Source organism: Populus alba, chromosome 1, assembly GCF_005239225.2.
Source record: "Populus alba chromosome 1, ASM523922v2, whole genome shotgun sequence".
Taxonomy (NCBI): Eukaryota; Viridiplantae; Streptophyta; class Magnoliopsida; order Malpighiales; family Salicaceae; genus Populus; species Populus alba.
This window is the reverse complement of record NC_133284.1, coordinates 38,750,737-38,803,938: the sequence shown is the minus strand read 5'-3', so window position 1 is coordinate 38,803,938 and position 53,202 is coordinate 38,750,737. Positions and strand designations below refer to the sequence as shown.

General features: G+C 30.3%; 3 protein-coding genes across 7 annotated transcripts; 1 reads left to right on the top strand and 2 right to left on the bottom strand.

The window, feature by feature from the left end:
- Positions 1-2,283: 2,283 nt before the first annotated feature.
- LOC118036939 (protease Do-like 1, chloroplastic) lies at positions 2,284-5,728 on the bottom strand. The gene is made up of 8 exons (XM_035042807.2): positions 5,241-5,728; positions 5,040-5,162; positions 4,781-4,952; positions 4,429-4,466; positions 3,805-4,003; positions 3,510-3,662; positions 3,224-3,358; positions 2,284-2,610 (listed from the first exon to the last, which is right to left on the bottom strand). Exons 1-8 carry the CDS (start codon positions 5,624-5,626, stop codon positions 2,533-2,535), a joined length of 1,284 nt encoding a protein of 427 aa, XP_034898698.1. The 5' UTR covers positions 5,627-5,728; the 3' UTR covers positions 2,284-2,532.
- Positions 5,729-19,259: 13,531 nt separating this feature from the next.
- Positions 19,260-27,647, bottom strand: LOC118036888 (uncharacterized). Of its 4 annotated transcripts, none has more exons than XM_035042734.2 (15): positions 27,490-27,647; positions 27,263-27,389; positions 26,962-27,106; positions 26,577-26,644; positions 26,450-26,503; positions 26,267-26,350; positions 26,075-26,160; positions 24,561-24,641; positions 23,446-23,576; positions 22,568-22,609; positions 21,654-21,730; positions 21,493-21,583; positions 21,326-21,407; positions 19,954-20,026; positions 19,260-19,693 (listed from the first exon to the last, which is right to left on the bottom strand). In XM_035042734.2, the coding sequence occupies exons 2-15, from the start codon at positions 27,349-27,351 to the stop codon at positions 19,525-19,527; spliced, it is 1,272 nt and encodes a 423-aa protein (XP_034898625.1). In that variant the 5' UTR covers positions 27,352-27,389; positions 27,490-27,647; the 3' UTR covers positions 19,260-19,524. The 4 variants fall into 4 exon arrangements, with proteins under 4 accessions (XP_034898625.1, XP_073262435.1, XP_034898626.1 ...); XM_073406334.1 differs by having other exon boundaries at positions 27,263-27,392; positions 27,490-27,632; XM_035042735.2 differs by having other exon boundaries at positions 27,263-27,409; positions 27,490-27,622.
- A 16,628-nt stretch (positions 27,648-44,275) lies between these two features.
- Positions 44,276-50,149, top strand: LOC118036946 (L-aspartate oxidase 2-a, chloroplastic). Of its 2 annotated transcripts, none has more exons than XM_035042818.2 (8): positions 44,276-44,589; positions 44,783-44,923; positions 45,609-45,972; positions 46,222-46,464; positions 48,040-48,096; positions 48,183-48,263; positions 48,347-48,408; positions 49,004-50,149. In XM_035042818.2, the coding sequence occupies exons 2-8, from the start codon at positions 44,790-44,792 to the stop codon at positions 50,013-50,015; spliced, it is 1,953 nt and encodes a 650-aa protein (XP_034898709.1). In that variant the 5' UTR covers positions 44,276-44,589; positions 44,783-44,789; the 3' UTR covers positions 50,016-50,149. The 2 variants fall into 2 exon arrangements, with proteins under 2 accessions (XP_034898709.1, XP_034898710.1); XM_035042819.2 differs by having other exon boundaries at positions 44,276-44,681.
- Positions 50,150-53,202: the final 3,053 nt, after the last annotated feature.

Below are 53,202 nucleotides of genomic sequence, written 5' to 3'. Positions count from 1 at the left end.
AGAAGCTACTGAAAAGTTTGAAAAGTTGTCTGTAAGGTTAGGTGAAAGTGAACATAGGTATATGAGTTACTTTTTGGAGGTTGATTCAAAGGGGAATAAAAAAAAACATAAGGCCACCTAGTTGAGAGGATTGGGAAAATGATAGAACTTTGGTGAAGTTCTTAAAGATCTTTTACATGGTTACATTGAGATTTTCTGACTCATTGCATGTTACATCAAATTCTTTCTTCAATGAATTGATTTACATGCATACAAACTTGTTGCAATTGTGTAAAAGTAAAACCAATCTTTTAAGTGGAATGGTGATGAAAATGATGTTAAAGTTTGAGAAGTATTGGGATTGTGAAGTAAATCAAAAAATTTATTGTATGTGGCTAATGTTTTGGACCCACATCTCAAGTTGAAATATGTAAAATTTTATTTTGATGAGTTGCATAATTATGACAAAACACAATTGCTAACACAAAAGGTGAAAGATAATTTAGTGAGCTTATATGACTTTTATTTGAAAGCTAAAGAAGTGGTGGGTGATAATAGACATAAACAAGATGTTAACGATGTTATTGATGACTTGGAGGTAGATGTTAACTCATTAGCTCAATTCAAAAGACATTTACAAGAGGAAGATGGTGTGGAAAATAAAAATGAGATTGAGAGGTATTTGGTTGATGATTGTGAGGATCCTAATGATGATAAATTAGATATTTTAGGTTGGTGGAAGATTAATGTTTCAGAATATAAGATACTTTCGAAGGTTGCATAACATGTTCTAGCTATTCCTATATCTACAGTAGCTTCTGAATCAGCTTTTAGCACAGGTGGTCGTATACTCGATCAATTTTGAAATTTTTTTTTTTATCTCTAGCAACAGTTCAAGCACTTATTTGTTGTCAAAATTGGTTGCATCATGGACCAATTCCAACCGATATTAGCACCTTAATGAATGATTTTGAAACCTACGAAAATCTTGAATCAAGTAATTTTTCTTATAAATTTACATCTTTTATTTTATGATTTATTAATTAACGTATTTTCATTCTAACATGTTTAATTTTTTATTTTGTAGAATTTGATAGAAAGTTACATCTAGCAACTGATAATAATTAGTTCAAAAATTGATGCATATATTGAAAACGTATGGTAAAAATATTCCATTTTATTTTTATATCTTCTAATGTAATCTATCATGTTATAATTCTAGATTTATAATTTCAGGTTTTGATGTCAATAGTATTGATTATTAAGTAGTCAAAGTGCATTGTTCTTGATGTGCTTTTTAATTGAGAAGATGTGCAAATGAAGATTTATTTTTTTTGGCTTGGAGTTTTTTATGACAATGTAATTTGTTGATGTTTTTTCGAAGCCCTTTGAAGACAATGCTTTGTAATTTGTATTTTAACTTATTGGTGTGTATTATTTAAACTTCTTTATAGCAAGAGTCCTGCGCACTCAAACAAAATAGAAGAAAAAAATTAAGAAGGCAAAAAATATATTGAATACAAGATTGACACTAACAATTTAATATAATTGAATATTTAGTGGTAAAAAAATTAAATATACTTTAAAATTTTCTAGGAAAGTTACATGTATTAACATCAATTAAAAATCCATAAGAAATCCAATTCATAACCCATCATGAAAGCCCATGAAAAACCCAAAAAAATCATATAAGTTTTATCGTTTTTTTTTAAATTCAATAACAGAACTGAAACCGGTTGGTTTAACTTGGTTTGAGTTTTTTTTTTAAAAAAAAAAAAAAACATTAATTTAGTTGTATTTTTATAGATAAAAATCAAACCAAACCAAAATAATCATACCTAGTTAAAACTACTTTTGGTCTGTATATATTGGATTGGTGGTGTTATAATTCTGCCTGTATGCGAGTGTCCTTTCCTTGATTGAGGATTCTTCTCGAGTATCATTGGACTTTACATGCTGCAGCCCTCAATCTCTATATCAAGGCTGCTGCCAAAAGTCCAATGATAAGTACATGATTTAAGTTATTACTTCATTCCAGTAGGTTAAAATTGAATTAGACATCAATCGATCATCACTAGTGGCTATTGAAACAAATAATTGCAGCAGGTTCAAAAAACCAAAAAAAAAAAAAAAGTACGAAATAAGTATGATCGTTGCTATGAGCCTTAGCCGAAGCATGTCTAGGATAATCATATATGCTAGTTGGTAAAGCAGTATTCTAGTCCTCTATAGTCGGAACCTTGATCTGACAATAAATGAGAGATGCCATGAAGCAGTAAGGATAGTCAGGATGTGTGTGACATCTGGAGATCAAACTGTTAATTTCACTAAACATGAACTGCTTGGCGTGACTTACATTTCCTCTTCTGACACGAATGATATTAAGCACCCTGATGAAGAGAGTTGGTGAGGCTGCATCCTTTTTAATACTTACAAGGAATACAGCGACAACCTTTCTTGTGAAACAATTAATACACAAAATAATCGTCAGCCTTTTACTGCAATCCCCCATGTATGTACTGCATCAAATATACAGGCCAGGCCTTTTACACATTAAGACTCGTCAGCCTTTGTTTCCAGTGTTACAGGAATCTTCTCCTTGTGATCACCACGCAACACCTCCACTGTCACCTGAGCATCGGAACGGTTTGAATTCAAACAATAACTATCAGAATAATTCAATGTCATACATTAACTAAAGTAGCTCAAGGTTTGCATAACATAGTGACTTGTCCATCACATCAACAGTCATCAGCAAAACATCCAAGAACCCAGCAAGTGTATGGAACAGGAAGACCCAACATCAGGTTTTCAAAGGATATCTTTCCCAGTATAATTGTACCACAACCACAAAGAGATGCTATTGCTTCATTGCTTCACTACTTTCAGTCAATGATCTCATCATTACCACTTTCTTACTAAAGAACAATTATCGGGTAGACTAAGTCTACCACATCACCTATAGACTAGGCCAACAAACACAAAATACAGAGACAAAATCATGTGGAATGCATAGTAGGGACCATATTATTTTTATTTTAAAAAAAAAAATTGAATCAAGTTGCATAATTTATACCAAATGGAACCCTTAATTTCCATGGCAACTTTCAAATTACTAAACTCCAAAGTGGAAACATGGCAGACAACACTAACTTACTCTTAAAACCAAACTCCCATTCTTGATCAAAAGAAACGGAAACTTTAGTCGAAGGAAAAAAAAAAAGAACGAAACTCAAAACCATACCTGCTCACCCACTTTACATTGATCAAGTATTCTGTACAGGTCACTGCCATTTGTAACCTTTTTTCCGTTCACAGAAGTTATGATATCACCCAAAATAAGTCTGCCATAAGCATCACGTTTGGTTGGTTGCAAACCCTGCAGAAGAGAGATTCATACATGAATGGAAGTAGAACTTAAAATTTCTTATGACACCGGCATTAAGAAGGACATGAAGCCCAACCATTTTACCTAGTGAATAGAATGGTAGGTTTAATAGAAAGTTTTATGAAGAAAGAATAAAACTTACCGCTTTGCCAGCTGGACCATTTGTAGGAGCATCTAAGACAAGCACTCCACTTACCCCCAACTGCTCCACAGATTGATCAGGTGCAAACTTAATACCCAAAATGGGTCTTGTTACTTTTCCAAACCTTACCAACTGATCAACAATGCCACTTACCTAGCTTTGCAAAAATGAGGATTAGTAAATTATTCACAAGCACAACAAGAGAAGAAAGTTTCTCCTTCCGCTCAAATGCCATAATGTCTGAAGAAAAGTTCATTGTGAAAACAAAAAAGCAAGGGCATGTGTGATGACTTACAGTGTCAACTGGAATTGAAAATCCAACGCCAGAGGATGCACCAGACGGAGAATATATGGCTGTATTTATTCCAATAAGGCTCCCTGAACTATCAAGAAGTGGCCCTCCACTATTACCAGGATTAATAGCAGCATCTGTCTGTATTACATCCTGAATTGGACGGCCAGTAGCAGCTGAACTGATTTCTCTACGAAGCCCACTAGAAAAGAGCAGAAATAACATGTTAGCAAAATGGTGTCTCATACATAGACACATGGGTATATCAACCGAAATGACAACCGGAACCATTCGTCTAATTCCTACTTTCTTATTTATTTGTTTGTTGTTCTTTTATCAGTCAATGACATGGCAATGAAAACATATGTGATCACTGGTGTATATGGCATTCATATCTCCATCAAACACTAAACAGTAAGCAAAATCTAATCAACTGTAATTACATGCTATTTCCAAATCTTTTCAGTTGAATCACAGCTTTAAAACAAATTGCAGCCAATTGTAGGAGCATTAGCGTAGATGGAGATCATAATCAACCTATAATGTTTCAATGATTGTGTGTGTATGTGTCTCTAAAAGTAAAAATACAAACGAACACAATAAAATAAACTCTGCTGGATTTCATACCTGATGACGCCGGTTGTAAGTGTATGGTCGAGTCCAAACTGAAAAATCAGAAAATCGGATTGCCAATTAGGGTAACCTTTACAATAAAATAAACACTGGTGCAATTACATGATATCCAAACCCTCAATCAGGAACTTATAAAAAAACTAAACACTGTTACAAAATCAGGTTTTAATCAATTTTTTTTGGAGAAAAGAAATGGAAAATTAAAGGGACAAAATATATTATATATAAATTAAATTAGGATTATGACGGGGGGATGGATTCTAACAACAAATTCATGTAGGTTTCATAATTCAATGCTATATGCCACCCAAATTCTAGGGCTGGGTATATAATCAAACTCACTCACAGGGTTGCCAATAGCAAACACTTTCTGACCAACAAGCAAATCAGCGGAGACACCAACAGGAATGGGTCGTAGCTTATCTTTGGGTGCGTCAACTCGCAATACAGCAACATCCTTATCTTGATCAAAGCCAACAACTTTTGCATCATAAGTTGATTGATCAGCAAGAGTGACCCTAATTAAGTTACACCACAAGCTAATTAAAGTAACTATAATAACAGTAATATATTCAAGAAAAGTAAAAACCATTAATGGGACTAACTTGAGATCAGAAGCACCACGAATGACGTGATAATTAGTGACAACGTGACCATCTCTGTCCCACACGAACCCAGAACCTGATCCTTGAGGCACCTCCAGCACGTCCAACGTAAATGCATCTTGTCTGTAAATTTAACTTTTTTAATTAATTTAAAGAATCAAGAATTAAAAAGGAAAAGGAAAAGGAAAAAAGGAAGCGTACCTGACAGCAAGATTGGTGATGTATACAACGGAAGGAGTGTTTTCTTGAAAGAGCCGAACAGTGGCGAGTTCATCGGACTGCAATTTACGAGGAGTGGTAGTGGTGATAACGAAAGCCAAAGCAGAAGAGTCTACATCCCCAATCAACAGAGAGAATGATAAGGCGACTGATGTACACACCACAAGAAAAGAATCCCTCAATAATTTGGTGGTGGTGGTGGTGTTTATAGCTAATTTATGTTGCTTGTGATTGTGGAGGAATATTTTATTGTTGTGGGATTTGGAGGATAGAGCGAGTGTTGTTGCTTTCTTCTTCGGAAACTGAGGAAAATGACAGAGAAGGAAGCCTGCTGAAATAAGAGAAGAAGAAGATGCAGCTCCAGCCATTTCCTTCTTTCGATTTTCTCGATATCGATGGAGGTGGTTTTGGTATTAAATAGAGTCCATAAACAAATATATAAACTTCTAATTTATTAGTTATTTGCTGATTTCTATTTAAAAAAAAAAAAAAAAAACTAGAATGAACTCCTTTATCGCTCACAGTCACAGCCTTGTGATGATATTGATATGGCCCGCCCTTGCTCTAGTGGATTGCTGCTCCCGTTGTCAGCTTCTCTGATCTTGATTATTCCAATGTTTGCGTGTAAGCAACAACACTTTTAATCTAGTTATTTGATTCTGGTATATCAAATCTTCAAAATATCTAGTTGATTAAGGACATACCACGTTCCAGTGCATCTAGTGAATTCCAACAAATTATTTTTTAATGTGTAGAATGGTTACAAGTTCTAAAATTAGAGGGATTTAGAGAAACTTTGATGGTGTAGTTTAATTGATTAGATTTTAAATTTATTTTTTAAAGGTTATTAATTCGAGTTCCATAAATCTTATGGTCACTAGTGATTTATATAATCATTAACTTCAGAGCTTGTGGGATTAATAAAGGTGTATGCAAGCTGAACCGACCACTCACATTAATAAAAAAAAATGGTTAAGAGAAATTAATTAAGTTAATTTTGAATGTTTGGGTTAATAAATAAATTTATTAGATTATATATTTGTGTATATAAAACTACGAGTGGAATCTTATTGCGATTCAAGTTAAGATGAAAGCTAACCATTTCAAGTTTTTTATCCATATTTAATAGTCTTAGTAACTCATCATGAAAAGAGAGAATGATATATTTGAGGTTAGACTTAAGATCCACCATAAAACAATCCTTATTGTGCAAAGATTTATGCAGCAACAATTCTTTTTCTACAAGGAAAGATTTTAGCTACTTTGATAGCATTGAAAGTCTTATTTTTACAAGGAAACAAAGTAGGCAACTTGGGATTTTATTTTTTACATGAAATCCTTAATTCTCAATGATGCCAAGTTGGTAGTTTGCAAATTGGACAATTAGATGTTGCTTTGGGCTTTTTTTTTTTTTAATGTATAATTTTATGTTTATAAGTATAACTTTCATTCCGACATTGAATTGAGTTGAAAATATTGCCAAAAGATTACTTATATATATATATATATATATATATATATATATATATATATATATATATATATATATATATATATATTAGATTTTATAATAACTGAAAATTGTAAAGGTTTTGTGATAATGTCTAGAAGCTACTTTTCAAGAATCATATTATTTTTCTAGTTGATTTAGAAATTTCTTTTCCTCCTTGATTATAACTCCTTTGCTATTTTACAGCCTTGTTTAGTAAATTTTACCTATTTTAAATAGGGTTATATAACTTTTATTTAGATTTTTCTCTACAGGCTTTGATTTCATAATAATATTTTTGTGTTGCTTATGTGAGGATTGCTCATACATATTGATTATTTATTGAACTACCTTGAACTTATTAAAGATCAACTATCTTGTGGCATTCTTCCTTATACTTTCAGTTCATGATTTCTTATAATTATTGGGTTGGGATCTTCATTCTAATAATTTTGTTATTTTGGTTCAGGTAATCATTGTGTCAAGTTTTTCACTATCTTTAAATTTGATTTTATCTTTTCAGGATTTGTTTTTTCTTGTGTGTAGGTCCAAGGCTTTTTACCCTCTAGGTTCTCATCAATTAATATCAGGGCAAGGCTTTAAAATTAGTTTATATTTCTTTATCTTAAATTTTCCATTTTGTTTTTGTATTCTTTCTTCAATTCTACAATGTGTGGCATAGTTTAAAAACAAAAGCCATTGAAATTTGTTACTGTAAAAAAAAGTCATGCGCGTGCACGCACACATATATATAAGAGAAGTGAAATCATAAAAAAAATTGAATTATGTTGCAAGCTTGAAATTACAAAAGATTGAGTTCATAAATGAAAAGATATACACATATAATATGATATTCTTTGGTTTTTTGGTTTCTTAGTTTCAAATCTTGATTTCAAGGTTATTTGGACATACTTTGTGGAGTGAAATCTATTTAAGTGTAAACACATGAGCGAGTCTGTGGGAATTTATTTTCTTGTTACTATTATGTTTTAAAATTTCAATAATATCTTTCAAAGATGAATCATCATCTACGAAGAAGAGGGAAAACATGGTGTTTATGTTTTAAGCTATGCAACAACAATTTGAGAGGATAGATATGATTTGGTGAGGTGTTTGATAGGAAGGACAAGATGTCATGATTTCTAGTTTGCAGGAAAAATACAATCCTAAAGGGTTCCTAATTTAAGAAGGCAAGATAAATTAAGGCTTCAAGTTGTGAAGGTTAATAATAAATAAAACTTGTATGAGATGTGTCAAGGTGAACAAGGATTGATAACTTACAATGTTTATTGTAAAAACAAATAAACTACTTGAAAATGGGAAACTTCATTCTAGTACCAAAAGATGCAAAACATAAAATAAAATTAGATGGTATTGAACCTTTAAAAGACTGAAGTTAAATCAGTTGATATGGAGGCTTCAAAGAATGAAAGTCCATTGGACTAATATCCTAAGGAAGATGACATCATTGATTATAATCTTAATAAAGCTAGTGATGAAGATGTAGAATATCCAATTAAGGGCGAGTCACTTGGGGTTAGACATGTATTTAGTTTACAAGTCAAAGATAATGATTTGAAGCAGTAAAGAGATAATAGTTTTCTTTCGAGATGTCACATTAATAATAAGGATGAGAAGTGTTGTTGTCTTTTAATGCATCCATTACCATATTTTAATGCATCAATTACCTTCATGGATATGAGGGAGAGCATCATAGACCTTGATATAGAAGTTTAATCCATTGTGAAGGAATTCATGTGCTTGTTCACATATATACGAGTGAAGAGATCCTAGTAAAGAATATGAATATTTGGAATATGTCAATTAGGTTAACTTACAAGAAAATAATGATCCAGATGAAAGAATTTAACGAGTTTGCCAAAAGGAGAGAAAGAAAAGAAGGGTCATTTGCGAAGAAAACATAGAGTATTATAAAGAGTGTTTGTTATACTAACAATCTTTTGCAAAATAGTGCTTATGTTTATATGTTGTAGGATTATCAAGATGTATTACCCATGTATGGTATTTCTATTATTGATTAGAGGATGAATGCTTTTGAGAAAAGGAAGAATAATGTAAATCAGTGAGCTTCATTAAAGGATCTATTGGAGGTGTCAATTTGGCTTTTTACAAGGTTTGAAACTAAAAAGGATCCAAGAGAAATTGATTAAGTTGATTTTGGATTTTTGAGTTAACAAGATGTAAATTTACCATACTAGAACTTCATGTATTATTTAGGTCATACTTGAAGTTATAGTGAAATTTTGTTACAATTCAAGTTGGGATGGAAACTAAACATCTTAAACTTTTCATCCATATATGGTAGGCTTGATAACTCATCCAGAAAAGAGACAACGATGTATTTAGATTCTAGATTAAAATTTTCAAGAAAACAATCCTTATTTTGCAAGAATTTCTTATGCAACAACAATCTTTCTTTTAAAAGGAAAGATTTTTTTATAGCTTTGGCAACATTGGAAGTCTTGTTTATGCAAGGAAAAAAATTCAACAATTTAGGAGTTTTTTTTTTTTTTTTGCAAGGAATCCTTAATTTTCAAGGATACCAAGTTGGTAGCTTGTGAATTGGAAAATTAAAGGTAATTTTAGGCTTATTTTTTATAATTCATAGTTTTACGTTAGTAAGGATATCTTTTTATCCAATCATTAGATAGGATCAAAATTTTCCTAGAATATTCTTGAGGTCTTGTTTTATATATTGTTAAAATTACATAGCCATTGAATATTTAAAAAGCCCTGCAATAAGGTCTAGAATCTATTATATTTGAATTGCATTATTTTTCTAATTGGTTTAGAATTTTTTTTTCTACTTTATTTAAAACTCTTTTGTTATTTTTTCAGTCTTGTTTTAGGATTTTTTTTTACCTATTATAAATAAGGTTATATTATTTGAGTTTAGGGGTTTTTTTTAATATATATATATATATATATATATATATATATATATATATATATGATTTTAGAATAATATTTTATATACTTATGTGAGGATTGCTCATATATATTAGTTCTTAATTGAACTTATCAATGATCAATTATTTTTTTCGTATTCTTCTTCTTACTTCCAGATCACACTTCAATATAACCATTGGGTTGGAGTCTTTATTTCAGTAACTTTGATGTCATAGTTCAGGTAATCTATTGTGTCAAGTTTTCACTATCATTAAATTTGATTTTAATTTTCTAGGATTTGTTTTTTATTATGTATGAGTTTAAGGGTTTTAACTTTCCAGGCTCAGATCATGTTATTTACAAAAGCTATAATTTATAGCTTTTCAAAAGCCATAGCCACAACTTCCCTAAATGAATCTTTAATAAGTTTGTTTAGTTGTTGGGTTCAAGATTTGAACATAAGAATGTCAATAGGCATCAACAAATCAAGATTTTACTATATCAATATCCTATGTATCACTAAATGTGTAATAAATTTAGATATTATATCCATTGAGTTTTGACTATCCATATGAATATCTATTATTTGAGTAATATTTAATATTCAACATAAAATAATATATATATATATATATATATATATATATATATGAATGTGTAATTTAACATAAATACATGTGTGTGTTATGTCAATATTGTGATATGTATATATTATATTGTATTAAAAAAATATAAATATTCTACATATATATCTATATGATACAAATGTATATATATTGGGTAGGGTATGGTTTGGGTTTAATAATATTTATATATTATCTATTTTTTTTTTAAGTGCTTTTTAAAAACCAACTTTTTTCGAACCACGACCATAAAAGCCACCACAAAAACAAATACACTTTTAAAAGAATTTTAGGCTTGTCAGAGAAATAAGCCTAGTTTAACCTTTGTTAAAATTAGGTAAATCGAGTTTGAGAATATCAAAGCTTGGTTCAACTAAACTCATTTACAATCCTCTTATTGACAAGCATTATTTTATATGTAAAGATGAAATTACATAAATTTAAATTTCATGATTTAAAGTAAATATAATTATAACAATCACTTAAATATTTTTGGGAAAAATAAGTCAATTTAGCTGGTTTTGTTTATTATTAAAAGGAAGTGGCATTCCATTATAGAGTGAATCATCATTTAGTTCAATTTTAACTAGTAATGCAAAAAACAATTTCAGAATTAAAGATGTATTTTATAGTATCATGATTTTTTTTTAATTGAGAAATTGAAATATGTTGTTTACATTTTAAAAAATAAAATAAATAATATATGAATCAATAAATAGTTATTAATGCTAATTAAATATTAAAATAAAATGTTAGTTTTCCTAGTAAAAGCAAAAGATAGATAGATATGCAAATATTTAACCCTCTTATCCTTTTAATTTTATATGTTTTTTATTTATTTTATCTTAGAGGTTAATTATGTTTGCTAAGAACAAATAAACTTCATTTTTCATATTGTTACATGAATATAATGTATTTATATAAAATATAAAAATAGAAAAGAAAATAAAGATAAATTATAATAATATCTTTAAAGCATTATAAAACTAAGAAAATATTTAAAAAGATTTATTCTAAAAAAGTAAGCCAAATAATTGTTTTTAAGTGAGAGGGTATTAATTAAAATTAAAAATAATAATTAAAAGTTAAAAAAGAGGTTAGGCTCATGCTCTAGACCAGTATAAAAATAACACGTGTGGCTAGTTGATTCATTTTTTTGTTTCTCGAAGACGCGTCATCCACTCTATTTTTTAAAAACAATAGGATGATTTTGTTGCTCGTGTGCGGCGTCGGGACAAATTTTCCACTTCATCAATGTAGCTGGCAAATATGGGATATAGGGAGACAAGTATTCCTTGTCTTTAATCAGTGGAAAGTGGGAAAGGGAGTTATCACCTAATATTTTGGTTACTAGGAACCCTAACTGGTCTCAAAGATTGGATACGGAAACTGGTTTCGTAAAGAAAATGTATTAGCACTCCAAATACGTCTAAGGTAAACTGCATTGTTTGATTTTTTGATAAAAAGCTAAGGTGTTATCGTAGTTTTAATTGTTGGTCTATCTAAGGTTTAAGAAAAGTCCTCCTCAGTAAGGAGGTTCTTCTCTTCTCAAGTAAAAACCTAACCGTTCTAACGTTAATAAAAAAATAAATTTTCTTTTTAATATCAAGAATATATTTTACGTATAAATTCATAATCTAGATACTAAAAGAAACAAAATATTTTTAGGTATTTTTGAGATATTGACCTAATTCTCATGGCTTTAATAAATTGGTTATTAAAGCCAAAATACATGCTAAAACATATATTTTTTTTTGTTGTATGAAAATACGATGTGATGACTTTTTTCCCTATCTTTGATAGACTTGGCTGTATGCATGAAAACAAAATATTTTTTTTGTTTTATAATTTTTTGCAATGTTTTGACGAAAACCAGATATTTTAATATCGGATTTGTATATTTACAGTATAAAAATACAAACCAATATTACGCAAATTAAATAGAAAAATACATGAGAAAATCACAAATTTTTTAGAAAAGATTTTTTAGATTTTTTAATTTTTTTTGAAAAAAAAAATGAACAGTGGATTACTCTCCATTATTCACATGCAACGCGAACAAATTATTTTTTTTGAAAAAAAAATGAACAGTGGATTACATTTTTTTTCTTACAAATTATATACTATCAATTTCCCTTAGTTATTACCTTTAACAAAAAAACATAAATAATGTAATAATCCAATATGCAACCCACAATCATATGTTAAAGTTTGTGTGTGAAAATGAAGGTTTAAGAATACTTGTTAAATGAGTATATAAGCACAATCATATGTCATGAATATTGCAAATAACCATTGAAAAATGTTTACCAAGATGCATCTCAAGAGTCAATAAAATTCCTCCTTACTCTGCCATCATAATAACAGTTTTGTCAAATGGTTTTAATAATAGCAAAAACATTTAATAAGTGTTTTTTTAATTGTCAACTACTACCCTCTCTCTCTCAAACAAAACGAGACATTGTCCTCAATGTTCTAAGGTAGAAAGATAGAGTATATAAGACATCATTTGAAACAACAAATACTGACAAACCTGAACACACTTAAACAAATATAAGAAATAACAAAACAAAATAATAAGCTATTAATAAAACCAAAAGACACAAGGTTTCACAAACAAAGGCTCAAATCCAATCTAAGCTTTTTACGGCTTTTCTTAGTTGACCAATTTATGCAACTCATGGAGGGATCAATAATAGGGATGAAAGATTGTAGTTGGTCAATCAATTGTTCAGCAGTAGCAGTAGAGATTATGATTTGTCATGCCGAAGATGTTAGAAATTCTTGTTCCACAACTTAATCAAGAAAAGACAACAAATTATCATAAAAACCATTAACATTTAGCAAACATATAGGTTTATGGTGAATGTGGAGTTAGGCCCGAGAGGAAATATAAAAGATCTCTCCCAATGTACCCATACCACCTAATAAGGCAATGAAGACATCAATGTGTTTAAACATTGTATTCATTCGATCAGACATTGTAAAGACCTGTAGTTCTTCTCTAATTATTTTTCCAATGATGTCCCCTTTTGCTAAAGCTTTGGGGACGACCCCCAAAACTTTACTGCCTCCTAAGAATGCAGCGTTGACACACTCCCCATTAACCCAAGGCTGCCTCCCCTATATACTAAATGAATCTTTCTCTTAGTTAGTATCTGACAAGATTATTTGCGAATTCTATAAACTCCTTTCCTTTTCTAGGAATAGATCCACAAAAAACACAAATATTTTTTATTTTAAGAGCTGAGGATCCTGCCATTTTAAGACATGTCTATACTTGTAGAATGTATGGGTTGAGTAGAAATAAAGAAAAGAAGAAAATTTTATAGATGAGAAAAAGAAATGCAATCATATCACCTAGATGGAAGCCAGCTAGAGTCTCTCTCTCTTTCTTCTTTTTTTTTTTTTTTTTTTAAAAAAAAAAGCATGCGTATGTACAGGTAGTTGTGATTGTGGCTCACATCTTTCCTTGGTTTTACGTCCAAGAATGGCTTAAACACCGTTTATGGGTCGGGGATAGGCTTCTCATCCACTTTTCTTAAAAAAATGGCAAACAAGGTCTTTTTTTAGTCAGATTCCTAAGACTATGATGAGCATGTTCTTTATGAAAATAGGGCTATAAATCATGAATTGCACGATGCACATCTCCACTATGATGAGAATTAAAAGTCAATAGAAGATTATCTAAAGACTCTATGTTTTGAAATAAATCCCACCTTTTGATAATTTTCACAGGTTTTGCATAATGCATGTGAGTCTTTGAACATGGTGGGCCAGTAAAATTTATTTTGTAAGATTTTTGCAATCATCTTTTTTATGAGAAATGATCCCCACATGCCTCAGAGTAACAAAATTTAATGACACTACTTACTTCATTGTCAGAAATACATCTTTAAAATATTTAATCAGGATAATATTTGAATAAGTAAGGGTCATCCCAATAAACATTTTGCACGTTGCTAAAAAAAACAAATTTTGTTTTGGTTATCCAAATGAGCTGGTGAAAATCCTAAAGTAAGAAAATTGATATTTTTAGCAAACCAAGGCATTGAATTAAGAGAAAGTAAAGATTCATCAGGAAAGTAATCATCAATTGGTGTGATGTCAAATGTCGAACTATTGTCAATTTTGACAAATGATCCACGACAACATTTTCGATGCCTTTTTCATCCTCGATTACTTCTTGTTTGGTCATGACATAAGAAAATAAAAGTGCTTGCGGGGAATCATTTTATTTGCAATGTTTAGATTCAACTCCTTTCTTACCCTCAGAGATTGACTCATCATCTTTCTCACCCTCAGAGATTGACTCATCATCTTTCTCACAAGGTTCAAGAGTGGGTTTTTCAATAACTTTACCATTGCGAAGAGTGATGACTAATTTGACTTGATCCATGTATTGGCTTCCGGAACTACTTGCATTTGCATTGCATTGCCCCTTTGGATTTTGTTATGGTTGAGATGGAAACTTACATTTCTCTTGAAAACTAAGAGCATATGTGAATTTTGTAAGGGTATCTTTAAAATCTGTCATGCTTTAAGCATGTTAAGTGTTGATTGTCTCTTGTTTTTCAATGAATGCATGCAATGTTTCCTCAAGATTTCTTCAAGGAGGTGGAGCATAAGGAGGTGCATATCCATGAGAATTTTGAAAATTATGGTGTGCTTGAAATGGTGGTTGTGAAGTTTGTGCATTATTGTTAACACTCTTATAACTGAAAGTTAAGTGATTTCTCCAACCAGCGTTGTATATTTGCGAGTATGGGTTATGATTGGGCCTTTGGAAACTGTTTAAAGCATGGGCTTATTCATGGAGGCATTTCTTAAAAGAAGGCAAAGTTGGACAATCATGGGTTGCATGTTCATTCGTTTCACAGATTTGACACATAATGTCTTGAACATATTTTAATTGACCACTCTTTTTAAATTCAACTACCTCAACTTTCCTAGCTAAAAATGCAAATTTGGCTTAGAGGTCATGATCTTCCCTAAGGTTGTACATACCTCCACTAGATGTATAAGGTTTACTTTTACCTGGTGTCTCATAAGTGACCGTAGTGTCCTAATTTTGAGCATTTTCAGCTAGCAAGTTTATGTACTCCATTGCTTCATCAGGGTCTTTATTTTCAAAAGTTCCATTGCACATCAATTCCACCATTTGTCTATCTTTAGGTGTTAACCCTTTTATAAAATTATGAAACCAATCTCTATGTTTCAAAACCATGATGAGGATAGATATTAAGCAAGTCATTATAGCTATCCCAACACTGGTAAAATGTTTCACCTGATTTTTAAGTGAAAGTGGTGATTTGTCTTTTAAAAGAGTTTGTTCTGTGAGATGGAAAAAAATTCTTTAAAAATTATTGTTGCATTTCATCCCAAGCACGAATAGATCCTGACCTAAGATTTTGCAACCATGTTTTAGCTTTATCTTTTAATGAAAAAGGAAAAAAGCTTTAATCTAATGATAGTTATGCTACAATTTAAGTCATTATAGGTGTTACAGACTTATTCAAATTCTCTTAAATGTAAGTATGAATTTTCTATATCTAAGCCATGAAAAGAAGGTAAAAGTTGAATAATACATGAATTAAAATTGAAGTGAGATGCATCAGGAGGGAAAACTATACATGAGGGTGCACTTGTTCTTGTAGGATTCATGTGGTCTCTAAGTGTTCTAACTTGATTATTCTCATTATGAAGCAATTGAAAACTATATAAAATTATAAATAACAAATGAAAAGGAGTTGAAGAGAACTTTTGAGATGTGATATTGATGTGAGTATTGATCAAAGATAAAAGCAATTGTCAAGGTTAGAGGATCCACTGATAGTATTAGAAATAAGTATAGTATAAACTCTTTTTATTAATCATATTAAAACCACACATAAAAAGGGTTCCAATCGGATGATTTATCATTAATAGTTCATTATAAATTTTTAACATGATCATATTAATTATCTTAACAAACAAGGTATTAAGAATTAATAAGATAAAATGATAAGACATGTTAATAGCAAGTTGTTTAGGATATAAGTATTGAAGTCCATATTGAGTTTATATTATACTTATCCTAACATCATTAGTGAAACCTTTTCACATTAACATAATGAACTTAGCTAAACATAGATAAACAAGATAAGATCATAATTATATAAGTATAGTAAATGAAATGAAAAGTATAAACAAGAGATTTAAGGAAAATATAATATGGAATAAACTTGAACATTACAAAATACAAATAAAGAGAGCAAGAGCAAGATCTTGATATGAACAACCAAGATGCCTAAATGCATAGCAAATGCCTCCTTTTATAGGCCAAAATTTAGAATTATTGATTTAATGACTAATTATTGAGTGGGTGGTCATATCTTGACTTGGTGACAATCTTTATCTTATTGTCTAAACAAAATGTTATTGCTAATATCAGAATTTGAACAGATTGTCCTCATGAAAGTTCTAGGAAATTATCTCCTCTTTCCAACAAAAAAATAATTGGTGCATTTGGACTTCTAGAACTCGAGGTATGGGCTAAGCACTGAACAATGTCTAAGTTGTAAGATAGGTTCTGACTTCTCCATTGTTGCTATAATTTGAACTTGAAAACGGTCTTTTTGAATATTGGACTCGCATGAAAGTTTTAGGCTTATGTATTAGCTTTCTAACCATATAAAACAGACTTAAATCCAAGTTCTACAGCTTCAGTTATGATCCAATAATCAAGTGGTGTTCTAGTTTGGACTGAATCAATATCTATTTTCTAAGCTTAGCCCTCTCTCTATCTTCTCAATTTCAGTAGTTAAACTCATCAATCAATCCTTTCATTTATGTGATAGACCTACATTTAAGATGAACATTTACCATAAATTAAAAGTATCTTATATTATTAGATATATTATTATAAAACATGCTCTAGTTAAAGAGTTATTGATACTTCAAGTGCAAAATGATGATATAAAACCTTGATAAAAAAGCATTTTTAAGTACTAATCACCTTCATAAAAATTTATCTGGCATACGAGCCTATAATAAATTTGAAATGCTACATTTAGTTATGAGAGTAAACATTTATTTGAGCTATAGACAGACAACAATTAGAAACCCATTAAAACATTTAAACCATATATAGACCATATAATGCAGCTTATCTCATTTAAGGTGCACCAAGGGTATTAATACCTTCCCCAGCCACAACTAATTTCTTATCCTTGAAATTTCTAATAAAACCAGTATACACGAGTCTTCTAGTGACCTTGAACTAAACAATTAGGTGGTGACTCTTCGACTCTGATGTCCAGTTACAACGCACGCTCACATGCGACAAAAACATAAAGGAAAGTTTTTTTTTTTTCAAAATATGATGCGAACCTAGAGGATAAAAACCCACACGCTAGAAAGAGCAACCCAATAAAACTAAAATCATATTACAATAAAGAACCTAGTATAATGATTACGTGAACCAAGACACCAATGTTATTAGATGAAAAATACCCCCATTACTATGATTATAACAAGTCACAAAATGTAAGTATAAAGAAAGAACACCACAAAGATAGTTGATCTTTGATAAGTCCAAAAACTAAAAGTATGAGCGACCTCGCCACACATAGAATATTATTCTAAAAATAATTCAAGTCTCTTAAAAAAAAAAAAAAAACCAAATGTTTGTTAGTGTAAATTGTATATTGAAAAAAAAAATAAATCAAAAACTGCTTCTAATATCCTTGAATAATAAGGATTGGTGTTGCACATGAGATCCTCACTAAATAAGGGTTGTTGCCTAATTAATCTTCTTAGAAAGTAAGGAATACTTGAAAAATAAGAATTCCACATGTACTTAAATCTTTACTTTGTAAGAATTTACAAATCATATGAAAAAAAGTCATTTTCTAATTATTTTTTATCTGCTTATAGATTTTAATCCTTATTTTAAACATGTCATTCTCTCTCATGTGAATGTGTTATTGGACCTACCATATATGAATAAAAAGCTTAAGATATCTAGTTTTTATACCAATTGAAATTGCAATAAGATTCCATATGTAACTTCTGTATGGCTCAAACAAAACATCTTAAATCAGTCTTGTTAATTTTTCTTGGATCTTTTTTGATTTAGACCTTATAATTTACTCAATTGACATTTCTAATGAATTATTTATTGATGCTCACTAATTATTTTCAGGATATGAAATCCTAAAACAACAAAAACCAAATTGAAAGAAATATCAATATATATAAAATTAAAAAAGGTAACTTGAAATGATAAAACTAAAAAAAAAAAAAATCAAAACTGCATAGCTCATGTAGTGAATAGTGAAACCGAGTTTGTTTAGTGATTATTGTGAGCGAGGGAATCAATGAACAATTGATTTTTTTATCACGACACATTTGTTTTTATCAAAATAGAGTTGTTTTGTACAATAGGGATGTACTATTCATTAATAAAGATAGATATATCAATTGCTTCCTCCATTTATAACAATCGTGCTTTGATCTTGTAATCAGTTTTCTCGAATTCATGAGTTTGTAGCTTATTGCCTTATTCAATAATTTATATGTGAAATGCAGAATCTTTGATTAATCAATCCAAGGAAGCATGCAAGAAAAGCAATGTCAGTTATAAAAATTTTGCTTCTCCAGATCATTTAATTCCATTGATGCATCTTAAGATCTGAACCTATCATCTTCAATTTCAAAGTCAGAGGTAGCACTTTTCCCTTGAACAGAGCAAGTATGTCAATGATCGTATGCGAGGGTGGCACGGCTTACAACTGAAAACAGAACTCAACCTCCAGAGGTAAATTAGCCAGCTCTCCTCTATTTTATGCAGCCATTGACCAAAAATGGACATCGTTGCCGAGATGTCTATTTTGCTCATTGTACGCTCTCCAGGACACTAACACAATGCACCTGCATTGTATTGGTGCCTAGAATAACAAGAGCAATGCAGCCACAACACAACATGAGCAAACAAACTTGACCAAAGGAAAAATAATAATAATAATCAGCATCCTAACCAATTTAAACTCAAGAATCTTAAATCAACAGAAAGATCTGTCGATGTTAAACAATTTTTTGTCAACATATTGCAACACCAGAGTCCATTTTGCAGGACAATTTTTTGTCAACATATTGCAACACCAGGTTCCCTCTCATGGCCAGGATATCAAACAGGCCAATGGAAATACCCATGATAAACTCTGCTATCTACTTGAACAAGAACACGCTTCGAAACTCAAATTTACAAAATCTTCCCGAGGGGTCTCAATTCCCTTGGCAAACCATCAAAATTCCCTGCATTTACATCAGATTGCAGCATAGGCCGCTTCCCAATTTTCCAAATAATGCCCTCCGCCAGATGCTCCTTGCTTGGAGTCAGCATTACAAAATTTGGATCAGCTCTTTGATAACTGCATATGTGCACTATCAGTAAGGATAGAAAATCGTTGCTTGCAAAGATTTCAAATTTAGAACACTTCAATTACCACATAGAGCTCAAGCTCATGCAAGCTCGTCAACATGTCAAGATCCAGTTGTCATAAGAACATGAAAACTTGATGACTTCTGCAACAAGTTTGATCATGTTTCTGGAGCTTGCAGAGTATCACTGCTCAGCAGCTTTTTTTAGATATTTACACTAGGTTACAAAAGGACAAACAAATTAATGAACCTGGCTTCTCTAAGATTTTCAATACGGATTCCAAAACCATATGATGTCTTTCCAATGATACGATCTCTAGTAGCTACAAAACAATCAGATTATTTGCTTCGTTACATAACTGAAAGCCTCGTAACAGTTTACACGCTTATAACAAAAGCAACAAAAACAATATTTGTGATGAAAAAAAAAAAAAATGGAGCTTCATACATGTAGAGTTGGAGGAACAATGTATTCATACACAAGCAACTGACTTTCTCATTCCTCTCTACAAACACCTTGTTCTTACCTTAGAGCAACGGGTAGTATGTATCAAGAGTGCAGAAGTGACTTCACGTTTTTGGGTACGAGCTTCAGACAAAGGGTTTCTATTTCTCCAAAATTTCAAAACTCTTGATCGTGATTTCTCCAACTAGAGGAACAAGAAAGTTTACTTGTTTGTCTATAATTTAGTACATTTAGACTTTTATTATTATTTAGGTAGCTTACTATGATTTTTTTGTTGTTGTTGTTGTTAAAAGGTAATACTTTATTAGGATTCTTATTTCCTACTTATTTTGGTGTCTATATAAACACCATATTCTTTATAGAGGGCATAGAACATTAATGATTATGAATTAAGGATCAGAATTAAGCATTGTTTCTTCTGTTTCAAATCCTCTCCCATAGACTTTTCTTTCAATTCTTCAGCCCTCTTCAATAGCAGTTTACCCTCTTCCATAGGGTTTTCTTTATTTGACTTCAATTTTTTTTCTCTCCTGTAGGGAATTCAGTTTCTTTCTACCTTTTTCTACCAACTTATCCTAGATCAGCATGTTTCTTGCCAAAATTTTTCTGATTGATTTATCATATCTGGATCAAAATGCCTATGCATCAACAAAACAAGTCAACTCAGCATGTTATGCATCAACTAAAGCAGCAATCCCAATAGAAAACATCGATGCAGAACATCAGCCCAACTTCAAACCATCTAATTGTCTTTTAAGTGATTTTGAACCACACCCTCTAGTTTTGTTCCATGATATGGGTGCACTTTCACATTTCAAAGTTTACAGCATCTATTTCACTTTTATCATGATTAAAACAATCCACTATTTGCCTGAGATAGATGCCACAAAACATTTGAGTGTTTCATTTTGCATTGCATGCCCAAATACAAGTTAGGTTATGCAGAGCACCATCCCTTAAATGTAATGTACCAGACTATAAATCGATATGTAAACCAAAAGGTTTGAAATAAATATTCTAACCATATAATATAGCTAATAATTGTGATGTAATTTAGACTTATAATGGTCTAAGCTAAAAAATGAAAAGCAATCAAAACCTATCCACAGACAGCACAGCAAAGCGAATACGTGAAACTATTTATAACCACTAGCACCTGAAATATTGAAGGTGAAGGAAGGCTTCCACCATGACTTGAACGCAAATGCTAATGTTGAGCTGAGAGGTCCAACCTTTCCCTGCAAAAGTTTGGAGTACAGACATGTGTCTAGCACAATAGTATCTAAAACTATAATAATAATATTGCTCCAGAATTACAGCTACCTTCAATAAGAAATTTTTATTTCCTTGCCATGAAGCAGCAGCTTGAAAGGTGGAATCTGGGATATTGTTTGATGTTTTGGGATCGTCAACCCTTCAAAACTCAACCACATTAAAATCTGATAATAACATTGATTACATTCCAAGAATGTCACTTGTAATACCTTGTCTGTAACTCAAATCCAAAGTCAATGTAATTCGTAATTCCAACTATTTCATTTTCTTCAAGCGGATTCTTTACCTGTGTGGTAGAAGCAGTAAAGCTTGTCAGAATTCAGGAAAACATATTTATCTCTTAGGCACTCAGAATCCAATATCAATGTTTCCTAACCAAGCTGCTGTATAAAATAATGGTTCATTCTAGTTTTGCTGTTTGATCTTCTAAACAGCAGATGGGTAAGAAACCAACCTATATTCAGATTCAAATTTCATTATCAATTATAGAAGATCGAGATATATTAACCTTCTAATGGTTTCATTTAACATTTTTGCATATGAAAAATTCTTGGAACTGATCAAACCAACTGCAACTAGCATACAAGAATGGATGATAAACCACCACAAGCAAAACTTAAAAATGTTTTAGCTAACATCTTACAATATAAGAAAGAAATCATATAGAAATATAATACAAATTGTTTGACCAATGATCCAGTTACAACATATACTCTAATAATCTAGAAGTTAGATTCTTTTTGTAATTAAAAATCCCCTGAACACAGGAGAAAGGAAATAAAGTTTTCATCTGGTTAATATAATTGACTGCACCTTATGTTTACAGAAATGCCAGTAGAGATTATCTATCAGACTATTTGCATGTCTTTTGATGAAAACCCACAAAAGTACACTCACTACTCGATAACTAATGTATTTCATACCATGAAATGTTCAATTTGATCTACATAAACAGAAAGAACAAAATAAAACCTAGTACATGTAAAACAAGGAATCGATTAATAATATGATAGCTTGTGAGAAATCAGCCTAATGGTCAACAAGTTTATGACAAGCTGTATATATAATTAGTGGAAACAAAAAGCCACTTGTAGGACAAAACAGATAGAGAAGAGAAGAATACCCGTCTCTGGACGACCACATGTTGATAGAATGAGGCAATGAACTACAGTTGAAAATAAGCATATCAGCACTCAATAAAGTGCATATTATAGGATGAATAACGAATAAAAAATTTAGCATCAGAAAATGATCATTATCTTCTAAAGTGCAATAGATGCTTTCACATTTTGATTGTTAGTCAAAATCCAGAACCTAGTGCTAGTATTCAAGCCATGTTAGAAATATTTTGGATTTTTGTCCTATGGAGGATTCGTTGTGAGCAAGGGTTTGTTATTTGTGGAATTAAGGTTGAATAGAGCTTGTTTAGCAGGAATTAAGGAGAAATCAGGTTGCGAACAGAAACCTGCAGCACTCTATCAACAGAAAATTATGGCAAGGGAGAATAAAAATTATAGGAAATAGGAGAACAAGAGAAAAGAGAAAGACTAGGATCACTGATCCTTAGAAACTAAACAGGAATAAACTATGAAAGAATAAGACACAGATTCCTAAATAAGAGGAGACCTTCAAGTTGATTCGAGAAATTACCATGAAAGGGAATCACAGGGACATGCATACAATTCTGCCCCTACTTACAAAATAGTCCAAAACTGAAATTCAAATCCTTAAACTGAGAAACCTAACTTTATAACTTATTCTTAGGCTAGAAAACCTCTTTGTTGATGAAGAATTGCATAACTTAGTTTTGATTTTCCGTACTAGATAATCTTCTTTAACCATAACTTAAGTGTATCATCATCGAGGGGTCTGCAATATAGCAAAATCATGTAAAACCTGACGCTAGCATTAAGATACCATTTTCCACATCAAAAAATGCTATGACACAATGCAGTTTAATAAAGCTTTAAAGAATAAAATAAAAAAGCATAAGAAACTAACCTGGGAAGTTTTAGCAAGTTCAAGACTGAAATTGAAAGAAGGGCTCAAGGGGCTCCCGGATCCTACTCCATATCCAACTGCGGCATTCCAATTCATTAAATTCTTGTATTTAGCTCCATCTTTGCTTCCATCTAATAGAGCAACATCAACAAGTTGAACATTACACACCACTTTTTAAGAGTTCTCTCCTTGTATATCAAAAGAATTTTTTAAAAATAAAAAAATGAAATATCATTTTTAACAAACTAATATATGGACTAGCAAATTGAAAAATACTAATAACTGGAAACCAATCTTCTATAATTTTTTACAAAATTGGATATGATCTCTCCAGTTTTCCATGTAAAAAGGCCCATTACACATGCTTAAGGCATGTTTGGTACAAGATTGGATTAGACATGACAAGACAATTTCACTTGTAATGGTCTTTGTTATGCAAGTGGGACAAGACGAAAGCAGTTTCTCTCCCATCTCAGCCAAATTTTGGTCCCTGCATTTTTTCACGGGACAATCTTGTCCCATCCAGTCCAATGCAGTCCTATCTAGTCCCATCTGCTCACCAAATGTACCCTAAGTCAGCATTCTTAGCAGTATAGCTAGTATTTTAGAAATTTTGCAAAAAGATGAGTTAGATCCCTCGAAAGATGTATGTTATTTCCCTTAAAAGACAGTTGCTGCAATCCACATGATCATCAATTTCATTCATTTAATTGACAAAGAAAAATATCTAACCCGCCTAATCCTTGCAACCCTTCCCCTTTGCTCTTTCTCTTCTATCTCAGAATGCATGCATTTACTAGACTACTCTATACAAACTCTTAATGTGCAAACAATTTAACAGAAACATGCAAATACGTTCACATACTCGCACTCCAAAGATTATGAAAACCTTAATCAAAATAAGTATAGGATGCAGTCAGAAGAACAGACAGCAGCTCCTTAAAGCAACTGAACTCAAGAAGTATATCAAGAAAAACAAGAATAAATAAGAACAAACAAAATGACAACATCAAGAGAAGACAGCCAACTTACATCTAGGCAAAGGAAGCAATATTCAGATTCATGAGGCTACTTTAAGAAACTTGTAAAATAAATTTAACATGGGAAAAACTTACATTGCGGCTCATATTGCACACCAACAGTTAGCCTTCCCATTTTGCTCACTAGCCATGCATGCTTTGGTGACTCATATTTAGCTGGAAATCACAACAATAATATCCAAAATACATGTGGATAACTAGTATCTCCAAAAGCTGGAATCACTCATATTTGGTGACTCATAATTTCTAGGATACAAGCGTCGATCAAGTAAACACATGCAAAGAAGGATAGTTTCTCCAAGTAATATGGCCAGAAGATGATGATCCCAGTAAGTGGAGTCAGAATTTTCCTTTTTCAGTTTAGTCACTCGATGAATTAATTATACATTACTAACAACTTAGAAAAGTGGAAAGAAGAAGAATATACGAGCTAAAGACTATGAATTATGGTAACAAAAAGTCATTAGTTCCCTATGTCACCCCACTCTCTTTTCTGTATTCTTTTATTTAGTTTTGTAGTTTATATCATTAAAGACCCATCTCTCTAGAGGATAGAGATTATTCTAAATGTAAAGTAAATGACAGAAGGGGTGAGAAATAATGGAAAGAATTATTAAATAAAATGACTAAACAGATGAAACCTTGATTTATTTATTGGATCAGTTGTTATTTCTCAGATACAAAACATTTGTCATGTGAGCAAAATTTTTAATCTTAAATGTTCAAATGAATATATGTAAATATACTTGTGAGTTCATGTATGTGAAGGTTTCTTTTTTATAATGAATGAAAAGTTTCTTGTTAATAGAGCACAAAAAGAAATACAGGATAAGGAACAGCAGCCCTCCTTTATTGCAATATGCATGATCAATTAGGAACTACAACAACAAATCAGTTTTATGATCCAGGTATAAATTTGATTCCAGCTTCTTATCTTATGATTGAACATTGGTGTGTTAATGGGGTCTCAAATGACTAAAAGTCCAAAATATTTGTTTCACTATTAGCTACGACTATCAATTTTCAAAGTTGAATGGAGTCAATTGACCCCACTCACATACACTCAAAATACAGCTGGCTCTGTCCCTAGGCCCCGTCATTTTTTCTTAAGAGAAAGGGAGATGTAATGGAAATAATATCATTTTAGCCAGGTTCTATAACTGCAGTAAATTCTGCAAAACTGGTTTAAATATGATACATAGTCTTTGCAAACGATGAAGAGTAGAAATTATACAATACATCTGGCATTCAAATTTTGCATTCCTAAATAGATATCAGTTTAGCATTTATTTCCTGCCCCACCCTACCCTCCACTACCTTTTCCCCTGCATCCCATCTACATAGTATTTCAAGGAATAAAGCTAGAATGTTGATTCAACTTAAGAAATCATTAAAAATGTCAATAAGGTATCATTAGAAAATCTTCCAGACAGAAAGAATAAATAAAGATGAGAGCAGAAAAATGGAAAGCAGCAATTAAGGGAACCCATGACCACACTCGTCCATGCATCCATCCGCTCACATGCATATATGGCCATTAAAATGAATTATATATCTAAAATGACATTATATAAATTTAGATTACATACAGGCCAAGGGCATAAGTGCGGCTCCAACTGATAAGTTTTCTGAGCCGTATCTGAGTCCTACAACACCATAATCTTCTGCAGATATTCTGCAACAGTAGTGAGCTTTGTGAAAGGATAAATTTGAAAAAATGAAAGCCACCAAGATACCTGAGGACTCATTTAACATCATTCTAACAGTAAGGAGGGGCATACCTTTTTCGCATAAGTAATGGGAAAATGCCGAACGCTCCAAATCCATATTTAGGGTAGTAAGCAGAAGAGCGCATTTGCAAAATGCTGAGGTGTATATTTGAAGTTTAGATGGTCTCGGCAAAGAAGAGCACAAATACTAAAAAAAAAAAGGAATATAACAAGGCAAGGTAATATTTTGCTCACGGGTCAGAACTTGAAACAAAGAGGTCCATGAATGAATGAGGGTCATCCAAATCACTGCTCATATAAAAACTCGTTAAATAGTTGTAATATAGCATTTAGACAGAGGAGAGAGGGAGAAAAATCAAACCTTTGCCAGCGAAACGAAGCATTTCCCACAATGTTCTCCTCCGGTTTATGGTTTAGCGGACCTGAAAGCTAATCATTTTATGTTAAGGGGTGAAAAAAACATAGGGGCCTATTTAGGAGTGTAGTTGAAGTTGTTTTTCAAAATATTTTTCATTTAAAAATACATTAAAATAATGTTTTTGTTATTTTAAAAAATTTATTTTTGACATTAGTCCATCAAAACAAAACGATCAAAAAAGACAAAAAATTCAAAATTTGTGGTGCAAAAGAAGCCCCAAATAGGGCCTAAATCATAAATCATATAATGCATGTCTAATAGTAAAGTAACATAATTTTGAAAGTAAAAAGTTGTAAAATAAGGAAGATGAACAGTGTGGAATGGATACAGTTGCAATGAAATCGACGTGAGGATCATCAATTGGCTTCAGCATAATTCTTGTGGTAAAATGTGAAGCTTCCTCAAAGTAATCCTCAAAAAGGCACTTCAAAGCCAACTTCCCAAATAATATGTTATAAGATGACTCCAGCATCCTACTATATATATATATATATATATATAATTCAAAATAAATGTAATACCATTCCATACCTAAAATAGCAGCAAACGTGAAATGAGAACTGTACTCTGCTCTCTCTCAAATCATTTTTTAATAATTTCTCGCAATCTAAATAAAAATAAATAAAAACCTGGTGCGGGCAGCCAGAGGAGGGAAGTCGAAGAGAGGAGGGACCAGCACCATAGGTGGCGGCGGCTCCTTGTTCAGCAAGTTCCCCATTCTCGGTTTTGTTTTTTTCAATGATGATCAGATTTCTTCTGCTTAGAAATAAATAAAACTGGGAATCAATCAAATGTAATAAAACATAATAATAAAATAACTAAGTGAAAAAGAGATGGATAGGATATGATTACTCACTACTGCAACAGAAACCTCTAAATCCTCGCGCCTCCAACGCATCACTCTCTCTGAGGTTGATGACGAATTCAACTCTCCACTCTCCCCTATCCTCTCCCCTCCCCACTTCTTCGCTAATCCCCACTCACGTGGCACTGCATCCTGTTGCCATCATCTTAATTTTGTTACAGAATTACAAATCTGTCCCTACCCTCTCTTTTTTTAATATATTAATCATCGATCTTAACTCCATTGCAAGGTTGCAAAAAATAATTTTTGGTATGATATAAATAGTACTAGATTAACTTGTTAAACCCGAGATTCGTGTTATAAAAGTTTAATAATTAAATAAAAAAAATTTAGTATTAACAAAAGAAAAAAAAACAAAAAAAAAAATAAATGGGTTAACTCATAATTAACTAGGTTAACCCGTAAAACCAGGTTAACCTATAAAACTTGAGATATTTGTCATGAAAATCTGATAACTAAATAGAAAGAAATTTAATATTAACAAACTAAACTAAACAAAAAAATTAATTAAAAAGAAAAAAAAAAACTACGGGTTAATTGATCAAACCAGGTTAACCCGTTAAACCCGGGATCCGTGTCAAGAAAATCTAATAACTAAATCAAAAAAAATTAACATTAACAAAAGAAAATAAAAAAAAAATGGACAAGTTAATCCAGAATTAACTTAGTTAACCTCATGAAACCTGGGATATGTGTCATAAAAATCTGATAACTAAATAGAAAGAAATTTAACATTTAACAAACTAAAGTAAACGAAAAAATTAATTAAAAAAAAAAAAAAAATCTGGGTAAACTCATGAAACCAAGTTAACTTGTTAAACCCAGAATCGGTGTGAAAGTTTGATAACTAAATAAAAAAAAATTAACATTAACAAACTAAATAAAAAAAATATTAAAAAAAAAAAAGAAGAAAAAAAAGTTAAAAGGCATAGAAAACAAAAAAAAATGAAAAAAAAAACAGTTTTTTTAAGAAAAAAGACAGCTCAAAAAAAAAAAATTTAAAAAAAAAAAGATAGCTCAGCCTTTCATTGTGGATTGCCACAGTAAAAGGCTAAGCAGTTTTTAGTATAATTCTAATAATATAAATTTGGATTGAAAAATTAAAAAATTTAAGTAATATTTGTAATTAATTATATATTGATAATTTCAATCAAAAAATTAAATTATATTAAAATCTAATAAAGTGAGAATCAATGAGTGATATAAATAAATGAGAGAGATAAATAGTATGAATCAATAAATTAATAACATGGAAAAAATAAAAAATCTTAGAACAAAACTTCTCAACTATAAGAGAATCACTGAATGGTAGGAACTCCACTTGGTTGTTTCCATCATAACAAGTCCTAAGAACCTCTTTTTGTTTACAAGCTAATGAATCCAAACTAATAATTAACTAAGATAAATTTAATAATAAAATAAACCTCTAAATAATGTCTAATGCGTTAGAAAAACTTCAAATTAAAAATAATTATTAAAAAATAAATAAATAAAAAGAATAATAAAAAGTATTAATGTTAAAATTCATTTATGTAGTCCGAATCTTCAATTTCGTATATTCTTAGCAAATTTGAATTCTGATTTCAAACATATCATTCTCTCTCGTCTAGATGAATTATTGAGTCTACGATATATGGTTGGAAAAATTTAAATGTCTAGTTTCCAACCCATCTTTAATCCCAGCAAACTTTCACTAATAACTCTATATATGTCCCAAACAGTACACAAAAATCTAGTTTGACATATTTAACAAGATTCGTCTATTAACTTTGACCCTCTAAACTATTATGTTCACGAACTCTATTTGACCTAAAAATTTACCACAATATATTCTCATGTGTCTAATATTTTCCTGTAAAATTTTAGCTCTATCCAATGTACAGTTTGAAAGATATGTTTAATCTCGCAAAACTAGTTAGGAAACATTTTAAGGTCAAATTTGGACCTGACTTGGTTCATATTATAAATTTAGTAAACTCATAAAATCAGACCGAGTTTACTGATTTTACTGATTTTGTACGAGTTAAGTCCAATTTACTAGTTTTGAGTTTTTAGTCCGATTTTGTATGTTAAATACATGTTGACTCATAAAATCGTACGATTTTACAAGTTAATTTGTGATTTTAACAACAATGCTACATTGCGTTAGATAAAAAAAAGTCAATATGAAAAAAAATATTATGGATGTTTCTAATGTATTTTTCTTGTTAAAATATGTAGGGTTGATTTATGTGATCCAATTTATTGGATCCAAAACCAATTTGAAAGATCAGTAAAAAACATTGTTTAACTAAAATAAATTTCAATGTGACATACTTTTATTGATATTAAAAGACAACAAATTAGATCGACCTGGTTCGATCCAAGTTAACATACTAAATCTACAACTCGGACAATAAGATCATGATAACCCCATAGCAAGTAAATCAAGATAAATTATGAAGTCAAATTCTCAATCAATAAAAAGTTAAAAGATAAAATTGAGAAAAAAAAATTAAAATAAAGAACCTAAAAAAAGAATCTAGTTAAACTATCAAACTTACAACCTCAGTAATAATACTGAGATAACCTCATAGAAAATAAATCAAAATAAAATTATGAAACTCAATTTCCAAATTACCAATATGGAAGGATAAGATTAAAAAAGAAATTAATTAAAAAAAAATATATAAGAAAACAATCTAAGTCAATATGTCAAACTCATAACTAGGGTCATGAGACTAGGAGAACCTCATAAAAAGAGAAAAAAAAAAAAAACAACTCAATTTAACCTATCAAACTCGCAACTCATGTTGGTTATGAGAACAACATAATCCTATATACAGTAAAACAAAACAAATTATGAAAATCAATTCCTAATTGACCATATATTAAATGATAAAATTAAAAAATAAAATTCATATAAAAAATGAAATAAAAGTTAACTAACTAAACACTATTCTTGGATCATGAGATCAAAATAACCTAATAAAAAGCAAACAAAAGCAAATCATGAAGCTTAATTCCTAGTCAAACCCAATATTAAATGTTGAAATTGATAAAAAAAAAAATCAATTAAAAAAAACAAAAAAATTATGTTAACCAAGTTAACTTGTCAAAATCGCAACTAGGTCAAAAGATTAGGACAACTCCATAAAAAGAAAATCCAATGTTGAAGGACCTGAGTCATAAGATTGAGATAATTTCATTAAAAAAATAAAAAATAAAAAAATAACTTCATATAACTTAGGTTAACCCGTCAAATCCGCAATCTTGGTTATAAGACCAAGACAACCTCGTAGAAAGGAACTCAAAACAAATTATGAAGTTCAAGTCTTAATCGATACAATTTTAAATGGTCAAATTAGGAAAAAAAATCAATTAAGAACATGACATGAGAAACAACCTGAGTCAACTTAGATTAACCCGCTAAGTACTATCCCTAAGTCATGAAATTGAGATAACATGATATATAGTAAATTGAAAAATGACAAATCTAATTCCCAATCAACCCAATATTAAAAGATAAAATTTAAAGGAAAAGTTAAATTTGCGATCCAAATCATAAGATTGGGACAACCCAGTAAAAAACAAATTCAATGTTGAAAGACATGTGACTTGGGTAATCAAACCTAAATAATATCATAAAAAATATTAAAAAAAAGACTTGATTTAACTTGGGTTAACATGTCAAACCTGCGATCCTAGTTATGAGATTAGAATAACCCCATAAAAATCAAATTAAAATAAATTATAAAACTCAATTCTTAGCCGATCCAATGTTGAATGATGAAACTGCAAAAAAAAAAAAAAAAAAAAAAACAATTAACAAAAAGGGACACAAAAAATAATCTGAGTTAATTCTAGTTAACCAATTAACCTTTATCCTCAAGTCATGAGGTTGGTACAACTTAATAGAAAGCAAATCTAAATAAATCATGAAGTTCAATTCTTAATCAATTCAATATTAAAATATGAAATTTGAAAGGAGTCAATTAAAATAAAAAACTCTAGTCAACTGGTTTAACTCGCAACTTGTGTTGTGAGAATGAAATAGCCTAATAAAAAATAAATTCAATATTGAATGATGAAATTAAAAAAAAAAAAAACATGATTACAAAAAAGTCAAGGGAGAAAAGCTAAGAAAAAAAAATAAAACAAAGCACCATTCAATTGAATAATGCTTCATAAAAAGGGATCAATTAAAAAAAAAACTCAAGTTAACTCCCTAATTTGCAACATTTATCATTAGAGTGTAACAACTTAATAAATAAAAAATCTAATATTGAATAATAAAATTAAAAAAATCAAATGAGAAAAAAAAAAGACAAAAAAATAAAAGAAGCAAAGCACTATTTAAATTAATTGTGCTTTATGAGATGGGGTAAAGTAAAATCCCTTTCTCTTTTAGTTTTTTAGTTTTTGAATTTCTAAATTTATTTGAAACCCATTTTGTTTTTCCAAAAACTTATTTTAATTTTTTAACACCTATCAAATCAAAATTGTTGATTTGAATTCAAGAGGCAGTGAATTGAATTTATAAAAAGGGTGGATTTATTATCATGGAAGTTTATTTCAAGAAAGTGTGTTTGACATTATAGTAGTTTTTTTTTATTATTATTATTAATCAAGGTCTTAACAAAGAGTTTTTTAATGGGACCTATGCAAAATTATGGTGTGTGTAGATTAACTAAAAATTTTCAAATATATGGTTATAGCAAGAACATAGATTACACTACATCGCATTACAAAAACAAATGGAGACTAGTCCACTACAATGCTCTTAATATGGGGATCTTTTTTTCTTAAAAAAAAAAAACAAAGAGAAAATTTAGTTCTCTTTATGGGTGACTTTTTTTGTTCTTTTATATTAAAATAAACAACCAAATCAGAATATTTTTTAAAAAAAAAAATTAGAATCAAACTAGAAATTGTTTTAAACCGATCAATTTCAATTCAGTTTGATTTAATTTTTATATAATAAATCAGAAAAAATAATCATCTTAGGTAAAACTTACAATTAATGTATCAAAAAAAAAAAGTAAAAAACTTCCACTTAAAGTGAAAATTGTAAAATGTCCCAATAAGAAATTCTAGTGCATTTATATAAGGTTATGATTCATCTTATTAGTGATATAACTTACACCAATAATTCTTCCTCACATATCTTGTATGCAACAATCAACATTTCATTTATGAATCAGGGTATTAAACTAAATAATAAAAATAATGGATGACAATAACAAGTTTTAATGTAGAATGACATCAACAATCCAAATAAGCCAAACATTGTCATTTCTTTATTAAATCAAGATAGGTGAAATCATAGGGAAAATATCACAATAGGATGTTATATTAGGAAGAAGATGAGCCAATAACTATGAAGAAGAATGAAAGAAGAAACTCAAGAATTAAAAAAAAAGGCACCTAATAAATTATTTTTTCCAATCAAACTATCATAAGTAGAGGCAATAACATCCAATACACAAACAAATAAATGATCTTACCCTAAATGTGAAAAAAAAATTAAAACATTAAACTCAACAAATATCTTCATTAGTTTTTTAGCATTATATTTTTACCCAACAACTAAGTGTCATTTTTTCAGCAACAAAGAATTATACAAATGATGTGTGTGTGTGTGTGTGTGTATTTGACAAGATAAAGTTAGCTACTGGTAAATGCCATCAATTTTGAGCTAACTAATGCGAATCTCATGGATATAAAAATCAATAAACACATAGCCAAATCGATTCTTCCTAAGAAAGCTAAGATTAGGTTTGAAGTTGAGCTTGATACAATGATAAAATATATCGAGGCACCAAGACCATAAAAACCAAACACATACTCAAATCATATAAAGAGACGTAAACGATAAGTATTGAAGATACCATAAAACTTGGTTAATTCTTCAATAAGTTAGATTAGTTTAATGAAGAACCAAAAAGTATGAGCAAAACTCACACACACAATAATAATTGTTGAAGTCAAAGTTTGCGCCCCTTAAAAAAAATAAATACAAGCTAAATAACCCTACTTATAATTAATAAAAACTTCCCAAACAACGCTGAAAAAATAATAAAAAATTTCTAAATAAAAAAGAAAAAAAATCATAATATCAACTAGGAAACTAATAAAAGTACTACATATTAGTTTTTGGACCTTATCGCAAGGCCTTCCCATGAAACAGATGGATTAAGCCTCTTTATTATCCTAAAATTTTAACTCGATATGTAACAAAACCTCTAAAAACTTATGGAGAACTTTCAGCTCAATCCAATGGTCAAATAAAAAATAATGCTTATTATAATAAAATTGTGCATCAAGAAAAAAAAAAACCAATAATTGACGAAATTAATTACCCAATGAAGTAGATGGATCATACCTCTCTTATGCATAAATTAAATTGATTAAGGTATGATGTTCATTTGTTGATGTTTCCTATTTGAAATCTATATTGACCCAAATATTTTGAATAGTCTATTGAATGCATATTTGAGTTTTGTTTCTTCCATTGATCTTGTAGTTGAACCAATTAGAATTTGCAATGGATTTTTTTAGTGTAATCTTGTTAGTATCATTCCCTCTCTCTTTAAAATAATTCATCCATGAATAATTACTTACATCAAACAAAGAGAAATTGAAAACATTAAAAGCAATAGTAACATTATCGTTGTCTGGTAGATCCACTTTATAAGCATTATAATTAATTGTTTCAAATATTTGGAATGCTACATATCCTATTAGCATTAACTTAGATCTTTTTTTATTAAGAAAATCTTTCTTTTTGCATATTCACCCAAACTCAATCACCTAGTTAAAATATAACCATAATTTTTCCTTTATTAGCGTTAAATGCATATTGCTCATAAATATATATATATATATATATATATATATGCCACCTCATATTCTATCAGGGAGTCTTTATTATATGTGTTTTTCAATTGTCAATAAGATTAACTCTTTCATCAATAGGTAAAGGAAACAAATCCAAAAAAAATTAAAGGATTAAAGTCATAGATAATTTCAAAAGAAAAATAATCAATAGTAGAATGCATACTCCAATTATAAGCAAATTCAATAAATGACAAACAATATTTCTAAATTTTCAAATTCTTTTGAATGATAGTTGTTAAGAATATAGTTAAAGTCTTATTAACTAATTTGGTTTGATCATTTGTTTATGGATGACTAGTAGAAAATAACAATTTTGTTTCTAATTTCCCCCATAAAACCTTTCAAAAAGAGCTAAGAAATTTAGCATCATGATCTGACATAATGCTCCTAAATATCCCATAAAGCCAAGCTATCTCCTTAAATAATAAATTTGTTATGTTAGTTGCATCATTCTTTTTATGACAAGATATGAAATATGTTATCTTAGAAAATATATCAACAACTATAAAAATAGAATTTCTACCCTTTTTTTTACCTAGAAAAACCTAGTATAGAATCCATAAATATATTAACTCAAGGTTCCTTAGGCATTAACAAAAAAAATATATAAACTATAAGATAAAACTTTAGACTTAGCTCGTCTATATGCTATACATCTATTACAAATTTTTTGCGCATCTTTTTTCACCACAGACCAATAAAAATGCTCATACAAATTATCTAAAGTCTTAGCAATCCAAAATTGTCTCATTAATGCAATTTCATGAGCTTTATGAACCAACAATTCACACATAGAACAATTAGGTATACAAAATATCTATCTTTTAATAAATATCTAAGAAATACAATATTTTCCATACATAAGTCATATTTTTTTTCCGGATTAACATATAAACATTCTTTTCATAAAACAACCAATACATTCATTAAACGTTCAACATACTCCTATAAATTCTTGCTATAAATCAAAATATCATTAAAATAAACCACAACGAACTTACCTATAAAATCAGCCAAAATATGCTTATCAATCCCATGAAAGTACTAGGTGCATTAGTAAGTCCAAAAGACATAATTAATTGTTCATACAAGCTATATTTAGTTTTAAAGATAATTTTTCATTCATCTCCTTGTATATTTTTTATTTGATGATATTCATTTTTCATATCAATCTTAGAAAACATACAAGACCTTTATAATTCATCAAAAATATATAAGTCTAGGAATTAGGTGTCTATACTTTACCGTAATACTATTGATGGTATGACAATCAACACACATCCTTTAAATCCCATCTTTTTTTTGTATTAACAATACTGGAATTACACATGAACTTATGCTTTCTCTTATGTACCATTTTATCATCAATTCTTTTACTTGCCTTTGAAGTTCCATTGTCTCCTTGAGATTGCTTATGTAGGCTAGCCAATTAAGTATAGATGTTATAGGTGCATGATCAATTTGGTCTTCAGTTTCCCTAATAAGTGGCAACCTACTAGGAATATCATTAAAAAAGATATCCTTAAAATCCTATAATAAAAAAAACATAAACACTAAAAAGAAAATGATCAAGGTAATTAATGTTAAAATATTTCTTCTGATACACAAGTACAATTATAGGCATGTTAGAAAAATAGGCATTCTTAATTTCACCCCTTTTACATAAAACTTATGTTTTATTTTTTATTTTTTCCTCTCTTTTGTTTTTCTCACCCTTCTTTTCTTCTTTTTCTTTTTTTTTTTTCATTCTCTCTTAGTTGAATCCCCACTAATTTTTATTTTGTCAAAATCTAACCTTCTTATCTCTTGACTCACTTTCTTTTCAGCCTTTATTAAATCCTCACATGGTTGATTTTTTTTCTTCATTTTTGCTTTTTCTGTTCAATTTCAATTGGTCTTCATATACTTGTCTAGATGATAATGGTATAGGTGTGAATTTCTTTACATCCTTCTCAAAAGAATACATGTTCTTAAACTTATTGTACTTGGTTTTTCTATCAAATTACCAAGGTCTCTCCAACAATAAATGAGTAGTATATAGAAGCACAACAACACACAAAACTTTATCCTTATATCTTCCTATAGAAAAAGAAATCAAGACTTGCTTATTAACTTTTACTTCTCTACAATCATTTAACTATTGAAATCTATAAGGCTTTTCATGTTTAATAGTATTTAGATTCAATTTTTTTACAAGTTTAGTACTAGTAACATTAGTATAACTCTCACTATCAACAATGAATATGTTCTTCCTTTGTTTTTGTATATCAAAATCTCTCTATCAATTGGATACTCAACATCATTATAATTCTCAAGTGGTGGCATCTCATCCTTTTTTAATTCATTACTTTTAAATTCAATATACTTATGCTTTTTCATGACTATAATCCTTTTATGTGAACATTTTGAAGCTATATATCCACTCCCCAAACACGTGAAACAATTAAATATCACAATTATAATTAGATGGGATCTTGGCTTTACCTTTTGTTTCAATGTCCAAATATTTCCTCCAAGTCTTAAATGATTCAACTTTGTTGCTTATAATATTTGGCTTTGATGCGGTAGCCCATTCTCTTATATAATTCAGCCTCCAAGCTAAAAAAAACTCGTATTACTTTATTGATGTGCCCTTCCTCTTCAACCGTCTCTCTATCTTGGTGATCATATAAACCATATCTTAAAGCTTAACATGGTGCTGCAATTTAACAATATAAGCTATCTCTCTATTTAATCCATTCAAGAGCATCGTTATTATAGCTTCTCTATCCTCTAAAACATTAGCTCTAATCATGACAATCTCCATTTTCTTATAGTAATCCTCCACACTTCTAGAACCTTAACACAAACTCTGCAATCTTTAATCTAGTTCTCTATAATAATGACCAAGAATAAACCTTTTTCTCATGAATGTTTTCATCTTATTCCAAGTCTCTATAGATCCCTCTTCATTTCTCCCTATTTATACAAACAATTAATCCCATCAAATAATAACATAGTCAATAAAATAAATATCAACAAGTTTTATTTTCTTTACTTTAAAGTAATTATAACAGTAAAAATCAACTCTATTTTATTTTCTCACTTCAAATAAGCTTTAAGATAATTTTTCCTTGAAAACTGAAATCTTCATCTTAATAATGCCTAAATATTTATCCAAACCATCATGAAAACACATCTTTCTTATCTACCCTCCTATGATTAAATTGCTTAAGTGGTTGAATACCCCTAGGCCTTTGGTTTCTATGTAGCGAAAACCTACCACCATGGCTATCATCAAAATCCTTAGCCTTCTTATTTGTAATTTTAGTTATAGATTTTTTTGAAGGTGAATTAGCTCATCTCGTAAACATTCTTCCTTCCAAACCCTTATGGTTTGGCTCATCTTAAAAACTAGCTACTTTGATTCTCAAACTAGCCAGCTCATTCATTACATCAGCAAACCCTAAATTTATCAACTCTAATTGTTTTTGTATGGTTAAATAAACTCCATTTAGGATTATTTCTACCTCTTAGCGGTGATGATCCACTATTAGCTTTCACTTTAATATGCTCACATTCATCTTTTACCACTCAATTCTCAAGATTTTAGTTCTTTAAGGAATTAGTTCATAAGAAATAAAAGATTAATATCTTAATGGCATAATCAAATAATATAAAAACTTAAAAAACAATAAAGACTAAAAACTATCAATATAAAATTGTGAATATCAACATGAATTCGTATGAAATATGAACGGTACAAAAACAAAAAAAAAAAAACTATGAAAATTAAAAAAAAAAATTCAAAGGAAATAAGATTTAAACATCTCAAAATAATATAAGCACTTTAAATTATATATATTGGTCGAGAAAAAAAACAATGATGCAAAAATTAGTCATTTTGATTTTTCAAGAAAAACCCACCCAAGTAAACCTAAAGCATCCCAAATCAAGATTTATCTACAAGAAACCCCATTAATTAGCTCATGAAATAGATGAATCAAGTCACTATTATATATGAATGAAATTGACTAAAGTCTGATCTTTACTTGTTTATATTGTTTTTTTGAAATCCACATTAGCCTAAATATTTTAAATAAATTCATTGAATGTATTTTTAAATTTATTTTATTGGTTATTAAATAATTTCATATATATTTGGAGTGTGGGGCATGCAGGTGCGTAATACTTGGAGGCATGAAGTTGAGAGGATTTTGAGGAGAAGTAAGATTGGTGATCAATACTAATTCATGATGATGAAAGGACGAGATATAGATATATTTTAGGGATAATGATGTGTTCTTGAGGTGTTTTTAATTTGATTTATTTGTTTTGTGCCATTTTTATAAGAATTTTGATTGAATGGTATGCATTTTTGTTTTCAAAATCATACACGTTCATTTTGAAATTAATTTATAATGACCGCGCATAACCTTTTATATACGTTTTGATTTTAAATTTTGAATTTTACTTTGATTTTTTTTATTTTTTTTTATATTATGATCAAGTTCTATTTTTATTGTTGATTTTAACCTATTATGAGTTTGTTCTCACTCATTAATGTGTGAGTTTTTAAAATTGATTTTGCCTGTGTTAGGTGGAAATATGGTTATATCTATATTTTTAAAAAATTAATTTTTTTATATGTTTTAAATCATTTTAATGTATTAATTTTAAAAATAATTTTTTAAAAATAAAATATATATTATTTTAATATATTTCAACACAAAAAATACTTAAAAAATAACAATATCAACCACATACTCTTTAGCTACTTGCAGATTATGTTGCGTGGGTGTCCTATCAATATTCAATTTGGTTTAATGTTTGCAATGCATTAAAGGAGTGAGCGAGGACTAATGTAATGAAACCAACTCTTACATCAATAATTAGGACTTGCTTGTTTTGTTCGCCAATATGATTTTTTATTGGTGTTTAATTTTTTATTCAGCTTTACGGGCTGGTCAATAATCATATCCTAGATAAATAAATGAAAAATATATTTATATGCATCTTAAATATTGTTGTTATTGATATTAACGCTTTGTTCTATGATGTGGCATGCTTGGCTGGATTTGATAGTTCAAATATATGCTTCGACCATACTTTTTTCAGGTATGTCCTTAGTCGATTGAGTTGCTTGCCACCCTATTTGCACAATTTATTTTTATTTTACTTTTTTTTTTATTTGATTTGAATAAAACTTAAAAATTTATATGCACCTTATTACGATTATTTTATTTTATTTTTTGTTTGAGGAACTTTATTATCATTTCTTGAATTATGTGTGCTTGTCATTTGCATACCCCTTTTCTTAAACACTCCTAGTAGGCTAAAATTTTAGTTATTTTCCTATTAAAATTATAAATATTGATAAAAAAAGATTGGAAAAACACATTTTCTCATATTGTGAAAAAAATATTTTTTTGCAAGGGCCCAGTCCCTCTCCCCGCCACTGTTTTGATAATAATATGGTTTGAATTTTTTTTAGATTATAAGGGTTTTTTTTAAAAAAAAAAAAAAAACCAATTATAAATTAAAATTCTTAGTTCGATGGCTACAAAGTCAACTTCAAGTAAGTCTCGCTTTTGTATGGATGTATCTGACAAGAATTTTTAGGCACAAAGGAATTCCATTGACGAGAGCTCTAGAGGTGGATTTGGCATAAAGAAAGTATCTTAACAAGAATTATCAAATGAAGGTTGATTCTCTGAACTTTGATAATCCTTCAGTGGTGAAGAAGTCTTTGACGAGGATATGGAAAAAGAGATGGATTCAAAGACTAATAAGCCTATGGATGCCAAAGTTCTGCTCATGCATTTGATGATCTATGCCTATGATTCATTGTCATGCATTTTCATTAATTTAGTTTGTCTTAAATTTTTAGATTTGTCAATCTATTACATGCAAGATCATGCTTTCTGACATATTCATTTAGCACATTCGATTGGGGAAATATTAATATTGAATTATGTCATATTTACGCTTAAAAGCTATCAATGGTTTGTCATTAAAAAAAAAAAAAAAAAAATGAGATTACTAAACCAAGGAGAACTACAGACAAGTTACAAGAGGGCAACGCATTTCATTAAAATTTAAATATATTTTTTTTGTTAAAAATTAATTTTTTGATATGTTTTGAATCATTAAAATAATTTTTTAAAATAAAAAAAACATTATTTTTATATATTTCAACACAAAAAACATTTTGAAAAACAATCTCATTCTCAAACATTTAATAAGCTTATTAATGTTTGTATGAACTTTCCACTTGTAATTCAATTCCTCCAGCTCCTCTGCTCGAAACATCCAAGAAGCCGAGGCCAGGATTTTGCAGCTTTATTTCTATGACTGTGACACTGATATCAGTCTCTTCTTCTTTGTTGAATCTTCTTGATGGGATACATTCAGTCCAAACTCGAATGAAACATGTTTTCTTTTTCCCTAGTCAATCACCAAATTAAACAGCAAATTGACTGTAAACCCGTGCTGTGAACCCCCACGCGCCTAGGAATCCATTGACCGACATTATGCCCACAGAATTATATTAATATTCTAAGTATATCAAAGGAGAGCTAGAGAAAAATTGTAGTTTTCCCTTGCATACAATTGTAGTCTTCACATGTCCTTGTCTCTTTTATATTTAAATTGTACCTTTGATCCCCATTTTTATCCTTGAGAGAGTTCCATGAAAGAGGAACTACTTTGTCTTTTTTACATGACTTTAAATTAGTGGTCCAAGCACTCATATAATTTAAATGGTTAATAACATAGTTTTGAAAGCCGGCCTGGCCTGGCGGGTCGACCCGGGGCTGGGTTGAAAAAAAAATAAAAAAAAAAACCTGGTGTGGCCCGGCTAACCCGACAGGTTAACCAGGCAAAACCCGGTCATAACCCATTGTCTTTTCTTTTTTTTTTTTTTTTACTAAAACGATGTCATTTTGATTTAAAAAAAAATTGACTCAGGCGACATGGTGACTCGGTTAAAACCCCGAACCCTAACCTTGTCGAGTCTAGAATCTATGGTTAATGGTCTTATATTATCGTTACCATCTAGTATGTTAGATACAACTCTCGACTTTAGAGATTTATTTTGACAGTTGTTTATGTGCTTTTAAGCTTCACGTGCGCACGTGCACCTTCACTTCACATCGGGTCTTTCTTTTATGTTTATATGTCTAACTAGTCAAAATAAGTTAGTTTAATTTTACAATTGTTTTCAAGTCATTTAATAAATAAAAGTAAAAGAGACCAAATAAATAAATAAATTAGACCACCTAATTCATCCTTCTTTTAGATACTAGGGCTTTCAAGCTCCATCACTCAAACACTATTCTTTAGATGGTAAAATTCTCAAGGGTTATGATACTTTATTAGCTTAATTTTCTTTTTATGTTAACAAGAACAAATTAAGAAGGGGAAATCACTATTACCCTTATGTTTTTTCCACTTTTCCACCTTTTTTTATTTCGCTTTTTATATATTTTTTAATTTTTATATTTTAATATTGAATTTACTGAAAATTCTATTTCACTCTTAGTTATTACCATTTTAAAGTTAGTTTTTAGACGAATTACTATATTTATAGCTAGTGACTCCTGATAATAACTTGTGATCAATAATTTTTTAAGTTATACCAATGAATAACCAATGAGCCTAATGAGCTTATGCTAGGCTCATTAAACCCAACCCAAATCCTATGAAAAGTTTATGGATAACACCTTGTTAAGGTTCATTTATCTTATAGCACCCAAGATTCATTTGTAATATTTGTTTTATAAAAATTGTATGTCGTAGTCCTATCTAAATAGTGTTTTATTGTTTTTTATCAGTGTTAATATATATATATATCAATGCCATGACTCGTATATGTCATCCATAGAAAATGAACAACTTATTCAAAGCCAAGATTTTTACATCACACATGAATGAACCACATTGTACCCCCCAATCGACACCTAAAAGTAACGACCTTTAAGAGTTCATTTACATTAGAAAACATTGATGGATGACTAAGCAAAAAATATTTCATGCATTTTAAAAGAAAACTTTAATTTTAAAAATCAAATTACAAGATAAATGTGTTACTCTTAATAAACATCGAAAGTAATGACTTGTTATAAGTTCATTTACTTTAGACATGGTAGGTGAATAATATGTTGACAATCGAAAATTTTACTTGAAAATTAAGCAAATATGATAAAGAATCAAATGAGAAGTTTATAAAACATTGAAATGTCAGCCTTTTGAAGGCCTTTTAACATGAGTCAAAACTTTAATGTATTTTATAAACAAATTATAAAACCCAATGCAAATATACATATGAATGTGGACATTATTATTTTATAAGAAAACAAAATCATGAATAAATAATACAAAAGAATGATTAAGAACATGAAACATGAGCAAGATGCAAAATTAAAGGATTCAACCTAGATGCATAAAAATCAAAAGGTCTTGAAAACATATTGAATAGATTTACAATGCATGTTCATCCATGAAACACATTGAATACATTTGCATTGCTTGAACTAGACCTTAGAATAGTAGGTCCATTTTGCTCTTTTTTTTGATTTTTTTTTTGTTTTGATTTTTTGAAAAACAGCATTAATGTCAATTCGATAGAAAAAGTAATCAAGAATTACAAGATGGATGCAAATGCATCAAAAACATATTTTTGAATTCTGATTTTTTAAAAATATGTCAACAAGATAAAAATCGCAAAATAGGTGTTTGAATGACCGAAATGCATCAAAAATATATTTTTAGATTTTTTTGCTTTTTTTTTTTTGTATTTTGAAATTGTTTTTTTTAAAAATAAATTAAAATTTGGGATATAACACTTCATATATGTTTAATTTCATTCAGTATCTTTAATCTATCTTTTTCTTAGATTTTCACAAAGTATCATGTGACGTGTGACATGGACATGACCAAATTTATATTTTTCTTAGATTTTCAATAAAAACTAATGAAACTACATCATGTGACATGTGCATGACCAAATTTATATTTTTCTTAGATTTTCACATAAAAACTAACGAAAGTATATCATGTGACATGTGCATGACCAAATTTATATTTTATATATCTAAAATATTTTTTATTAAAAAAATCAAAAAAGAAAATGCTAGATTTCTTTTTTCAAAACTTACCACGTCTGAAATGGCTTACACATTCAACTTATTAAAATTAAATATAGATTTATTCAACCTTAGTTAAAATATCAAATTATATTCTCTTACTCTTATTTCTAAGTAAGATGTATTTTCAACATATAAATTTTGAACTTGGTCATGTGCAAATTAATTATATAATGTACTTGTGTTGATTTTGACAAGAAAAATTTAATGAAATCATAGATTAAAGACACTGTAACTTTTTAAAAATAGAATGAATATAATTAAAGACATTATAAGGATAGACTAAACATAATTTTTGAAGTGTATGAATATATGGAATTATTTCTCCTTAATTAGATATAATTCTCATTTCCATATTTCTATATTATTTATGTTTTTACAAATCATTTAAATTATACATCAAACTTAATATAATTCTAAAATTAGTATACATGGTTTAATTTAAATAGATGGTGTGTGAATTACATGGTGTGAATTATGATTAATATCCTAATTATTTTATGAAAAAAATTAATAGTATACATGAATTAAAGTAATAAGTGACATCCTATTAATTATTTAATAAGATATACTTTAAAGAAATAAATAAATATAAGTAAGAGAAAAAAAATAAAATTTATAACCAATTAAAAATAATAAAAATATTATATTTTAAATGGACACAAAAAAGACAACTCCTTGCACACTATAAAATTTCTGGTTATCTTACATGGAGTATTTGTTCAAAAAAAAACAAAAACCAAACAAACAAACCACGCTTGGGGGCAAGGAAAAGGCACCACGTAATAAAGACAAGAAGAAAAGTTTGAGGCGGCGCCTTACGCATAAAAGGAAGTAGGGGCGCGAATCTGGACGATGTTTCTGGTTCTGGTTTTTCTTCTACAAAAACAAGTCGAGTAGGTGGTAAGAAATTAAAGAGGGGTTGCCGTTGCTCCTCGGGATCATTATTTTAGCATACAATTGTCCTTCTCTTCTTCTTCTTCTTCTTCTTCTTCTTCTTAACCAACAACAACATTACCTTGAGATTCAGATTGCGTGTCTGGAACCACAGAATAAGGATAGAACCAACCCAACCCAACCTATCTTCGTAAGTGTTTGATTTTTGGGCTGTTTATGGTTAGTTAAGACATGAGTTTATGTGTGTGTTTTTTCACTGGATGTCCGGCAGAAAATTAAAGGGTGTGTGTCCTCAAAAAGAAAAAAAAATGATTTGATTGATACCAAAAGTGGGTTTTAAGTCGTGGGCTAACAGTTTCTTTGTTTGCTTTTGTTTCTGCTAGAAATTAAATGACAACGAGTATAGCTGGTGGAAGCAGCAACCTCCACTACCGGTTAAGTTTCCGCCAGGCTAAAGGTTGTAGACAAGCTTCTTGGATTTCCAGTTTGACATTCAATGGATGCTTGCGGAATGAGATTTCATGGTATAATTGCTATGAATCTTGGTTTTACCATTTAAGTCTTGATTTACGTTGTAATCCCGTATTTTCCGTTTGTACGTTGGATTTACGTTGTTTTTAATTTGTCCGTTTGTTTGCACATGCTATTTTTCTTGCTTTGTAATCCCGTATTTTCTAAGAGGATTTCTGGTATTCTTTACATGTTTGTATGTAGTTGAGGTCACAGCTACTCTCTCGTGGAAAAGATTTTCACAATATAATCGTACAAGCCTCTGATCTGGCTATTTATTTATTTATGAAGTTATTCCCTATTACTGCCTTGTAGTTATAGAGACATCCCTTTAGCTGCATCAATGGTGGATGGCAGCCATCAATGGCCAACTTGCAAACCCACACACGCAGAAAAGATGATTTCTTTGTTGCTTTTTAAGATTATTTCTCTTTTGCCTCTATGGTGTTTGTTGAATAGACCACCAGAGAAATACAAGTTTAGAGTCGATTTCAACTTTGTGGTGCTTATGCCACTAAGATGATTACTCCGCTATAGAATTGCTTAGTGAGGAGTAGGCTGCCAGACATGTCTCTTTCTTCTGAAAATAAACCATACTGGATAATGGTTCTTATGTGTGTCCTGATATTCGTTATTCTGGATTACATTTCATATAATTGCTTTCCTGACATTATGTCGATTTCGGGAGTAATCTTCCAGGTCAGATGGGCTATCAAAGTTGTTGCAGTTCCAGAGATATAAATTTTCCCGATCTACCATTAGCAAAAACTGGAAACCTCTTGGAACAAGAAAAGTAAGTGTATCATCTTGCTTGAGAGATAGTACAGTTAAGTACTTTGATTTTGCTGTCATTGGAAGTGGAGTTGCTGGTCTGCGCTATGCTCTTGAAGTTGCAAAATATGGAACTGTTGCAGTCATTACCAAGGCTGAGCCCCATGAGAGCAATACAAACTATGCCCAAGGTGGTGTTAGTGCAGTGTTGTCCCCATCAGACTCTGTGGAGAGTCACATGCGGGATACTATGGTAGCAGGTGCTTATCTATGCGATGAGGAGACTGTCAAAGTAAGATTCAGAATTATTAACGCTGTGAATCGTATAGTGTGTGTAAACTGATAATTGCAGTCTGTTGACTTTGAAGAATTTTATTGAATATATGCTGAATTTCTGTGAATTTAGAACATGCAATGAAAGGTTTGTGGGTGCACTTTCTCTAAGCTTGTATGTGCATTGTGAGACATATTTATTGATTGTTAATTAAATAAATTCTCTGCTTCTTTATTGTGTTTTTCATTATGTTTCTACTTTGTCTAGGTTGTCTGCACAGAAGGACCTGACAGAATTAGAGAATTGATAGCTATGGGTGCAATGTTTGATCATGGAGAGGATGGAAACTTGCACCTAGCAAGGGAAGGGGGTCACTCTCACCATAGAATTGTTCACGCTGCTGATATGACAGGAAGGGAGATCGAGCGAGCTCTGCTGGAGGCGGTTGTCAATGATCCTAATATCTCTGTGTTTGAGCACCATTTTGCCATAGATTTGCTAACTTCTCAGGTTCATATTTTAACGTTTTTTTTTTAGTTAATAAAATCATGCGGTCTTAAACACTCTTATATGGTAAGCTTTAGTTGAATTGTTTCTAAAAGTATTCAGTGTTGTTAAAGGCAAAAGTAGCTAAAAGGCGTCAAGCCTGTAAAATTCCTGAGATGCTAGGTGCCTGTAAAATTCCTGAGATGATAGGCGCACATCTAGGTGCTCGCTTGAAGGCGATACGCTATAGATTTAAAAAAATGTATTATATTATATATAAGCTTTAGTTGAATTGTTTCTAAAAGTATTCAGTGTTGTTAAAGGCGAAAGTAGCTAAAAGGCGTCAAGCTTGTAAAATTCTTGAGATGCTAGGCACACATCTAGGTGCTCGCTTGAATGAACCAAGGCGATATGCTATAGATTAAAAAAAAAATGTATTATATTATATATATATATATAACTTCCCAATTAAAATTAGATGATTAGAAAATATCACACATCTAGGTGCTCGCTTGAATGAACCAAGGCGATATGCTATAGATTAAAAAAAAAATGTATTATATTATGTATATATATATATAACTTCCCAATTAAAATTAGATGATTAGAAAATAAAAAATATATAAAATACCATAACATAGTAAAAAAAAAATTATATTTTTCACCCTTAAAACAAAATAAAATAATATAAAGTTGTAAGTAGTCAAATATTGAAAAGAAAACTTAAATATCATCATTATTCATTAATCTTCAAAAACATCTTCATCCATGCTTTCCGGTTCTTTATGACTTTGTTCAACACAAAGTGTGGTTGGTGTTTCTTTTTAAGTGTCCTTCCTTGACTATATGTCCCCTACTTTAAATGGTTTTTAATTTTTTTTTATCCTGATCCATGTTTTTTACAAAAATATCCCGAAGTTGTTACTTGTGGTAAATTTAAAAAAAAAAAAAGACAAATAGGTCAAAACATAAATTAGTTAAAAAAAAAATCCAATAGAAAAATAAGTATTTCAATTAGGTGTTCGTTTTAATGCATGGCGCCTACTCGCAAGGCGCTCGTCTAGGCAGCGCTTCATTGAAATTCATCACCCAAGGCTAATAAAGGCATTGTGGATGGCTTGGAGCGCCTCTCAACAACACTGAAAGTATCATAATATTATCTTTAATATATTATTTTAAAATTGATTGAATATATTGACATTTCCATGAATTCACTTATCTGCATTCGGTCATGTAAAGTTGAGTGTCCATAGCAGTGTGAATTAGAATGAGCTTTTTGTTTGACATATGGTGGGAAGAGAAGTCAACTCAAAATATCAACTAATAGTAAATATAATGGCTAGAAGTATAATAAAATTGATGCTGGAACTAGAAAAATAGGTTCATGGTTGGTAGACAACCTCCAAAATGTAAATTCATTGATAATAATAAGAGACATGTCTGAAAATAGGTTTAAATCCAAATTCTAACAGGAAAAGGACTCCTAATAGTGAATCCAAATGACATAAGGATTCCTAAACTAAATAAGAAAAAATAAATTTACTAAGGAAAGTATTAATTCTTACAAAAGCTCCTGCTTCATTGTTGCTGAAATTGCAGGATGGTCCTGACATGGTTTGTCATGGTGTGGACACTTTGAACACTGAAACTCAACAGGTGATGACCGGTTCATTTAATCAGGACTCAGTTTATATTTTACTATGGAAAAAGTTCTGAAAATCTTATTTACTGTCTCATTCCAGGTGGTTCGATTTATTTCAAAGGTGACTTTACTCGCATCAGGTGGGGCTGGGCATATCTACCCATCCACCACAAATCCTCCGGTAACTATAACTTTTTTAAATGCTGTTCCCCATGAGTATTTTGCTTCATCAGATAGTTTTTATTTCACCTTGTGCTCTTATAGGTGGCAACAGGAGATGGAATGGCTATGGCTCACCGAGCTCAAGCTGTGATTTCCAACATGGAGTAAGTAGACACTCATTGAATATTATCAGGAAAAGGAAGATTTTCCAGTCATTGCAATCCTTATCTCTAGTATTGGTGACATAAATTGACAATTTGTGACTGCTTGTACTATTCTGAGGAATGTGGAAGGAATCTAAATGAAATCATTGTCTTAATTATGTACAAGATCACTTTCAGATGGTTTGATGTCAAAGATGGAATATCTGCCAGATACTTTATCCTTTAATATTATCAAGTAAGCTCAAAATGATCTGGATGATTAGCTATGGAAGACCTAAATGATGATTTTGTTCTCATGTTACTGGTAGTAAATAGGTGTTCACTACCTGTTAGAGGTGGGATACATAAATTGGTGAGCTTTTTTTATTGAAATCTGCCAAGCCATTTATATTTAGGCGAGTCATTGCTTTCCTTTGGTATTTAAATACAATGTATCATTTTATTTGGCTTAGGAAATTTCCCATCAGGTATCTCATCCCTGCTTATCTTGTACTTTCCAGTAGATAATTGGAGTCATTTTAACTGGGATCTTTCTTTCTTTCTTTTTTCTGATTGGATCTTAGTAACCTTCACTTCTGTTTTCTTTTTCTTTCAGATTTGTGCAGTTCCACCCAACTGCTTTAGCTGATGAAGGGCTTCCCATAAAACCAATCAAAGCTCAAGAAAACGCATTTCTCATCACTGAAGCTGTAAGGGGTGATGGAGGCATCCTCTATAACTTAGACCGGGAAAGATTCATGCCCCTGTATGATGAGAGAGCTGAGCTAGCTCCTAGGGATGTAGTGGCGAGGAGCATAGATGACCAGCTTAAGAAGCGTTGTGAGAAGTATGTGCTACTTGATATTAGTCACAAGCCTAGAGAGAAGATTCTCTCTCACTTCCCCAACATAGCTGCTGAGTGCCTCCAGTATGGCCTGGATATAACCCGCCAACCAATTCCTGTGGTTCCTGCCGCCCATTACATGTGCGGTGGAGTCCGTGCTGGGCTTCAGGGGGAGACAAATGTGCAGGGCCTCTATGTGGCAGGTGAGGTTGCATGCACTGGTTTGCACGGAGCAAACCGACTTGCTAGCAATTCATTGCTGGAAGCACTAGTTTTTGCTCGAAGAGCTGTTCAGCCATCAATTGATCACATGAAGAGCTCTAGCCTTGATCTCAGTGCTTCAAATTGGTGGGCCAGACCAGTAGTACCCAGCTCACTTGGGAGCAATGTAATGGACAACGTGTCGAGGAAGACAAGGGAAGTGAGGAGAGAGTTGCAGTCGATCATGTGGAAGTACGTGGGGATTGTCCGGTCAACAACAAGGCTAGAAACTGCGGAGGGAGAAATCAGTGAGCTAGAGGCCCAGTGGGAGAAGTACTTATTCGAGGAAGGATGGGAGCAGACAATGGTGGGGCTTGAGGCTTGTGAAATGAGAAACCTCTTCTGTTGTGCAAAGCTGGTTGTGAGCAGTGCACTCGCCAGGCATGAAAGCCGAGGGCTGCACTATACGATTGATTTTCCTCATGTGGAGGAAAGTAAGAGGCTACCAACAGTTATTCTTCCATCTCTTGTGAATAATAATACATGGAGCTCACGACAGCTACACAAGCAGGTCATTTTTTAGGATTTACACAAGTCTTCTTCTTTATATATTTTTTCAGTGGCAACTGTGTATTCGATTGATCGTTCACATGAAAATTTGTTTTTGAAAGCCTCCTTTGGCAAGAAATAAAATGTGGCTTCTGCAGCATTTGGGCAGCCTGCAACTGTGTGCTCAATTTATACGATATATTTGATCGTTCACTTGAAGATTTGCTTTTGAAAGCCTTTGGCAAGAAATGTAAGGTTCCTTGCAGGATTTGGGCAGCCAATGAAAGAATCCAAGTTGTGAATTTTTTCACTTTAAGGTTCGCTCGCATTTTCGTTGCGGATTTTCAGTTGACATTGAAAGTTTCGACGCCGGTTCATTTTGACGTTGTCTCGGAGTTAGTATGAAGACGAAGAAAACTTTTATATAAATACTTATTTTTTATATTTAGACCTGTATCTTCAGATTAGATATTTTTTATTTTTATAGAATAATTATATATATATAGGTTTTTTTAAATATATTTTTGTAGTTTAAATCAAGAAATTTATGCTTATATAAAATCAAATAAATCAAGAACTATGTATAAATAAATTAATAAAAAATCATTAATGATATTTAAAAATAAAATTTAAAAAATTAAGAGACGGGTATATATTAAGATATTCAATCTCAAAACATGAGATGTTTATATGCGGTTGTGTTTGCTAAATTTAATTATTAAAATATTTTTTAATTCAAACAAATAATAATAGAAATAAAAAACATAAATTAAATTAATCAAATAAAAAAAAATATTAGGCTACACATATTAGAAATATTATTTGAAAATAATTTTTTTTATTTTAAAAAGTAAAGTTCATCCATACAAAATATAAAATAAAATTATAGATGAATAAAAAAACTCTTCAAATTTAAATACAAAACTTAAAACATAATATTTATTTAAAAGAGGCTCTCCAAATAAAATAAAAAAGAGAAGAAATATAAATTAAAACAATTTATAGAAAAACTATATAAAAAAATCATTAATTAAAAAAAAAAAAAACAAAAGCCAAACATTGTTGGCCCAGGAAAGTCAGGCTAGCTTGCAAGGCCCACGCTACTGGCCCTTAATTTTTTTTTGTTTGCAATTAGGATGGACGACTCCGCCCTAATTAAAAAAAAAAAAAATCAGAAAACACATCACCTGATTTGCTCATATTTCAGCCACTTGGTCGTCGAAAAATCAAGCTTAAGTTTTTTTTACTCAAAATATCTATAAAACACTATAGGAACCGTGATAAACCTATATATGGCCTCAAAAAATACAAAAAACATCATAAAAATTGAAATCAACCCGAAACTAAAAACCAATCCGAGCTCATATATGTTTTTTCATGAACTTTAAAGGTTAAAAAAAAAACACTTAATATAAATTACTCTCATCAAATGGAACCACACAAATATCGTTTGTTTTTTGTTATCTAAATCGGTGTCAATGACACTTTTTTCTCTATACCACTAGAATCTAGCGACCTATCTCTCTCTCTCTCCTCTTTCAACTAGGAACTAAAAATAATAAAAATAAACTTTTATACCAAAATTAAATTGGAAAAATAATGAGGTACTTCAATTGTATAATTTGCATGGTTTTTCAAGTTCAAGGACCAAAGTACATCTTTTGCTAAACTTAGGGCATGCTACCCATGTTTAATGTCTTTTTTCATTTCGGACCCTTTTCTTTCAACCCCATCCTTTAATAAGAAATCAAAATCAATTGGTCTTTAATTAAGATTAAATTGCTAGAAAAACGTTTTGAGGACCGATTTGAAAAAAAAAATTGTACAACTCATCCATAGTAATCTATGAGAGGATAAATAATAGAGCCTTACAAAGTGAAAAACCCACATCTTTTAAAGTTATACTTAATATTATCTCTAGTCGTATATAACACTTTATGCAACCAAATAAATATTTACATATAGATACTTAAGTTAAATATCTTAAAAAATATCTAAGTTTTAATATATTTCATATAAATATCTAAGTTATAAGATATTTTTAAAAAGATATTTATAGAGATGTATACATTGAATAAAACATCTAATATCTAAGTTATAAGATATTTTGTAAAGATATTTATAGAGATGTATACATTGAATAAAACACCTAGTTTTTTCATGTATCATCCCTTGCTAATGAAAAAACAATTATGGTATATGAAGGAATTAAAAAATTGCGTAGAATAATAGTTATAGAAATTAAAAAAAAAAATGACCATAACTTTTAATAAAAATACTAGAACATTATGTATTTGAATATACATGTAAGAAGCATAAAAGTTTTATCAAATAAAATTGGCTCATTAGAGAATGTATTAGATGCTATAATTTTTGTTTTTATTCATTTTGTGTCCCCATATAAATATACAAAAAATTAGAAAAGAGAAAATAAAAAAATTTTAAAAATAAACAAAAACTATTAGTGGAGAGAACATGAAAAACGTAATTGTCAAAGATTGATTGGAGAGGATTAAAATATATAAGGTTAGAAAAATCGGCAGTTCAATTTTGATTGATGGGGACCCTAATGACAAGAGAAATTTGAATTTGCGAAGGAAAATTAAAAATTCGATGATTAAGAAGTCAATTGGAGTTTTTCAAGGTTTCATTGAATTTATTTAGGGCTTAACTGCAAGGAAAAAATAGTTTTGAGTTTAATATAGGTTTTAATTGGAAAAAATTGAAGTCAGGGAGTTAAATTGCAATTTGAAAAGCTAATTTGGTCAAATTAAGGACTTAATTGCATAAATATTCAAGTTTAATAAGCAAATAGAGACTTGATTGAAGAAAGTTAAAACCATGGACCAAACCATAAAAGATGCGCAACTTCAGGGACTGAAATCAGTAAAATGAATGGCCAAACTGAAAAAAAATTAAAATTTTATTGATCAATTACATATCAATTTGTATAAATCAGAAACCAATGATCGAGTTGGAAAAGGAGCTGAACTTTGAGGCTGACAATTGAGTTTGTCATGGGTAAAATTGCATGAAATTGAATGTTGAAAAGCAATTAGGAGTGAAATTGAAAAACAATATGGGACTAAATTGAATTTTGGCAAAATCCCATATTAAAACCCTATTTCTCGGTTGTTAACTTAGACAACACGTCGTCTTGTTCATGTTTAAAATGTGCCGTTTGGAATAGAGGGCAAACAATATGTCATCTACCACTATTC

What these genes read in the sequence shown, in the direction of transcription:
- LOC118036939 (XM_035042807.2), bottom strand. Translation starts at nt 5,626, where the DNA reads ATGGCTGGAGCTGCATCTTCTTCTTCTCTTATTTCAGCAGGCTTCCTT. An exon ending in TGTTTGCTATTGGCAACCCT is followed by an intron (nt 4,467 to 4,780) that starts GTGAGTGAGTTT and finishes CTGATTTTTCAG; the next exon opens with TTTGGACTCGACCATACACT. An exon ending in AATGTAAAGTGGGTGAGCAG is followed by an intron (nt 2,611 to 3,223) that starts GTATGGTTTTGA and finishes TCCGATGCTCAG; the next exon opens with GTGACAGTGGAGGTGTTGCG.
- LOC118036888 (XM_035042734.2), bottom strand. Translation starts at nt 27,351, where the DNA reads ATGGGGAACTTGCTGAACAAGGAGCCGCCGCCACCTATGGTGCTGGTC. An exon ending in ATAAAAATTTCTTATTGAAG is followed by an intron (nt 21,408 to 21,492) that starts GTAGCTGTAATT and finishes AAACTTTTGCAG; the next exon opens with GGAAAGGTTGGACCTCTCAG. An exon ending in CTTCACCTTCAATATTTCAG is followed by an intron (nt 20,027 to 21,325) that starts GTGCTAGTGGTT and finishes ATTGTTTTGTAG; the next exon opens with CTACTAGAGATCGTATCATT.
- LOC118036946 (XM_035042818.2), top strand. Translation starts at nt 44,790, where the DNA reads ATGACAACGAGTATAGCTGGTGGAAGCAGCAACCTCCACTACCGGTTA. An exon ending in CATCCACCACAAATCCTCCG is followed by an intron (nt 48,264 to 48,346) that starts GTAACTATAACT and finishes GTGCTCTTATAG; the next exon opens with GTGGCAACAGGAGATGGAAT. An exon ending in GCTGTGATTTCCAACATGGA is followed by an intron (nt 48,409 to 49,003) that starts GTAAGTAGACAC and finishes TTTTTCTTTCAG; the next exon opens with ATTTGTGCAGTTCCACCCAA.